The 70804-nt window shown below is 41.3% G+C and overlaps 5 protein-coding genes across 9 annotated transcripts in view; 1 reads left to right on the forward strand and 4 right to left on the reverse strand.

Moving 5' to 3' along the window:
• LOC102290656 (coiled-coil domain-containing protein 112) overlaps positions 1–1966 on the reverse strand; it is a 6289-nt gene extending 4323 nt beyond the window's left edge. Inside the window, exons 1-4 of one of the 3 annotated variants that reach the window (XM_042218338.1) lie at positions 1756–1966; positions 1261–1632; positions 637–767; positions 101–222 (exon numbers count right to left, since the gene is read on the reverse strand). In XM_042218338.1, the coding sequence (XP_042074272.1) occupies positions 101–222; positions 637–767; positions 1261–1305 (298 nt within the window). In that variant the 5' untranslated portion in view covers positions 1306–1632; positions 1756–1966. Of the gene's footprint in view, positions 1–100; positions 223–636; positions 768–1260 lie in introns of all 3 variants that reach the window. The other 2 variants (XM_005916147.2, XM_005916146.3) reach the window with 2 other exon arrangements.
• A 22080-nt stretch (positions 1967–24046) lies between these two features.
• fem1c (fem-1 homolog c) lies at positions 24047–32230 on the reverse strand. The gene is made up of 6 exons (XM_005916149.3): positions 30852–32230; positions 27785–27954; positions 27511–27699; positions 26707–27218; positions 26230–26406; positions 24047–26062 (listed from the first exon to the last, which is right to left on the reverse strand). Exons 1-6 carry the CDS (start codon positions 31393–31395, stop codon positions 25798–25800), a joined length of 1857 nt encoding a protein of 618 aa, XP_005916211.1. The 5' UTR covers positions 31396–32230; the 3' UTR covers positions 24047–25797.
• Positions 32231–34224: 1994 nt separating this feature from the next.
• On the reverse strand, positions 34225–39555 carry tmed7 (transmembrane p24 trafficking protein 7). 2 transcript variants are annotated; one of them, XM_005916148.3, is made up of 4 exons: positions 39456–39555; positions 38977–39172; positions 37333–37578; positions 34225–36365 (listed from the first exon to the last, which is right to left on the reverse strand). In XM_005916148.3, the coding sequence occupies exons 2-4, from the start codon at positions 39133–39135 to the stop codon at positions 36129–36131; spliced, it is 642 nt and encodes a 213-aa protein (XP_005916210.1). In that variant the 5' UTR covers positions 39136–39172; positions 39456–39555; the 3' UTR covers positions 34225–36128. The 2 variants fall into 2 exon arrangements, with proteins under 2 accessions (XP_005916210.1, XP_014186733.1); XM_014331247.2 differs by having other exon boundaries at positions 39448–39537.
• A 1691-nt stretch (positions 39556–41246) lies between these two features.
• Positions 41247–48005, forward strand: LOC102292114 (RNA-binding protein MEX3B). Its single transcript, XM_005916150.3, has 5 exons — positions 41247–42016; positions 42936–43174; positions 43371–43416; positions 45057–45772; positions 46089–48005. Exons 1-5 carry the CDS (start codon positions 41413–41415, stop codon positions 46497–46499), a joined length of 2016 nt encoding a protein of 671 aa, XP_005916212.1. The 5' UTR covers positions 41247–41412; the 3' UTR covers positions 46500–48005.
• A 3915-nt stretch (positions 48006–51920) lies between these two features.
• On the reverse strand, positions 51921–64642 carry LOC102292622 (mothers against decapentaplegic homolog 4). Of its 2 annotated transcripts, none has more exons than XM_005916152.3 (10): positions 64347–64642; positions 62950–63308; positions 60561–60735; positions 59764–60021; positions 59504–59608; positions 59358–59408; positions 58926–59109; positions 55847–56015; positions 55586–55724; positions 51921–54918 (listed from the first exon to the last, which is right to left on the reverse strand). In XM_005916152.3, exons 2-10 carry the CDS (start codon positions 63187–63189, stop codon positions 54707–54709), a joined length of 1533 nt encoding a protein of 510 aa, XP_005916214.1. In that variant the 5' UTR covers positions 63190–63308; positions 64347–64642; the 3' UTR covers positions 51921–54706. The 2 variants fall into 2 exon arrangements, with proteins under 2 accessions (XP_005916214.1, XP_014186746.1); XM_014331260.2 differs by lacking the exon at positions 64347–64642 and adding an exon at positions 63670–64329.
• Between the last annotated feature and the right edge of the window lie 6162 nt (positions 64643–70804).

Raw genomic sequence — 70804 nt, forward strand, 5'->3', positions numbered from 1 at the left:
ATTTTATACCCCACAGAAAAAATGCCGAGTGAGATGCCCCGTCACCTCGCAACATTAAAATGTCAGGTGAAAATGTTAGTATATGTAAAGAAAGACCTACTCTCAGCATTTCTTTGTCCCTCCAGCACATTCTCGTACTCTTCGATCTCTCCACTCACATCCGCCCAGCCATTCTTTCTGCACTGAGAAATCAGCGTCCTCTCTTTCTCCAACTTCTCAATCCTATGAAAAGTTCAGCGATTCATTTGATCTGTTACACATTATTACAAATAATCTGATTTCACCTTATTAGAACAATTAAAATTACAAGTAGACATGGTCAAGATGACCTGTGATTAAAATTATCTTCAGGGTTTAGAGAGAATGGTCTGAAAAAGAGGAAATATCAAGCAGTTCAGGCTGCTGGTGGTGATGTAATGGTGTGGGGCATATTTTCTTGGCACACTTTGGGACCCTTAATACCAACTGAGCATCGCTTAAATGGCACAGAGTATTATTGCTGACTGTTTCCAACTCATCTTCAGTGAATGAGAAATCAAGATAACATCGATATGAAACTTTTGACGATGTAAATAAAAATATGTGTTAGAAATTCAATTTAAACGCAGAAGAAGTGACAGCAGCAGTATTACTTACTGCCTCCTGTTCCTCTCAGCCTCCCTGAGGAACTGTGCAGTTTTCTGTGTGGCCAGTCTGTGGTCCGCACTTTGACCGCTGAGCAGGGGTGATGTGCATGGCTGCAGGACACTAGGCTCTTCCTCCCCCTGCTCATATTCAGTTAGTGTTAGTAAAACACAAGTGCTGCTCATGCCAACAACCTCAGGTGTAGATTTTTTGCATTTTCAAAAGTCCAGAAAGTTCTGTCCGATAATAAATTCACAGTCTACTCAACGACATTGGCATCTGTAACCATGTTATTTATACAGCATCCATTATCGGACAAACGCAAATTTAGCAACAAAAGCTCTGAAAAACATTTCAAAAACAATGAAACTATTAATGGCGCGCGTATGTCAGAGTCCTGCATACTACTGATTAGCGCAATAAACAAATCTGTAAAATTACCAAGCAGTTTCGTCTCTTAAAGCTAAGTTTGCTACCTAGCACTGACTAACGTTAGCTCTTTAGACTTTCAGATGGCCCGAAAACTGAAAGTAAAACGCGCCGAAAAGAAAACAAAACATATCATTCAAATACAGCCGGCTGACTAATGTAAGGCAGTTTAGGAATAAATGAAATAATGAGCACTATGACAGATACCGAGTAATGTTTATCATCCTCCCATGCAGTTGCTAGGGCAGCCATGTTTGGAGTGGAGTACTTCTGCAGTCACTGGTTTGTACCAGCAGAGGGCGCTGCTGTCATTAAGGGACTGTGGTATAACAAGTGACTGTAGAAGAACCGTTGACTGCCCGTAGCTGTGTATGACTGTATGCATGTATATGTATATGTATATGACTGTATATAACCACGAAGAAAACCTTACACAAACATGTTTCATCCTTTCAGCCAGTGTGAAGCTGTCACATGGATACCACGCTCACTCCTTAAATGTTTTGTTATTCATAACCACAATCTTTTCCTGCCACTGCCATGTGGTTTTATTCCCAGCCTTGTAGTTTTGCATGTTTTCTAGAAGATACGCAAAGTTAAAAGCCAGAAAAGTCAGTGAGCCAAAGAAATATTGAAATCTTCCTTGAATTAATAATCTTTCAATTGCTGAAAGTTGATTTAGTGTGGCCCAATAAAACTTACGAAGTATAAAAAGTCTTCAAAGAGTATTATTCCGTGTTTTCCTTTCAGTCTCTGTAACCCAGTTCTCGAGTTATAAAATCTGACGGTACCCTGCAGCTTGATAGTTAAAGTTACCTATATGCCTCTCACTCTCTAAAATAACCGCCTGCGCAGTGTACCGAGGCCTCGGCTATTTCTGTAACAGCTTTTTCACGATGGCCAACAGCTATAATTATTATGAGTCTTGCCAAAGTGACAGTGACAGAGACACTGAGAGAAAGAGAGTGAAGGCAGTATAAATAGAAACCTGAATCCATTATTGAGTGCAGATATTGGGGATGGTCTCTCCCTCGGGTGCAGAGGCAGAGTTGTGATCGCAACATAAATAGCAACCGCTCTCCTTAATGGAGAGTGTTACAATTTCCTGTCCTCATCCTCAGCAGAGGGACCCACTTAATTTGATAAAAGAGGCAATCAGATGACTGGTTGGCATGACAGATCAAACAAGTGGGTACAGCTGGGGATTTCCAGACCACATAGTTTGTATCTGCATACAAAAATGTAAATGTCAAGGAGAACAAATGAAAGCAGCTTGAAGATGACATAACTCGTTAGCTAATGCTAACTGGCATTAGCTCGGCAAAACAACTCATAACTCAAAGTTCACCTACTACCACGTGTCTATATCTGGCTGTCATAAGTTAAACGTGTGATTAGATATGTGTCATAGCAACAGTACAGGAGAAATACTCAATATAAAATTAGCAGTAGCACAGAGTGGAAGTTAAAAAACAGTTGTTTAATTCAACATTTTATTCAATAAATCCCGTGCACCACCACCGTCCTGAGATAATGTTAGCTGAGGAAAGTTGCATTAAATCAGCTCGACTGAAACACCATCCAACACTGGACACAGCGTGATATTCTGAGCAAGCTAATGGCTCAGCCACAGGAGTAGAAATTGTGCAGCAACCTCCTTGCAAGTATAAAAGAGCATTAAAAAATAATATTTAAAAAAAATGTGAAGTTTCTTTTAAATGAGAAGCACCAGATATGAGATTTTCTAATGATTTATCATAGTTAATTGCTGTGTTATCAGAAACAGATTGCATGCAGTTGCCACCTTGACCCCATTTGTTTGCAGACTGATAGCAGAGTGACTCCAGCTTCTGGAAACATTTTATGGCAGGCTTTAGTAAAAGCGTTTGTATGCTTGACAATCTTATTGGATAAAAAAATAAAGACAAAATTTATTTGTCTTTATTTAAAACGATTTTTATAGTTTCAAAATAAAGTGCAATATTCAATATTCACTATAATATAGTTTCTAATGTTTTGAGTCCTAAAATCCTGCCATGATGTTTCTTTACCGCTTATCCAGCTTAGAGTCCCCGGGCACTGGAGCCTATCACAGCTGTCTCTGTGTGAGGAGTAACTCAAATAAATGACATACAAAGAACTCAGAGTAAATGCACTTTTTCTTTTTTAGAATTAGGTCACAAAACCGATTAAAACTTAAGTCAAACTTTCGTAAGTCAATGTTAAAATCATGTCTTAAAACTGGAAGGCATGTGGATGAGGCAATACAGGTAGGAGAAAGAATGAAAGAACCTCTGACATGACCTCTGACCTCTTACTTAAGAGCCAATGAGCTATTTGGAAATGTTATGACACACGATCGCTGTAAACTGAGTGGACAGTTTTGCATTCTTGAACGGTGGAAGTATCAGTGTCACTCATGCCAGATCTTTAAATTGAAATTTATGCCATTCTTCAAACTGTGTGTGTGTTTCCCATAGGAAAGCATGAACACACACATACATGATGGCTGTTTAACAATCTATCCAAGGGGACTCCCATGCCTCTAGTTTTAGTTTTAAATGTATTAAGTTATATCTGCTACCTGCAGGTATAGGTGCCCAGCTAAGATATTTATGGACAATAAAGATGTGAAGCTTTCTTTATGCTATTACCAAAGACATCCACAGTATTGAGGAAGTTGTCTGGGCTCTGGGGCACAGCAAAGCACATCTCATCCCCTCTGGGGATGGGAAAAACTTCTTACTGATAGAAATAATGTCAACTAAATTTTGTTTTTGAACCCTTTTACGTCTTGGAGCTCTTTCCTTCGATTGCATGCCTGCCAAAAGTTCAGGCTTGTTTTACTTTTAGTCTCTATTCCTGTCCCCCTTTTTATCTTATTTGCCTTCTCCAACTATGGCCTCTTTTCTTTTGCCAAAAATGAAACAAAAAAAGCCCAATGAGACCTAGTCCAGCTGTTCCAACATCCAACTAACTGAGAAAAGGGAAAGCGACATTTCTCCTGTTCTCGTTTCGTTGTAAGGTTGTGTCTTAATTTTGCACCCAGATGTAGGTGTGACAGTGAAGCTTACAGAAAAGTGTTATTTAGCTAATGCAATAGCTTATCTGTTGCCCATTTAACAGGTTCATTTGACCATGCATGCGCAGGCAGTTGCATATCCATCACTGTACCCTAAATCTAAATCTTCTAACATGTCTTCAACATAAAAAACTGAGTGATCTGCATTGTAGTGGAGTGGATTTTTGTCCACTTAAGACAGTTCCAGTCTGTGATGTGACTGTCTAAACAGATTTAGGTCCTCACAACATGAGCAATGCCGTGCACCCGCATACGCAGAGTTTGTTCTGACACCTGCTGTAATTGTATACGGTGCTACAAAGCAACACGATCTGACTGTGCCCTGCGCATGTTGAGCATGTTAGACCCATACAGGATGCCATCCGGGGCGGACACATGCATTTCTGTATGTGTGTGTATGTGTGTGTTTGTATGCATTTCAGTAAATCACTTGTGTTCTAAGGACTTGAGTAGGCAGTAGGAAAGCGATCAGTCTAATTGCTTTTCCCGCTGTACTTCGTACTTGTACGTCCTCTCTGACGTCAGCACATAAATGTTTCTGCAAATGTTTCTTTCGCTCTGACCTTCTGGTCATTTATTGTGAGTGTGTTAATGCCTTTATTTCTTTTATTCTTGCCCTTAACATAACCATATTTATCGTCTGCAGCCAGACTTTGTAGGAACTCTTGCTTCAAAAATGTCAGTTTTGCACCTCTTTCAGTGATCAGAGGAGACGTCTGAGGAGAAGCGATATCGACTTTTCTCTTATTCTTACTTTTGGACAGTTGACAGTTAAACAGTTGCTTTATTTCACACAGCTGCAGGGCATGAAATGGGGGTAATGACTGGTCTAGAAAGCAATAATGCAACAGCTTGGACAGGGTGAATGTTTGGCATGCAAACCTCAGCGGTCTCTGGAGTCCTGCTAACTTCAGTCATCCTCTCTTCTGACCTTTCATTCAACACCACCAGTGGGCCGTCGTTTCTGCTCATCCAGCACTCCGCTCTATGCAGGATGGCTGAAATCAGCTGCAGTATCATTGCACCTTTACTTGTTAAATAAGTGGCAGTTTAATAAGAATCATTAAAAGGAGAAAAACCTGGTGGCCTTAACTTTTTATGAAAGGTTGGAAACATTTTAGTAGCATGCTTGCTGTGAAAAACGTATGCGCAGCATATTTGAACTGCTGATTTAGCCCTTCCTTTAGCTATTTTTACTCTCTGACCGCATTGCTAATAAAAATCATGGTACAAGTTCCTGAATGAAATACTTAAAGGAAGCTATATCAGCGTAGGCAGGAAGTCACACAAAAATGAGTAGACGCTTGAGAGATAACAACCCTGAATGTCATACAGGGACAGTCACAGCCGCACTTCCAGTCATGCCGAAAGCTATACATTCTGCTTAGCTTTAACAAAAAACGTTATATTACTACCAACACTTAGAAACAAATCAGGTTTTACTGTTTGCCTTCCACTTTTATGTGAGAGAGCCTCTGGATAAGAGGCCCTCTCACATGACTCTTTACCTCAACAACCCTCTCAGATAAGGGATGTACAAGCAAGGCTTTTCACTGCTGACCTCAGATAACCTGTAGAGAGGGTTATGTTGTTAGTCTAATGCTTTATATAGAGTGGCAGGGCTCTAAATCTTACATAATATATACACACATGCACCGCACATACCTACGCCCAATGTGCACTTTTATGGGTTTTAATGGAAATATCTAATCAGCCAATCACGCAACAGTAACTCAAATAGTTGTTACAGTGAAGGTGTGCAGAAGAGTATCTGTAAATGCATAACACAATGGACCTTGAAGCAGACTGACTTCAGCAGCAGAAGAGCACACCAGGGGCCACTCTTGTTAGCTAAAAACAGGAAACAGAGGCTAGCGCTAGCAAGGCTAGGTTTGGTCAGAAATTTGTGTAAACAACGTGAAGCGTGGCTCCATCCTGTCTTGTATCAGTGTTTCAGGCTGTTGATTGCGATGTAATGGTGTAGGAGATATTTTATTAGTATGCCTGTAATACCAGCTTAGCACCATTTAAGCACCACATCCTACCTGAGTCTGACCGTGCCTTTATGACCACAGTGTACCCATCTTCTGACGCTTCCAGCAGGATAACATCCCGTGTCACGAAGCTCAAATCATCTCAAACGGGCTCCTTGAACACATCAGTGAGTTCCCTGTACTCAAATGGCCTTTACAGTCACCAGGTCCAAGTGTAAAAGAGCACCTTTGGGATGTGGTTGAAGTACCTATGATCTATGCATATCTAAAGCTTACCCAAATAAAAGATACAACAGAAGCAGCTAACATTACTTCATATGCAAATATGAAGTAAGGTTCCCTGAATGGCTGTCACAGAACTGTTAATTTCATCAGCTTGGGAGTTTTGACCATTAGTCACATAATTGGAGGCAGTTAAATTTCTTTAAAGACTTTAAAGACAAGCTTTATGGAAGTGTAAAGCTGCCACCCAGACAAAAGAAAAATAGAGCCATATCACGTTATAAACAGGGGTGCACATAAGGAGTCCGCAGGTGCGCCTGGGCTGTCAAAATAAAAGACGCGCACCAGATAAGAAGTTGCAATGTGCATTTGCGTACATATAAAAAGCACTGTTTTTGTCCGCTAGAGTGGGATTTTCATGGCATATTCTGCACCACATCTCAGTGCGTTCATCATTTGTTTGAAGCCAGCTCACCTCCTGCAACCACTTTTCCGAGAATAAGCGCTTCTTTTGCGGTTCAGAGTCTTTCTAACATTTCTTTGGAGGTGGAGGAACACCAAAGTAATTGCTTAAAGGAGCTTGCTTCTTCGACATCTTCTAAACAAATGTCTGTCCTCCTCCAGAAAATCCTACTTACGCAAATGCGCGTTGCAACTTCTTATCTGGTGCTTTTATTTTGACAGGCCATGCGCACCTGCGGACCACTTATGTCAGGGGTGTCAAACTCAAATACGCAGTGGGCCAAAATTCAAAACTGGAGCAAAGTCGCGGGCTAACATTAATATTTATTGGAAAAAAAATCTTCCTCCAGATATAAGAATGAATCTTTTCTTATGGACTCAAATAAGTTTTGCTGGAAAACTGAATATGGAACAAGCAAAGCTTAATACTAAACAATATATATATTAGCTATATAATACCAGTAGGCCAGCTCTGATAGTAATTTGGTATGGCTTCGCGCGCCAAATGTAATTAGGGCCAGAGTTTGACACCTATGACTTATGTGCACCCCTGGATATAAAGTGAAAGGTTTATTGTTCTAACAAAATACTTTTCATGTTTTTACAATATACTATCATGTTAGTACAATATACTTTTCACGTTTGAACAACATAATATCTCGTTATTACAATATAATATTTATATTGTAAGAATATGAAAGGTTTTTTGTCATAACGTGATACTTATTTTCAAATGTGAAAAGTATATTTTTAGAAAAATAAACTTTTCACGTTATAACATGATATAGCTCTTTTTTCTTTTGCCTGGGTGGCAGCTTTATGCTTTCTTACAAATATGATGAAAACCCTATTAAGTTCTTTTAAAATGGAAAACTGAAAATCAACCAACTATACAAAAATGTTTAGTTGGTTGATTTTTTTTTAGTCGGTCCTGCTTTCAAAACCTCTTAACTTGTACATTACAACTGAAATTTAGATTTTACTTTATTACTTAGTATTGCAACTAATTATCCACAATCTAGTTTAACGAGAAAAATAAAGTCATATCACACGGCTCAGCCCTCATGTTGGACATGTGTGTGCTTGAGCTCTGGCTAAAAGGATGCTTTCCACAGAGTATCCTCATGGGATAAACACGATCCGGCTATATGCAGCATGTGTATGCCAGAGTTTCTACCTATAAGTTTAACTCTGTTAGAATTTCACATCAGTGCTACTGCTAGCAAAGTTTGCCTGACAGCCTGCTGAGGTTAAAACAGCAGAGCTGCACTGTTTTATTTTAGCTTTCCTCTTATACCCCCTTTTTAAAATACACTTCTAAAACTAAATGTTAATGATGAAAGACTAACCTTTTTCCTTATACACACAAGCAGATCGCATAATGAAGTGGTGAAAAATATGCTTTTGTGTGTTGGGATCCATTTTTTGCATCTCTTCAGTGTTCATGCAGCCCTCTCATATTAGATAATTAAGGAAGTTTGAGAGATGACCCAAAAACAATGTTTCTAACCTCATTATTAGATTAACTCAACATTTTGTGTGAAATGTTACTCAGATAACTCATTCTGAAATTAAACCAACAACACAGGATCCTGGAGCTTTCTTCCCTTTTCCTAAATTAACAAACTTTTACATTAAGAAAATCCATAACTAATTGAAAACTATGTTTGTGATGTCAGCAGACTCTTGCTTCTTCTTTGGAAAAGTAAATTGTGTTGGAGTAAAATCTTGTGGCATCTGTGTGATTTCTACAAGCTGATTAAGCATTAACTGGAAGAAAGTGAATGAAGACTCACATGGACACCAGGAGACTGTTAAAAGGAGTCCAGATATTGTTGTCATTGACCACACGCACAGTGTGTGTGTGTGTGTGTGTGTGTGTGTGTGTGTGTGTGTGTGTGAGAGAGAGAGAGAGAGAGAGAAGTGTTAACGTTACAGAGATGACCCATGGGGCTTATAGGAGTTGATTGCAGAGATGCCACTCAGGGTTCAGAGAGTGTGCTTGGGTACATTTAAGTGTGTGTCTGTGTGTGTGTGTGTGTGTTGGTAGTTTACTATACTTGTGGGGACAAACAGCCCTCGTGGGGACCAAAATCCCGGGTCCCCATGAGTTTGAAGGCATTTTTGAGACTCAGAATGTGGTTTTGGTGTCAGGGTTACAATTAGGTTATGGTTAGGTTTAGGGTAAGGGTCAGGGTTAGGCATTCATTTTTGATGGTTAGGGTTAGGGTAAGCAGCTAGGGAAAGCATTATGTCAATGAGATGTCCCCACAAGGACATAAATGCAAACGTGTGTGTGTGGTTTAATGAGCAGTCTGTCTGCTCTAAAGTCTGTGGCTGCTGGTGTCACCCTACTCCGAGAGTTTTATTACAGTTTAACACAACTACTAAGACACCTCTCTTAAAACTTTCTAGCTTTTTGTCAAAAGTGTGAATGCAAAACCTCCAACTGATCAGGCAAGTTGTAATGCTGCAAACAGACAGCTTTTTGTTTGGGGAAACTATTTCCACAAACTCATGCACAATGATCACATTTCTTTCATTCAGCTTGTTTTGTCCTTCTCTTCTGGGTCATGGATACTTTGAACAGAAGCTCGCTTAATCAGATTGTTTAATGATCTACGGGCTGATTGGTGAGTCTCAGCAGTCAGCCAGAATCCCTTTAAAACAAACACTTAGATTTGGTTTTCTTTGACCAGCCTTTGCATGGTGAGTTTCACTTTCTTCCTTGTGGACACAGGCTTATAGTAACAACAAGGTATAAAAATAGATTTGCTGCAGGAGCCATCACTCAAATAATTTTCCTCTGAATTTCCCTATTAGCAAAACCACAGAGAGTCTGTGGAGACTGAGTTGAACAACTGCTTCTTGTCTTGCTCTTCTCATCCTCCTCATCCACTAGCTCCCAAACACACACACACACACACACACAGTCTTCCCACTCTGCCTCAAAGACTCAGCAGATCCACATCTTGGTTTCAGTGCACACCACACTGTGCAGTCTGAGCTCGTACTGTTTATAATGCTTTCATCACTTTCATCATTAGATACAAGCCAGAACAATCTTTAGTACTTCTGCAAGCAACAACACCCAAGCTGTGGTGGAGTTTAGCTTCTGCCATCTGCGGTTACAACTGTGCATCACATGTGTTCAGAGTAGTTGAAAAAGAGTATATGAAGTCTGCAAAAAGTGTTCAATTAGGTGATTTCTTTATTGAGTTTAACAGTGATCGATTAAAGCCTTGAACATTTTGCTCAGAGAATGTGACGTGAGTCAGACTGCGCCACTATCACAGCTTTTTACTGCTTAAAAATGGCTGTCAGTAGGAAATAAGAAGACTTATCTTTTCATTCTGAATATAAACCCAGCCTCTTCACATCTCTGCTCCTTTGAACTACTGGTGCTTATCTGGAAAGGCCTCTGGAAACCCATACCTGAAAGATTTATGAGAGGCTTTAAGTTCAGACACAGATACAGATGATTCAATAAAGAAAATGTATGCATCATGAAGCACACTGACGGGCTATTTCAGGGCAAACTGGGGTTTCTGCTTTAATTCTGGTATGTGACCACATTATTTTTTGATTTCTCCCCTCCCTTTACCACACCTGTGGGTTTCCCTCAGAGTTTCATAGCCTGAGAGAGGAGAACAAAAATGAGCAAACAAAACAATGCTGTAATTTCACACACCACCCTTCATAATTGTGGATTGTTCTCAGACACTCCCTTATTTGAGATGTAACGTCATAACAAAATTGTCGAAGAAGTAACAGAGATATGATGTAAGCTTGAAACCAGGAGTAGAACTACCAAAGAAAATTCACAGATAAAGGCAGTGGACACAGACAGAAAAGAGAAGCCGTGAAAGCTCGGGGTAAGGTGTCGGCTGCACCAGTGAGATCGTGAGTAATGGACACCAGCAGGCTGGAGCATCAAATTTATCCTCCAGACACTGGATCTGTCGCCGCCTGTGTCCAGCAACTCAGGATCAGAGCGAACGCTGCCGCCACTTTTTGGTTAGATTATCAGCTACTGATAGGTGCCGAGGTCGGGAATGAGCGAGAGAGAGAAAGCGAAAGAGACAATATATGTGTGTGTGAGTGTGTGTATGTGTGTGTGTGTGAGTGTGTGTGTGCACACTTTTTCACACGTGCAAATCAGTGTAAGCCTGAGCAACAGAGGCATGACAGAACAGTCCAACAAGTGAACCAGACAATGAGGCATAAAGCTGAATGAGTGGGATAGGTTTGACGTGTGTGATTGGAAATAACTGTGAGGTTCAGGAACAGGGCCGCACCCATCCTGTCATAAATGCCTACCTTTGCCTCTCCCTCTTCTTCTGCCTGACACTGACTCACATTGATCCTCGAGCGAAACCTTTCCCAAAGCCCATGTTCTTCATCTAGTCTAGTCTCCATCTAGCACTCCTTCTCCTGGTGCTTGCTCGTGAAATCTGGATGCCCCCCCACCAACCCCCAGAGTTATGTATTACTTGTACAGTTGCCTCACAGCTGAGCTTCTGAGCCACGACTGCTCTTTTATCTGCAGCACTTCTGCACCCACATACTCAGGTCTGAGTTCGTTTCAGCGCCGCAGAGCCGCAGAGAAACACCGGGCAAGGTGCAGTACATTGTTACGAGACAGAAAAGGAGGTACCTTGTGGAAATTATGGATTCTCAAAAGAGAGCGCAGGCGGCTCTGATGAGTCAGTGCTGCTTTGTGGCAGATGGTTTGGCATTGGCAACAAATGTGGGCGCCGCCAAACAATTTCACTGATCAGGAGGAACTGTTGTTGTACAAGCTGCATTTTAATGGAAGCACTGAATGGAAATGGAAGCATTTCTTATCTCGGGAAAACGCTTTTCTGTAATGTAACCTGAATGCTTTTCATTAGAGCAATAGAAGAGGAAAATATTCTGACTGTAATAAACATCCGAAACCAGAGAAAGGCTTTCAGCTCGACGTGCTTTCTGTGAGGCAGATAGAATTAAAAAAAATAAAAATAAATGTGAGCATCTGCTGTAGCAGAACATGACTGCCACTTTCTGATGATTCATAATGATAAGGCAGGGAGTGCAGACGCTGATATCGGTGTTTGTGTTTGCTAATTTAACTCACTTTCCTCTTATCTAGCCTGTAAAACTGCAGTTCTCTACAGTAAGTGGCAATAACAGTTTAATGTGCGTGACTGATAAATGAAAGCTCAACAACTTGCATCACAACATTTATAAAGAAAATAGGTTTAATTGGTGAACCAACAATATTGTGCTGTTCCACCTTTTGCTGACCCGACTCTATTAGTCCCCTGAAGGTGTGCTGTGGTATCTGGCATCAAGAAGTTAGCAACAGATCATTTAACTCTGTTTAAGTTGCGATGTGGGACCTACATCTCCGACTACCTCACCGACAGGCTGAAGGACATCACGTCGGACACTGTGGTCAGCAGCACAGGAGCACCACAGGGAACTGTGCTGTCCCCACTTCTCTTTACCCTGTACACCTCTGACTTCTGCTATAACTCTGAATTATGCCACATTCAGAAGTTTGCAGATGACACAGCCATCATGGGGTGTATCTCGGATGACCAGGAAGAGGAGTACAGGAGCCTGGTGAGGAACTTTGTCACATGGAGTCACACAAACCACCTGCAACTCAACACTTCAAAGACCAAGGAACTGGTTGTGGATTTCGGGAGGTCCAGACCAGGTCCACTGCCAGTTCAGATAGAGGGAGAGGAGGTGGAGGTGGTCAACACATACAAGTACCTCGGGCTGTGGGTGGACAACAAACTGGACTGGTCATGCAACACGCAGAACCTGTATAAAAAAGGCCAAAGCCGACTGTACTTCCTCAGGAGGCTGAGGTCTTTCAACATCTGCAGGAAGCTCCTGAGGATGTTTTACCAGTCAGTGGTTCGCAGGAGTCACTTTCCATGCATCCAGACTGGAGAAACTAATCAGGAAGGCTGGCTCTGTGGTCGGCATGAAGCTGGACACTCTGGTGACAGTGGCAGAGAAGAGGACCTTAAAGAAACTGATGGACATTATGAACAATGCCGGGCATCCTCTGCACACGGTCGTAAACAATCAGAGGAGCCTATTCAGCGACAGGCTGCTTCTCCCAAAGTCAAAAACCAACAGACTTAAAAACTCCTTTGTCCCACACGCCATCAGACTGTTTAACTCCTCACTGGAGGGGAGAGGGAGGAGAAACAGGGGGACAAGGGAGGGCGGGAACAACTGAGCTGTAGGGCTTTTCTACACTGTGCAATATTTGCAATATTTTGTCTTTTGTCTCTTCTTATATTTGACTGTGCAATAATCACTGTGCAATATACTCACTCAAATGAGCAATCCTATTTATCCATATTGTATATTCTGTATCTATATATGTGTATATGTATATGGTGTATTTATGCTTATATCCTTACTCTCATTCCCCTTAATGTATCTGTAACATGCAACTTCTTTCGGTGCTTTGCTACTGGAAACTGAATTTCCCGGAGGAACCCACCCGAGGGATTAATAAAGTTTCATCTAATCTAATCTATCTATCTATCTATCTATCTATCTATCTATCTATCTATCTATCTATCTATTCTATCTATCTATCTATCTATCTATCTATCTATCTATCTATCTATCTATCTATCTATCTATCTATCTATCTATCTATCTATCTATCTATCTATCTATCTATCGACATGGATCGGACTTGTTTGTCCAGCACATCCCACAGATGCTCGATTGGAGTAAGATCTGGGAATTTGGAGGCCAAGTCAACACCTTAAACTTGTTGGTGTGCTCCTCAAACTATTCCTGAACCATTTTTTTCTTTTCGGCACTGAACATTATCCTGCTGAAAGAGGCCACAGCCATCAGCGAATACCGTTTCCAAGGGTGTGCATGGTCTGCAGCAATGCTTAGGTAGGTGCTATGTGTCAAAGTAACACCCCCATGAATGACATGACCCAAGAATCAGACTGCCTTCTTCCTGTAGTGCATACTGGTGTCAGGTGTTCTCCAGGTAAGCAACGCACATGCACATGATGTAAAAGACAACATAATTAATCAGACCAAGCCGCCTCCTTCCATTGCTCCATGGTCCAGTTTGGATGCTCATGTGCCCATTTTTGGCACGTTCAGTAGGGGAGAGAGGTCAGCACGGGCACCCTGAGAAGCAGCACAAACGTTTTCAGCAACTTGAGCTAAAGTAGCTCGTCTGTTGAAGCACACCACACAGGCCACTCTTGGCTGCCCATGACGCCGTGACTGGTTCACCACTGTTCCTTCTTTGGACCACTTTTGATAGATACTGACCAATGCAGACAGGGGACAGCCCACAAGAGCTTCTAACACATCAACCTTGAAGACAAAATGTTCACTTGTTCCCTAATATATCCCACCTACTAATATGTGCCACGATGAAGAGACAATCTGCATTATTCACTTCACCCGCCAGTCGTCATAATGTCATGTCTGATCAGTGTATACAGTTCAGCAGATTAGTCTTTTAAAACCTATGCAGCAGGATCCAGCACAATTGTAGTGAAAAGAAATATCATGAAGCCAGAGACAGTGATAAGGGGGATGAAGTCAGTTTACAGTTCTCTATATCAAATCATTCTGAGCTTCACACGCTATAAATGAGCAGCCTCTGGTCTCTGGAGACCGAAGTTTCAAATGCCTGATTAAGCTCTGTGTAAAATGACTCCTGGCTCTTTCAGCGTCAGTGCTGCCAGCAATCGTTTACTTTGAACAATACTTGAGTTTCAGGATGCCCACTCTTGTGCATGTTCGTGCCTGGACAGCTACCAGTATCAGCTGCACCGGGCAAGCCAAATTAGCTACAGAGCATGAGTAGAAGAGCGATGAAGCAGATCCGTCCAAGAGTATCTTCAGAGCTGAGTGCCTGATATGAGCATTGAAATCACAAGGGACAGACACAAAGATAGAAAAATATCTGAAGTAAAGCTTTCAGAGCACACTGAGGACTGAGCATCCACTATTTCAACAGTACATTTACAGTATGACAGATGAGAAGCACTGAAGCCATACAGCCAAAACTTTCCCCCAACTTTCCAAAAGCAAATTTGGAAAAAAATTTAAAAAGCAGATCTCAGACTGAGTGGGACAGAGCTCTGCCTACTTCAGTCAGCAGGTACTGATCACATGACCTCTGGGGCCTGCTGCTAATGTATGTAAAAGTTTACTGATGTGTACCAGAACTTGTCTGTGCAGAGCTCTAAAAGTCAAAGCCACCTAAAAAGACTTTGAGGTTAACGGAGAGTCAGAAGAACTGAATTAGCAGTGGTAGTCAGAAGCCCTGCAGCAGCTTTCTGAACAACCTGCAGAAGTATTTATTCACGAACCCTTACAATTGTTCTGGAAGCAATCTCGTCTCATAAACAAAGTCTGTACAATATTAGTTTCCCTGATAATTTTGTGTGGGATGTGTGTCGGCCACAGTTTGGGCAGCACAATCTTAGGTTTTTTAGCTCCTATTAAATAGTCCTGCTAATAATTGATTACCTGGCTTGAATTTCCTCAAACATCACTGTGATCATGCCCTCCGAAAAGTTAGATTTTCTCTTTAGAGACCATCCAAATGCAGAAAGATACCAATTTAGGGTGATTTGAAATTTTGCGTGGGTTCTGTTTGGGTACTCCAGCTTCCTCCCAGAGCCCAAAAACATGCAATTAGTGGGGTTAGCTCAAGTGGTCACTCTAAATTCCCCATAGGTGTGACTGTAACTATGAATGGTAACACCGGGCTCTCCGTATTAACCCTGTCTCAGATTGCCAACCTGTCCAGGGTGTATCCCGACTCTCGCCATATGGTAGATGGGATAGGCAAAGGTGTAAGCGCCCTGTCCCTGTGACCCCGATAAAGAGAAACAGGAGAAAATGGGATTCACACAACCTGTTAAAGCATTTTTTAGAAATCAGTCCTTAAGTGCACCATTGTGCAGGAGTTCTAGTCTAAATCTACTACCTTTTTAAATAAATAAATGAGGCATCAAATATCAAACAATTAACTCAGCAAACACACAACATACAAACAGGAAACCAGGTAAAAATCTCATATCTCAAAGGCAATAACAAAGCAGAAAGCAGAACAACCGCACCAGTGTACTATACGTGGCAAGCGATTACAATATAAAACAGGAAGTGATCGTTGGGTTGCCAACGTGGATGTAACCACCATGACGTCACCCACAGGTTTTAGAATCCATGTTCTGAGGTTTCACTTTTAGTTTTTTTGAGCTATGTGGATAAAACACTGCAGTGTTAACTTATCAGCAAACACAAACAAACTTGGTTGGTTAGAATACTGCGTTCAGACTCTATGGGTGGACTTATTAATGCAAAGTAAAAGAATATTAAACACTAGAATTTGAGTCACCGGGTCACGCAGAAGAGCTGAAAGCACGGCCATGAAACAAAAATAAATAAATGAATAAACAATAATATACTGTAGCATTTCCCCTTTTTCTTGTTTCACAGGACATGTTAACTAATATTAATGTGACAGATTGCAGAACTGCATGAAAGGCTTTAACATAAACCTTAGCAGAGCTGCAATATTCATGCTTGTAATCAAGCCACTTATTTTTGTTGCTCCACATATTTTTTTTCTTAATTAATTCATGAATTTATTTATTTCTTAAGTCCAATAAAGGCAAAAAATCAGTGAAGATAAATACAAATATTAAAAAATTGGCAGGAAGGACACGTGCGTGTGTGTGTTTGTGGATGGTGTGTGTGTGTAAGTGCAAGTATGTTTGCTTAATATTATTCCTGAAGAGTTAACACTGTATATTAATGAGCCCATCTGAGTGTTAGATCCTCTGTCAGAAGATGACCGGCCTGTGTCTGTCTGTTGTGCGCATGTGTGTTACATTAGTGTATTTGTTGTGCTAATCACTGCCATGCCAGCTAATTCCTCCTCTATTTATATGAGTGTTATTTTGACAGCTGACTCAAAGCGGAAAGTTTTAGTGCCAGTGAGCTTGGAGAGCAGAAAACTCTATCACACATACACACAATAGATCATTTATCCCTCACAGTCACCCACACACAATTAGCATTGCCCCATGCTCCAATCAACGACTATGTGCGTAAGTCAGAAAGAGAAAAGGCGATGTGGAGACTGTGTCCAGGCCACACCAGTGTCAGATTCAGACCACAGTGATCCCCACATTAATACCCTGCCAATCTATTTTAGCTGAGGAGTCTCTTATGTAATCTGTCACGTTTTCCCAGCACCCCTTTGTCCGTCACCACATTGTCATTTAACAGTCAGCAGGTGCTCCTCTCATCCAAAGAGATGCAATGTTGGACCATGAAAGTAAACAGCAAAGCAATGAGTGACCCTCTGGTGAATTGATGCAGAGGATAATCTCCATATAAACTCTGTTTAAAAGGGACGGCGATGACAGATTTACTGTCCCAAAGCTGTGGGGCTGTGAGCAAACACAGGAAGATAGCCAGGAACACGAGCATGCAATGTGGTCTGCGTGTATCCACGCTGAAAGCTTCATTTGAAATATATAAGAGGGGAGATGCTGACATCTGGCAGCTAGCAGTTATGGAAAAGTCCAGATTATTGGAGATTAAAGGAGCTCCTGTTGCATTGAGTTTAGGACAGCACCTTACCACTTGCATCGTTTATACATTAAGCTTGCCAGTTATTATTTTTAAGTCAGAGATAAAATGCTTAACCTAAAAAATGTCAGATGAATAATGAAAGACATGCTGGAAACATGCTGGAGGCAGGGTGAAGGTATGGGCACATATAGCTGCCAGTGGACCCGGGTCACTAGTGTTTATTGATGATGTGACAGCTGATAGACGTAGCAGGATGAATTGTGAAGTGTACAGGGATATACTCTCTTCTCTGGTTCAGCCAATTGCTGCAAAACTGATCAGACTTCACTGTGCAACTAGAAAATGACCCAAAGCATACTGCAAGAGCAATTCAGGAGTTTCTCAAGGCAAAGAAATTGGATATTCTTCAATAGCCATCTCAATCACCTGATCTCAGAACAGCATAGCATGCATCTGAGTTACTGAAGACAGAACTGGATGAGAGAAACCTACAATCAAGCTTAAGTGAATGTGGCTGCAGTGAAAGCAGAGCATCTCAAGGGAGGAAAACCCCAAAACAATCAATTCTCAATCACGAAACACAATGAAATCCATCCTTGAAACTAGAACCAGACAATGTTCTTCTTAAAGAGATATTTTCTTTATTAGAGAAGTTAAATGACTAAGCAAAAAATGGAAACATTGCCTATTGTGTCATTGCATGAGAGCAAAGTCCAAAGAAAATTAGTTTCAAAAGCAGCAATCAGTTTGTCCCTGAACATTGCTTCTATTGATGCTTTTTCTGTGCAGTAAGTCAGACCATCTGACTAGAAAATCAGGTTTCCTTTGAGTCGTGACCGGAGAATTCATCCATTTATAAAGCTTTCGAGTCTCCTGCTGCTGTGGGGAAGGCCAGAGAGGATCCAAGAGACGGCAGACTGACAGCCACACACAATAACGCAGACAGAGCTCCTTCAGTGACAGACTGCTGCATCCTCGATGCATGAAGGAGCGTTTCCGCAGGTCCTTCCTCCCTGCAGCTGTCAGACTGTACAATCAGAACTGCTCCCAACAAACATAGATGTTTACATCTGCGCTGTAACTGCAATAATTTAATCAACCGATTCAACCTGGTTTGCCTCTTATCTGTAGTTATTTGTATTTAATTTATTAACTGTACAGTACTCTGTTTATAGTAACCATTGTCCATATGTAAATATGTAAGAAAAATTGTGTATGTTTCTGTCCTGTGTACTGTTTGTTTGTTTGTATATGTGTCTTTCTGGCTGCTGTTACAACCAAATTTCTCCTTGTGGGACAATTAAAGGATTATTCTAGTCTAGAGAAAAGCAGTAAAGCGTTAAAAAAGGACAATAGACCAGATTTTTGTATTCATATTCATGTCTTGGTTTTGTATGGTAGCATTATCCTGCTTGTCTTGGCACTGAAGCGAGCTGAAATGGGTTGAGTGGCACACAGAGACAGGCTGAGGCACGGGGAAAGAAAAGGTGTCTGGTGGTGAGTTCACCTGCAGGTATTCAGACACGGAGGAGCACGGTTAATGTAGGACAGCTTTCCAGCAGGGCATTATTCAGCCCTAAATATAGACAGGGCAGAAGTAGGCCGAGCTGACAGCACTGCCAAAAGCCATAAAAATAAGACTTGATGTGAAGCCTTGTGTACAGTCAGTGAGGACTCACGGTTACACGTTCAATCTTCACTTTCCGCTTTCTTTTTCCTGCCCTGATTGAATGCACAAATGTTTAAATAAATTCAATTAGCTGCTATTTCTGAGCTGTACTGAGCTTGTACATAATAGAAAAAGGTGGCTAAACAGTGTCAAAGCACCGTAATTGTGAAAAAAATATATACAAAAATGTCATTTTTATACTGGATATGGCAGAAACACATACCTGTATATACACTTTGCCAAAACAAAATCAGTCTGGAATTTAAGTGACGCATCATAAGCATCGCTCTCAGATACAGAATATATGGAGCAGGTGATTAAAGCCTCCCACAGAGTCACTGATATCAGTAAGATGAGATGTCTGCGAAGAACCCAAAGGATACTAAAAGACAGTTCTCACCCCAGCTGCAGCCTGTTCACCCTGCTGCCATCTGGCAAGTGATACAGAAGTATCTGAAACCGCTAAACTCCAGACAGTTTCTCCTCTCAGGCTCTGAAAGTACTGAGCTCACCCTGTACACTTCACAAGTAATGGCTTTATTACTTTATCACTTGTCTGTTTATTCACTCATATTTAGTTTTCTGGAGGCATGCAGGGGCTTCATCGCAATTTCATTATGCAGCCTTGTGTTATACAATTAAAATGAGGCTTGAATCTCAAACTCCTCTGTATTAGCTCATTTGTATTAGCTCACTGATTGTTACAGCTGTAATCGCAACTAGAGAAACAACATTCTTCAGAGAATTTCTCAAACATGTCACTAGCTAAAAATCATATTCCTGAGCAAACCTCACTAAATAGCTAACTGATCATCTGCAAGGGAACGGCTTATTCTGAGAGTTTCACTCAGGATTTAGAGTGTCACAGAAACAGCACTCGTGGGTGTTGCTAACAACGTTCCTATGGTCTGTGACAGTGGATTCATTTCTGTAGACCAGAGTGCAGCATTTGAATCATATCTATCTGTCAGACTCCAACCTACTCATGTAAATGCGGAGTCGTCTTCAAACATTAGGGTTAATTATGGAGTTCCACAGGGCTCTGTGCTTGGACCAAGTCTATTTACATGATACTTATTTCCTTTAAGCAGAATTATTATAAAATATTCATTCATTTCATTTCATTCTCTCCCACAGAGATTCTTTTCCTCTCTTTTCTTTCCTTCACCCCAAATGGTTGTGACAGGGGGGTAAGGGAGATTTTCCTTCTCACCATCTCCACGTGCTTTTTAATTGGAGGTCATCTGATTTCTCTGTTTTTGTCTTGTTATTTAGTTTGTTTGATATTGTAGGTTCTGTAGCCTGCAATATAAAGCACACTGAGGCAATAGTTGTGAGTTGGGGATATATAAATACAATGAATTGAATTAAATTAGGAAATCTTTTCCCTTTTTTTTTGGCTAATCCTTAAGGGGTCACCACAGCAAATCGTCCATCTCACCCTATCCCTAGCACCCTCCTCTGTCACATCAACCCTCTCCATCTACTCCTTCAATACATCCACAAACCTCCTCTGTGGTCTTCCTCTTTACCTCCTTCCTATGTACCCATGTGTAACTCTGCACCTTAAAGCAAGAGATGGAGAAAAATACATTTGCAAACACTTCAAAGTTAAGCAGTTAATAAGAACGTGTTGGTGGAAATAAGGGCATGTCACTATTTTAACAGAGATATGAACAGTTTTATCCTTTGAATAGGCGTTTTATTATAGTTTAGTGAGAAAGAATGACAGAATTTTGAAAGCTGGTAGGGAGCCTGAATTTTAGTAAAAGACAGTTCAGCATGGTAGATTCTCATCATCTTCATTCGTGAGACTTCATGGGCATTCCTCTGACTCAGTACACCCCCTCCCTGCTGAGCTGACAATTCCTTTTCTAGAAACTCTGGCTTTTATCCACACAGCCTTAGTACAAACTTAACATCCTCAATCAGCCTTTCACCTTTTTTTCCCCTGCACCCTTTTCAAACTCTTCCTTGTTGGACACAGAGCCACTTCTAGTGGGGCTGAGCGACGTAAACACCAGTACAGTGATAAGCCTCGACTTGTTCCGTGCACTTCGACCCAGAAACATCTAAACCGTATATTTCACAATTACCATCAATGAGGTATGTTAGCGTTCCTGCAGAAGGAAAAGAAGGTTACCTGAGCTTTGCATAACTGAGGCTGGAATGGAAGATGTGCGTAAAACCAAATAGATTTTCCAGCTACAGTTACACCTCACACTAAATAAAAACATGTGTCCACTTTCACCTCATGATACCTTTGCTAATTTTAGAAAGGTAATTCTGGGCGTGGTTGTGAAAATGCAAAACAGCAAAGTTCAATTGCACTTCTCAGAAAGAATGGCGGTAAATACTTCCTCAGAAAATTGATTTACCTGTTTATTTGTCTCCATTTCTCTTTTCAAGAGGTTTTTTTTGTGTGTGGCTAGATCTGTTACACAAGAGTGACATGATTTCAGATGGCTACATGCTATAACCACTTATTAAGGAAGGCTGGTTGAAAAAGTCCCTGAAGGTTGCGAAATCCATTTTTATAGACCACAAAATGGTTGCAGGTCGTAAAAGAGATTCATACATATCTAACCAGACGCACTCAGTCCAGCCTCGGCGGCCTGGCGCACACACACACCTACAGTGATCGTGACTCATTAAGAAAGTCCCACTCTCTGCTTTACAGGAGATCCTGGCAGTGACTCATCACAGAACATTCAGGACGGGTTTCACATTTTGGGGATGAACGCTGCCGGCTCTACATGCGGAGGAAGCAAGGAATAAATGTGTATTCGTGAAGGTATCTGTCCGTTTGTGTGTGAGGAAGCTGCATCATCTGGCTGTAACATGACAGTTCTTTACATTTCACCATTTCACTTTGTTAAACTGAAACGGGAGTAGCTATGATCACTCGGGAGATTAAACCAAGGCTGCGCATGTGGTGAATGTGGATTTTGTATCACTTAAGAAATCTAAAGTCCTGCTTTTAGCTGAGTGAGGCCTTGAGTTTATCCCAAATTCACCCATAAACCAAAAGTATAAGAACATCAGTAATTAACTGGCAGGACTGCAGTGTAGGCACCAGATTTTCTAAATAAAACCACCGAAGTTCATTTAGCCTGGGTCCAGATTAGGGCTGTGCGATATGACCAAAATCTCATATCCCGATATAAGACATCTATCGTCCCATAACGATATAAATCACAAAATTTTTACATTTTCTGTAAATTTTGTGAATATCGGGCAGCTCGACCCGCATGAAGTGTTTCCAGCTGGGCTTCGTGTACCTGGAGTCCAGTGTTTTAACAGATGCATGAAACGATACATTTTTAGACATAAGTTGTAAAGGCCGTTGTTTTCTTTGTGAGTATTTATTACACAGCGTGCTGCAGGGAAAAGCCTGTTTTAACGTTTGAGTCTAAGGTTTATTTTTTAGCATCTGGCGGCTCTTTTTTGCTTCTCATCCATAAATACTCGGCATAATCTTTCACGTGATTCAGTTTATTTTGAAAAGTCTCAACAGGATCTTGAGCTTTATTGTGAAAGGTTTATGTGGAACATAAACAAGCGGACACCCGATGGTTTTACCGTCATTGTTGCTAACGACAACGCATAAAAACAGGCGCTTGTCCATCCTTAGTGTGGTTATATTAAATATAAGAGAAAGAGAGAACTTTAAGAAATTAATATAGCCACTACAGTGACCATCAAAACGATGAAACAATATTACTGTAAACAGTTTATTTTGCGACACCACGAAACAAACAATAGCGTAAAATTAAACGATAGACGTTTTTATATGTTATCCGATATATAGCGTTATATCGAACAGCCCTAGTCCAGATCCATCCACTCGATGTTGTCGACTGATATCATACCACACTTGAAGTTAATCCATTCATTTGTGTGAAGCCTTTTTTTTCTAAAATAAGAAAACCTCTGGCTCCTGGTGAAATGTTGATGTAATCCTGGAGGGTAATGTGCAAAGTAAATGACATTGCCACCAGTGGAGCCATAACACAGCATGGCTGAACACCAATCATATCATCTTGGGTCTTTAAATAATTCATTAGATTTTTCTTGTTGATTCTTGTGGAGCATCAAGGGCCTCGCTGATGTGTTTTTGATGCTTTGAGCCTCACAGAGTTAATATACAACGCAGCACATCGGGTGTTGGATACAGAGACAATACTTGTTACTGGGTCCTAATGACTGTAGTCTAGGGAAGAATAAACACTCCAAGGTTCTCTGCACACCAGTCAGCTGCTGTTTTTAATTGCTTCATGCACAAAGTATTGAACAAGCAAGTCATAAATTAGCTTGTTTTTACTTGGGGGCTTTTCTTGGAAGCAACTCACAAACAACATGAGCAACCCCCGTCTGCAGTTTCACATCTCAGGGGTCCTCTTTGCTTCACCCAACTCAAAGATCTGCTCAGTGACTATAGAGCAAAAGCAGTGGGAACACTGACTCAATCAGCTGTTGCCTTTTTGCGCTCTTCCACCATTAGCCACAACATTAAAACCACAGACAGGTCAAGTAACATTGCCTTATTAGAATGCAGAGTTCACTTAAGACACATAAAACCCACCTAAACATTGTTGGAGGTCAAGCACAACACGCATTGTCCTCCTGGGAGAGGCTGCTGTCAATGTGTCAATGCCACAGCGCAAAGAATCTAAACAGAGCCAGGTGCATCAATCCGGCCACCAAACTGCTCAACTCCCAATCCAGTCAGGCATTTATGGGAGACAAGTCTCATCCTGAAAGGATTTTCTCCAGCTTTCCTAATCCAGAAACCACATGACACCCCCAGAGGTCCCTTGTGCCTGACCCAGTAAGTCACAATAGGGGTCTCACACTGTGTTAGGCAGCTGGTTTTAATGTTGTGGCTGACTGGTGTATAGCTATTAAAACAAAGAGAGAAAAACCAGGAAATAAAGACATTTGGACAAGACGACAAGTGCAACATGGGTTTATTGTCAAACTGGTTATTAAGACATGAACTCAATTAATGCCATATCAAATCTTAAACTCCGCTGTAGTAAAGTGCAGATTCACATCAAGTTGCCCTGGGTGTCCTCAATACATTTGCTATGTCTGCTTTTTTTCTTTTTAAACTGTAATATGAAATCCTAAGAATTATGAAAAGCCCTTTTTTAAAATTTCCAACCCACACATCTAAAGCTAATGTGCAAATGAGATAATTCACAAAGCTTTCCTATTCTGTATGTAGAGGCATCCTCCCACTCGTGTCTTCAACTCCTCACACAGCTGGATGACAGCTGTATAAGACAAACAGATCTACCCTTGCTCTGCTCTAGTTTGGAGTGTAGGTGTTGTCATGAAAGGTCTTCTGCAGTGATTGGTTGGTTGATATGTTGCTGCACGCGAACAGTGGGACAATGTTTACCCAAACGTTTTTTTGGGGGGGATAAAAATTATTAAAGAACGACAGTATTTAAAGGTCGGCCATGTATGAATGTTAAAGAGGTCACTTCTGTGTATGAGCCTGCACTCGCCAGCGGTTGTGAACTGTTAGTTTGGCCGCTGTGGTTTCTACTGGCAGTCACGTGCATTGTGGAATCTCCATGAGCGCCACTTCACCAAAATTCCCGTTGTCAACAATTTGTGTAAAGTCAAACAAAAACCAAAAGCAAAAAACCCACTCTGCTTACAAGGAACGCACCGTGGGGGGGCACTCGCATTTCTTTCACACACGCACTCACGCAAAAAAAAAACCAAAAAACAGTTGCTCAAATTCATTCACTCGTCTTACAACAATCAGTACAATGTTTTTTTTGCACCCCTCTCCCCCTCCTTTTTGAGTGAAGTAGGTGGATACTGAAGAAAACGGCAGCAATGAGGTAAACACAAAAACTCATGAGAGATATTGCACAGACAAGTGCCGGCACAGAATACAACAGTCTCTCTTTCCAACAGCCTAGCCTGTGCATAGAAAGAATAAAGCACTTATGGTGTTTGCACGCATTAAACCCTTCTTGTAAAGCTTTGTTGTACACTTAAGTGGGAACGACAAATGAGTCTCGAATCCACAGCACTTGGCAGATGTCCAGATTTGCATGACCAAAAACTAGGTGTATTTGTAAAAGTACAAAAAAACTAAAACAAAACAAAAAAAAAATCCAATGACTGAGGAAGGGTCCATGACTGTTGGCAAACCAAAAATATTTTTCAAAAATAATAATAACAACCTGAACTCCCAGTATATGTAGAAATGCCTTGAGACTGAGAAGACGTGAGCAGGCAATGTTGAGACTGGGTTGCAGCCAGCATGGAGAAAAATCTCTCAAGTTTCATTTAATAAATAGAAATCGAGGAATATGCAAAAAAAAAAAAAAAAAAAAAAAAAAAACCTCAAGCAAAAATACATAAACCCCTTTGCTCAGTTCATCCAGAGATGCAGCTGTTTGTGTCAATGTTGCAATCCACTCCTGATGCATCCCCCAAAAAATTGGGCCAGTTAATCCAAATCATTTTAAGTCCATCCTGGTTAGTTGAGGACTTTTTGTGTGCACTTAATTCTTCCAACAAGTCCATACTCTCCATGTAGTTTGAATTTGCAAACCTAACCCACATAATTGTCTCTGTTTTTCAAGCACCCTGTGGGTGAGGCGTTGAGATTATGTTGCTCCTTTTCATACTTTTCCCCGTGCACCCATCCATTCTTCTCCACTCCTTCACAATCATTATCTGTGGAGCAAGACGAAGGCCTCCAGTTTCTCTGGGATGTTTCCCCGGTAGTCGAGGCCGTGCTTGATGATAGCCCTGGCGGCTAGGCACTGCAGAGTGGTGTGGTTAATGGGCTGGATGACATTCCTGGCCAGCTCCTTCTCATCCAGGAGGTCGCAGGCCGTTTGCTGGAAGGCGTTGGTGCTGTCGAAGTGAGTCCCGCAGGAAATGAGCAGGTTCATGATGTCAGGGTGACCGTTGGATGCCGCTATGTGGAGGGGGCTGGTGGATACAAAGATAATAGATCTGTAAGAAGATTATCCTGTACAACATACAAGCACACATGTCTTCTTATCCACTTTCTGCCATTTTCCCCCTGAACAAATCTAGGTGAAAACTAAAAGCTGGAGAGTGTGGGTGAAACAGAAGCGCGATATTTAAAAACAGACCTGTTGTCATCGTCATCTCGACTGTTGACATCTGCCCCACACTCAAGTAGGATTGAAGCGACCGTGAGGGAAGGGAACTTGCAGACGGGATAACGGCCCACGCAGGTAGTGTTGCGGTCGACTGCCAAGTGCAGCGGGCTGAAGCCATTCTTACCACATGGGTGGAGCTTCAGGAATCTAGAGATGCAACAGTGTCAGAATGAAAGGCAAAGAATTATGAATATGAACAATAAGTTTGATTAAACTAATGTTTTTTTTTTTTAAATCAACATTACTGACAGAATTGCAAAAAGCCTGTGGCAAAGGTCAATTAACATCCTGCCTGTTTGCTAAAAAACGGTTGTATATGTGACTGAAAGGAACATTAACAAAAATCACTCACAGGAAACTTTTAGACCCTTCCAACTGCCATATTGTGTACAGAGACATATGTGACCTTTATAAACAACACTGAGGAGATATTCAATAGGAACACACCTATAGATGGTCTCCTTCTTGAAATGGTCCTGCTCTGCAGTACATGGCACCTTCTCTAAAAGACAAATGAGGTGGAGAATAATTGAGAGGGCCTTGCTGAGCTGAGCAGGGTCAGGAGGCATTGGTCCACTTTGTTTAATGGCTCGTTCAATCTCCATCACACTCTTGGACAGTATCCCCATCAAGTCCTCAAACGACACCGATGTCCCCAAGAGCCCCTTGGCCCTGTCCTGCAGCATGAAGGAGAAGAGCTCAGCGAATGACAGCAGGCTGGAGGAAGTCATGGGACTGAGGGGGTCCAGGTTGCTTTGTTGCATGTCCAGCGCGTACTTCCACAGATTTATGCAGCGTTCGAAGTTTCCAGAGTCAGCATAGACGGCACCACGGTAACGGATGTAGTAGGAAGTGTCTGGGTGTTGCGGACCGAGGATTCGCTCTCGGATGAGCAGAGCCTGCATGCGCATCTCATCTGGGTCAGAAATAAGTCCATCCAGCTCTTCTGCGTTTGTTACCTAGAAAGCAGATTTAAAAAGTAGCAGAGTGACTTTTGACTTCAGCACCAAGACGCATATCGATATATGGGTCTTGGATTTAATCTATATAGCTAATTAACAAAGTTTTAGGCTACATCTCCAATACTAAAGACCAGAGTGTAACATTAAAGGTTTTCCCCAGAAAAATGAAAACATTTACTTTTTCCATCTTGATATCAAAATGTGACATCATGTGAAAAGAAAACCTATTTCAAGAGCTTTAAACACATTGCAAGCCCACTTTAAGGTGGTGCTGGGTAAATGCACTCACCTCTCTAGCATAATCGTATGCCATGATCAGCTGCTTGGGTTCCGGCTTCTGGATGATGTTGTTACTGTCCATGTACCTCAGATCCATGGCTCTTTTCCAGTATTTTAAAGCTCCAAGCAGATCTCTTTTTTTGTCTACAAACGTAGCTCCCAAGAGCTCCAGGGCATCAATGCGCTCTGTGTGCCTCGTCTGCAGAGACAAAATATGTGATTTATGTGATCCTCACACAACTCTACACAAACAAACTTTAACTGTAGGCGACAGGAAGCCTGACCTGCTGATGCGTAGTCAGGTAGTCTACAATATTAGTATGGCCTGTAACACTGGCAGAAAGTAAGGGTGTCATGCCGTAGCCATCCTGCTCCATGGTTGCGCCATACTGCAGTAACATCCGCATGATCTCCAGGCTGCCTGACTCCGCACAGTCGTGAAGCGCCGTGTTGCCTGTGAACAAAGAAGACGCATGTTGTGCAGTGAGTTAAACATAAGACCTACATTAGCTCACAGAAGACTAGCAGGAATTCAGTTTGCAAATCCATGACTACATCCATCCTATTACCTTGATATAGACTTAAGGAATTTCTCTCTCCATGTTACCATAAGCTGGTAATTTAAAAAAAAAAAATAAAAAAAATTTAAAAGGCTCAATGACTGATGCTAAAGTTCTTATGGATGCTACCACTTTACATTTATTTATTCCATAAGATGAGTCATATTCACTTTTTTTAGCGGTTTCATCAGTTTTAGAACAGAAAAAGAGAATCAACTTCTACAAAGGATTTGAGCAAACAGACACACATCACATGAAGTATTTTTCAGCACAACACGGACAAAGAAAAACAACAACAACAAACAAACCAAAAAAACCCATGCAACACAATAAGAAACTAACAAAAAAACAAATAAGAAGTTCAAAAGACAAAGACAAATATGAATGTCTAACTAGGAAGAGCACAAAATGCATTCCTTAAAAGTTTAATCCATTTAATTTAGTTTCCTTTTAATTGATAATGTTCCATTCCAGGGATACCAGAGATCTAGTTTAATCCAGTTTAGCAACAAAAATAAGACATCTCTCCACCTTGGGGGTTTCCCAGGAATTTACCAAACTCAAAACAAGGAAGTACTCCCAATCACACTTCTGTTTAACTCCATTCACTACTGAGACTAAATACAACTATTAAGAGTCAATAAGAAGAAGACAATTAGTCACCAAGCTTCGAGTACCTTGGTGTTATTGTGGTGCTGAATTTCAGAGAAGCTGTTCTGATAACAGTTTCTTACGACTGCAAACTTACAGAGTGAAAATGCCTGAAGCGCGCTTAAATTAGCATATCAGACCACCATATGGACCTATGTGGTTCACCATTAAGGAAAACACAGGGCCAGACATTTGTACAACAGAAAAGTCTGAGAAACTCCACTGGTTCTTTGGACTGCAGGACGTAAAGGTGAGTCAAGGGCAGATAACTTCCATCATGAATTGTAAGAATATTTAGGGATGACCACAAACTTCCAATGCCACATTCCTCAGATAAAAGGGAGAAATTGCACTTTGTAAGGTGAGCTAAGCTATTGTTAAAAAGAAAAAGGGAGAACCTATTACAAACAATTACAGTGAAAAATGAAGTTCCACCAGCAGTGTTTTCAGTCTTGACTTGTTTGCCTTCGTTGGAGGGTATGTCACATTGTCAGTGAAACCGTGCAAGAGTCACACAGTGGTATTGTAGCCAAGGAAAAAAACAACAACAAAAAAAACAATAAAACAAACCCACAATTTGAAAGTACAAAAAATAACATTCAAGATCACTCATGGAGCAGAAGCAGGACCATTTCCACCACTGCTACATTTACTCAAGTCTGGCATGTTAAAAGTAGGTCACTCAGTCCTGAAAAATCAGGTTCAGTTTTCCCCAAAGAGGAAGGGATCTACAGACACACACACGTGCTTACTGAACTTTGAGTCCCATAAAGATAAGTAAATCCCTTTGAGGAAATTCAACACATGCCATGACTGGGAATTATAAACACTTCAAGCTCACCCCCCTCTTTTTTTTCTGGTTAACAGTGCGTTTGTTTTTCTTTCTGCTCTCTGAGGCTACTCCACACTCAGTCAGATGAGACCAAACAGGGTTAGTTTGGGATCAACCAGCAGTTATATTCTTTGGTTTCTGCAAACATAACAATTCTGGACAGAAAACTGCAGCAGCAGCAGTGCTACAGTTTCCCCCCTCAGTTAAATATGTACAAGCAAAACTGGGTAAACAACAAGAAAGCCATGTTTATACTAAAAAATGGTTTAAACTGACTTTTGATTATATAATCAGTGTTTTAATGTGGTTTGGATAAATAACACTGATTGGAAAAACTGGGGAAAAACGTCAAGAAATCATTTAAGATTTGTTTGTCTGCATTAATCGATTCAAGATGACACCTCACCAAACAGGTTATTTACTGAAAGTCTTTCATGAACTGAAAAGTGATGACTTTTCTGAGAAGGAAGTGAGCAGGGCACAACTTCTGAAGCAGTCTAGTCATCTGTGATTATTTTGTCAGGACTGTTTTTCTCCTCTAACTTGCTCACTTTCCTACCTAAACATAAGCTTTATTGTTTTTGAAAAGTTTCCAGTCATATCTAATAATAGAGATTTACCCTCTTATGTCAATACAGCTGTTTTGTGAAAAGCAGTGTAGAGAGGGTGGTTTGTGCCCTGCTCGTGAGTTTAGTGCTAGTCACAGGAAATTAAGTATAAGCTTCAACTATATAGTTCTGATCACACAAGAGCTAAAAGTAGGGACTTTAATGTGCCAAGCTAGGTAGGTATCCAAAGGTCTGTGGTTGTAATTCACTGTAAAACCGTGAATTCAAGCCTACCAAAGCAGCCGTTTCCATAGAAAGAAAATAATGAACATCCTGAGCAGTTAAGTGCTTTTATTTTTAACCACACGTATAAAAGACAATGATCTTAAAGACAAATTCTTATTGTTCCTGTATTTAGAAAACACCATCCAAAGTATGAGCTTCCAGACACACCCTGACACACACGCACGCATCCAGGCTGACGTAGCTAGCTTGCAACTTTCCACTGTGAAACCAGAAGTTCATGATTTGCTATTGAGTCATTTCATACAGGAAAAAAAGCAATTGCAAATTAGTTAATTTTGTCATCCGATAATAAACCCTATATTTGGATGCATGCGTGTTACGTGCATTTTGCCCATTTGTTGCTCGATTTTCTCAAACTATCTGCTATCGGCCCAAAAAAAAAAAGGAAAAAGAAAATAGGGCTTATCATCCATGTAGTCAACATTTTACTGTGGAAAGCTTTTTACAGACTCACCTTTGATGCTTTTCCTGTTGACATCTGCCCCTTTCTCCAGCAGGTACTGCGCTATCTCCTTGTGCCCCTTGTAGCATGAAATCATGAGACAAGTATGGCCGTGTCTGTTGGCTACTTCCAGGTCAGCATTGTGCTCCACCAGGTATTTCACAATATCCAGGTGGCCGTCAAAGCAGGCCGCCCTCAGGGGCGTTGAGTTGGTCAGCGTTGTGCTGTTGACAGAAGCTCCGTGACCCAGCAGGGACTGGACTACCTTCAGATGTCCCGCTGCCGAGGCAGCCCAGAGAGGGGGCGCCCCCTCGATAGTCTCCCCGTCAAAGTTCACCGATCCACCGACCTCGACAGGAGCACTGCAGCACTCCAGCAGATACTCCACCAGGTCCAAGTGGCCGTACCGGGCAGCCATCAGGAGCGGGGTGGCCCCGTTTGTCTTCTCGCCCATTAACTTGGTCACCTCGTGCCCATCTTTGTTCTCCAGCAGCTTCTGAAGCAGCCGGAGCTTACCATCTCTGGCTGCGTTAAACACCGCGGTCTTTAAATCCATCCCCGAGACTTAAATTCACGGTTTAATAGTAGTTTAAAAAATGGCAGCGCTGTCTGTCAAACAATGGGGTCGACGACCCGTGGATGTGTAAGGTCGCTGTGGACAGGTGAAGCTTGGCAGCCTTTGTTTATAACAAGCTTCGACTTTCTAGCTAACTGTTAAACCAATGCGCTACCTTTTCTTGTTGTTGTTGGGGATTAAAATCCGCAAATAGTTCGTGACTTTCTAAATCTCCAGCTTTAAAAAATTGACACCACTTAAATCTTAATCTATATTACTAACTCGGACGTTTTTAGCCCAGTTAGCAAAAGTGGCTAGTCAACTTCCTCGATCCGTTTAGCTAACCGACTAGCTCCGCTTAGCCGAACCACTCTTCACCGCTGCTCATCCACTGACATGTCCGCTCCACTCGAGAAGCCCTTCTTCCTTAGATCTGTCCCCTTCGCTGGTCATTGTTCCCCAGCATAACGTTACTCCTCAGTGGGTTATTTATATTTGCTTTCCAAGGGCCGAAGTGTAGAAATCCACCCCCACCCGTTTACGCTGCTACTGCTTATGCTAGCTTAGCCAGGAAAAACGACGTTCAGTCAAACAAGCGAGGGGATATCCCCCACTAACCGTGCCGCGTTTCTCTCTCACAGACACACCTCGTCCCCTTCCAAAAACCAATAGGCGTTACCACAAAAACAGCAGGTTACCAGTCGTCCACACAGCCGCTCAACAAGCTGGCAGGTCCGCCAAAGGAAAAGAAGGTAAACAGGGGAGGCTAACTAACCACCCACGGCTCAACCGGATGATCACGACTCGGTTTGTGTCAAATCACAAACCCGACGCAGTCTTTTTTTTTTTTTTCTCCAGTGGAGCACATGATTGACAGGTGGACAGCCAATCAGAGAGCTGGAAGCCCTGTTACGCAGACAACAACAAAGAGTTAAAAAAGAGTGTTTTTCAAGCACCAATGAATTTTCTTACTACCATAGAAAGAGGCACAGGAAAGACTCAAATACTGCACTGATAGCTGAGGAAGACACACGGTAATGCACATCCTCAGCAGCTTCCAGAGGCAGTTTGAAATTAAAGAGACAGCATGAAAAATGATTTAAAAAAATTATATTAATGACTATACTTATTTATTTATGTATGAAGTTATTCATTCAGTCTGATCTTTTATTTTTCCTTTAACTTATTTGTTAGGGTTAGATCAACTATTGCAATAAAAACGCGGGACTCACAGTCATTTGGAGATTCCAGTCCCACTAACATCTGCATCAATACCCTGTAATACATTAATCATATATTGTATGCTTTATTTATTTAGTTTGCAAATTATTGTTTTTTGTTAATAACTGTAATATGCTTGGTCAGGACAGTGAGACAGGTTGATGAGGCCAGACAGGATTCTTTGTTGACACTGATGTTTGCAGATGACATTGTGATCTGTAGAAAACAGTAGACAGTAGAAAACAGGTGAAAGAGAGGTTGGAGAGGTGGGAGTTATCACCTTTTTTCAAGCATTTGTCTTAGGTGAATGTAACTGACATGTATAGATAAACCACAAGGCATATAAATATACAATCATACTGAAAGTAAAGTTAAGTCACGTTTTCCTATATGGATATATATTTAATAGAATAAAATCTTGTATAACAATTTTTCACCATAAACCTAATGGGGAGGTATCTGATGAGTGTAGTAGCATATAGTTATTTTTGTACACATACCAAGGTCTTGTAATCATATGTAGATGTCTGCATACATTTTACTGTATATAAACAGAGAACGAGTCCCATATTGATCTTCTAGTTATATAAATAACATCTACCACCTTTTTATTTCAACTTTTCTCACTTTGATTATGTACATCAGTTTGCCAACAGTACAAATGCACCAAATAATACTATAACTTGGGATATAGTTATAGTTTATAATAACAGAACCCAGAAAACATATCAAGTGTTCAAGCTGTGTTTACCCCTGCACAGCATCCACTCTTCTTTGACAATCTGTAAATATCTGTGAACTTATGAGACCAGGTGTTGGACTTCTGGGAGATGACATCTGTAAAAGTTCCATTCATGTCTGATTCTAGATGCTCAACAGTTCTGGGTGGGTCTGCTTTTTCATATTTATTCATTTAGCTGCAAAATGTTTTCAGTTGGAAAAAGGTCTGGATTGCATGCTTGGCAGTTCAGCACCTGGACTTTTCTACTATGATGCCACGCTGTTGTAATAGCGGAATTATATGATTTAGTCTCGTCTTACTGAAATATGCTAGACCTTCCCTGAAAGTGATGTGCAGGATCCATCCATCCATCTTCTATTGCTTAGCCAGGTCTGGGCCATGCGGGCAGCAGTTTCGACAGAGATGCCAAGACCTCCCCTCCCCAGCCACTTACTCCAGCTCATCCGAGGGAACACCGGGGCGCTCTCAGACCAGCCAAGAGACATCATCTCTCCAGCATGTCCTGAGTCTACCACGGGGCCTCATCTAGGGCTTTTCCACATTCTACTGTGAATAAAATGCAGGTTTATGAGTTTTTCTACACAACATTCTACACACTTCCTAAAGATCGAGCTGTGTGTAAATTTGTTTTTTAAATGAGAAAAATAATTAAATAAAGAATAAGACTGCATGTGACAAAGGAAATAAACTGAGTCTTGACACCCCTGACCTAAAGGAAACCATGAACATGCTTTAGAAAATTGTGATGGCCTTGACAATATCACCCCCCTCAGGATAAAAGAAGCATGAGCAGATGGTGTTATCTACAAACCCAACACCTCAATGCACACTGTTTATTAATTAATGGTGACTAAATAAGTGCAGAATTTAACATTTAAACAAAAAGTTTATTCATCCATCCCACAATAACTTAACAACTTCCCACAATGCCTTGGAGCTCAACCTGTGCAAATGGAAATGCCAAAATTGCACCACATAAAACATGGCGACCTCTGGAGAGAGAATAACAGATCAAATTGATTGTTCTTGAAGTTTTTGTTGTTTTTAATCACTTCTATCCCAAGTAGGACACTTCTATAAACCTGGACAATAAAATGAAACAAGCTTTTTTTGGCTTCTTTCAGCGGGATAATAATATTTGTACACTGGATTTTTTTTCTTTTCCCATCCCTGACTGAAAAGGTTTAACATATAACCACAATCTTTTAGCTTTCGATCTGTTCTCATCTCTTTTCATACAGCTGTGTATAGTAAAATTATGTAGGTTAAAACAGCTTCTTTATACTTGTGCTTTAGCCAATGTCAATGTGAAAGAGATACATTTACAGTAAGATGTTTGTAAACCACAAGTAAAGATCCACGTGATTCCTGCCTGAAAGTCAAACCACCCAGGTGAACTAAGCCCATAAACCATTGCATGTGACCTACACTAGTACAAAAAAACTGCTCACCGAAATTTGTAGTGAAACCCCTAAAAATAAACATGCATGTTTAAGATTTCTTTCTGCACTGCTAAATAAATGTCAAAAAAGGGTGAGATGAGAGTTTCGAAACATCAAATTATAACTCGTATTCACTTGAATTATCTTCTATTCAAGCAACAATTCTTCCAACCACACAAATGTTACAATATTGTTGTACAAAACCAAATGGACAGCGTCGGCTCAAAGAAAGACAGTGACTTAAGGAACTGGTGCACCTCTAACAGCTGGGATTGCCACTTAACAGACAAAACGATGCGGTTTTAAATACAAGAATGAGTCATTTCTTTTTTGTCTGCCACAGAGTCACACAGATGTAATAATAAAAAACAACAACAACAAAAAAAACCCTACATCCCATATGTTAGAATTTATGTTGCACACTTAAACCGATCAATATTTCCCCCAATGTAAAAGAGAGCAAATGGAAACAAAGCAAAAACTTACTTTTAATTTATAGAGATTTTCTTTATGGAATTAGGTTTGCAGTCACTCGTGGTATACCTTCTGCACTTTAATTCAATCCTTCAACCCAACAACCACCTTATGAACAAAGGGTGTCAAACTAATATTGGATTAAAGGACTGCTTACTCTCTGCAGAGCACAGCAAACTCCTTTCTAACTACTATCTAAAATGGCAAAGCCGATCAAAACAAAAAACACAACATCTACCATTTCTCACTTAATAAAGTGAGTTTTAGTAACACAGGAAAAAGATGCAACAGATTTTTCATAAACAAATCCAACCTTCGCACTGAGAGTGTGGCTTTTGAGAGCTAGTGCAGATAAAGACAAATATCTGCAGTATCCTTATAATATGACTACATTTAGTCCCAGTATCCACTTGGGTGCTTATTTCAGAGCAGTTTGGGATGAAAATTGGAACAGATCATGAAGACAGGGGTTAGAAAAGGACACATTTAAAATAAGAACACATTTAGAAATCATTTCAAATATTCAAATGACTTAAAGTTTTTCTTTAGCTATATGGCCGGTGCTTGAACTGCTTCAAATACAGATAGTTACAAGCAACACAATCAAGTCTTCCTCCTGTTTTTTTTTTTTTAATCCTCAAAAACACTTTTAACCCACAACTATTTTTTCTCCTCAAGACTAATTTGCATAAAGTTGTAAGAACAGCTGTACTGATTTAAGAGGCCGCATCAGATTGTACGACCTGGCCGCTTGATATGATTCAATTACAGATCAGCGCGGCTGTTCCTATGCACTCCATGCACACAAGCTCAAGAACAGACAAAGGAAGTGATGAGTCAGATCTCAGAGGCTGTTATGAGCCCACACGTGTTGTCGTGGTCTTCTTGTCAGAGAAGAAGCTTCGCAGCAAGACCACCTGGCTGATGCTGACCACCAGAAGGATAATGGCTTCTCCGATGGACCAGAAAGCGACGCGGGTATTGAGGTCCTCGGCGCGACTGCGTCCCTGGGCCTCACGGAGGCGAAAGTGTGTCTGATAGTCGATCACCGACTTCAGAGCCTCATGGATGGACACGCAGGCTGACTCCATCTGTAAATGGTGAAGATTGGAAAACAAAACTGATTTTAGATTTTTGGAAGATGGCTGAAAATATTTACTAAATTCATCCACCAGGAACATTAAATCTGCACGGCTGACAAATATGAGTCTGTCACTTAAGGGAGGAGTGGTTCTTGTATTTATATCATTGGTATTCTTTTGGCAACAGTGGTTTTGGCAGTGCTTTTTAATTATATTTCCTTAGCTAATATTACAGTAGGCAGATGATATTTTGTGCTTTTTCTAGTCTGTCTGAACAGACATATATTTCAGTATTTGAACATCCCACATCTTGCTGTCTTTTTCTGCCTTTAGTTTTGTGCCTGATAAATGACAACCATCATTTACTTAATCTAATGAAACACAAAAAGGTGATAAGGTCAGACATTTCCAGAAGGAGGGGACTAACATCTGCAACATTTAGCAGGAATTTTCCCCCCATTATTCTAAAAAGAATGACTCCAGCTCAGCCATATTTTTAGGATGTAATCAGCTTCCCTGAAGTAATTGCACAAAGTTCAAACGGTCATTTTCTAGGTTTGTCTGGGTCTCTCCAAACGTCTTTTTTTTGTTTGTTTAAAATCGTTCTTTGGTAGATCACTGGTTAGGATCACTGTCTTGCTACATCATCAAATTTCAGCCTTCTTTTAGTTGATATTATCTTGTGAGAGTAGCCACAGTACTGAGATTTCATTTACAGATAAAGCTTGTCTGGTGACCCTTTCTATCTGAATAAAATAAACAAACTCTGCAAGGTGGCTGCTCTGCTTTTTGGGGGTTATTTATCACCAGGATTTATTTGCTTTTAATTTAAAGAAACTGTGTTGGTTCATTTGTGCAACCAGGATGAAGACAGGGTAACCGTTTAGGTTATTTCGCCCTAACAAATACAATGAAGGAAACATCAGTGAGAGAAACAGGCAGTTAACAGGTTTATGTGTGCATCCTCACAGTTTACCTGAGTAAGAGCAGTGACTCTGTTCTCGTTGGGGAAAAGTGGAGGGTCATCGCCAACCTGGAAGTCAAAGTAAACTGTCTTATGGGTGAAGGTGGAGAACTCATTGCTGAAGCAGAATTTGTAGGTGCCATTCTTGGCTGCTGTGAAGGTAAAGCTGTCATATTGCTTCTTCATCTCCTTATAGAGTGTTGTGCCATCTGGGTCCTCCAAACGGCAGTCCACATCATAATGACCACCGGTCACCACCTGGGAATCGAAAGCACAGAAGGAATGAGTAACAAAGCCAAGGAGGGGTAGAATGGATACTGACAAAGTGTTTTTAAAAATATATATGGATAGCGTTTTTGCTTACAGGTCAGATTCTTTATCAATTTCATGTCTGAGTCCTACACGTTTTCAGTGTCAGTGCAAATTAATCTGAACACAGTGTAGAAACAGAGTTTAAAACAACTGCCCCAACATAAGATAAGACAACCTTTATTAGTCCCACACGTGGGAAATTTGTTTTGTTACAGCAGAAAGTGGACAGTGAAAAGTTATATATCATCAGATTGTTATTACAGGCTAATTATGCACACAATTAAAAATAAAAACAATCACCCAGATTAATCTTCATTTATTGCACTTTTTCTCTTTTTTGGCAAATACACTTGAGGCACCAGTATGTGATTATTGCACTTTAAAAATTACACAACACTATGCTCCTAATGCATACTTGTACAATAATTCCCCACTCGACCTGTGGGCTCGTCAGCCCTTGGTATTTCTCAAGCTTCTTGTATTCCTTCTTCTTGATTCACTTGGTATAGCTACATCCATCACCGTGGCCTTCTTCCTCTGATGGTCCACCATGTGGACATTATATTTGATTGGTTAACCATCACCAGTTTGTTTGTCTGCATCTGGAGGTCTAAATGGATGTTAGCTTGGGTTACTCTCAATCACCTTTGGGGTGTATCCCATTTTGACCTCCGGATTTCCAGACCATACTTGTCACAGATGTTCCTGTATACGATGCCACACACTTGGTTATGGTGTTCAATGTATGCCCTGCCTGCTAGCATCTTGCACTCTGCTGTTATGTGCTGGATTATCTCTGGGGTATCTTTGCACAGCCTGTATGATAGACCTCGATCTCTAAGGATCTTTTGCTACCATGAGTAGTGTTTCTGTGCTGTCTACCCTGTCAAACTTTAACCATTGGTAGAATCTTTCAATATCAGCCACTTCTTGTGTTTGTTATACACCCTGTATGTGTGTGTGTGTGTGTGTGTGTGTGTGTGTGTGTGTGTGTGTGTGTGTGTGTGTAGTTCTAGTGAAATGTTTAAGGCACACGTCACAGATAATGAATAAGATCATTTAATAGTATTTATTACTTATAACTCGGCCTGCTGCTACCTGGACACCTCTTATTAAATTTAAATATTTACCTGAAGATCTTTCAGGTGGAAGTACAGTAACTAAGTTGGTTTACATTTCTAGTGTTTATCAGACATGCACATGAAGCTGTTCATGTCCCTGGGTTTTCATCTTTGACGCCTGATACAGATTTCAAGAGGACAATCTATACTCGATTTAATTTGGGGGAAAAAACGACAAGGATGATTCGCATGGATGGGAGGGATCGAAAGAACAGACACGCACCTGGAACTCCAGGGTGCATTTGGTGCCCATGATGATGTCTTCGTAGAAACACTGTTTAGCGTTGTCTGGCAGCTCAAAAGTTAGCTCGGAGCCGAGCACCCACCCACAAAGCAGCTGGGCCCAGAGCACCTGAAGCAACACCCGAAGCGATCCGTGCATCCTGAAGACTGAGAGCCGACAGCTTCTAAGAAAAAAACTGTAAAAACAACAGATTTAAAACTAAAACCGTCACCGAAGGTGGCGAAAATACCGACAAGGAAAACCCGGACACTGATATAAGCGGCTAGCTGCTAGCTTAAAGCTAACTAGCGAGCTAGCTGGTCTTTATATTTTAGAGAAAGAAAGAAGCTCGGGATTTGTAATATGTTTCAATGGTTGCTGTGTTGTTGTTTTATTAGGATATAAGTAGTAACAGGAGTTAAAATAAATCCAAATATTTACGATTTTAGATTATGTTTTACTTAGAATTACCTACTCACCCCAGTCCTCACCCGGATGCAACTAATGCTAAGACGCGTATTACTAACGACACATCTCATTGGCCGTCATCCGTAAAAGCCCGCCTTTGCTTGCTCTCACTGGTGGAAAAACATAAAAGGAGGAGCCATTGTAACATCACGTGGGCCACAACCACGTAAGTGTGAGCAAAGCGTAGCTTCCCTTTTATTACCTGAATCCAGGGCTCCAACGTGGCCGCCGGTTAAAATGAAAGTGAAGGCAGTTTGAATGGAGTAGAAATGCTGCTTAAGCCCTATCGGTATAGCATGGTGGTTACATTTATGTTACTTATAACCAAATTTCATTAGACACATTAAATGTTTCGTAACACATTTGGGATATTTAACCCCTATGACAGCGTCACACTCTGGCAACAAAACATGTTTTTTTGTTTGTTTGATTTGTCTTGTTTGTTTATTTCATTTTGTCTTTTTTGTTATTACACTGTGCCTTAAGTTTTATATTCATTTATTTTTATATAATGACACAATATATAAGGAGTAAGGGGGTGAAATAATCTTTAAAATGTACCTGTATGTGGATGAATGTGTGAAGAAGTATATTTGGTTGTTGAAAGGAAAATTTTGATTTCATTTATTACTAGAAAAACATTTTGGCTCATTTTCTCAGTTGCATTATGGGTTTAGACCACTTTTGCAAACTACTTTGGGTCCTTTCTGTATGGTGTAAAATGAATGACTGACTTAAATATTAGTGGATAGTTTTCATTCACAATATGTAGTAGACTTGATTTTAAAGGTTATCGTGCCAGATAATGATCTATTTTCCCTGTGTGTTTAAAACAAATATATAGAAAAAATTGTTTTTAAAACATTTTTGCTGGAATTGAACATTGCAAAGTAACCCCTGAAATCATGAAAAAGAAATATTGCTCTTGAGTACATATTAGCATTTCTGTCGTGAATTGTAAGAATGAAAAACAAAAACAAAACTATATCATTCTATTCATAGCAGGCTTACCTTTTAAATGTTCAGGACAGCTGTCTTCAAACCCTTGCACTTTTCCACTTAGAGATGTTATAGATGGCAAGGAGCCAGACTTACATCGATCCTCTTGCCTTGCAAATAAAAACTCTCCATGCCTTCATTATACATTTACATCCCATCCCTATAAGCATTTATATTTATCTCTCAATCTTTATGCCAACAAAACGCACACTGAAAACACCACAATGTCTTTCTCTCACATCTAATATTCATGTACTCATTTAATACTTTTGGGGTGTAGACCATGCCAACACCCACAGATGTTGTATCATTTTAATATTCCCATGACACAACGCCCCTCATAATGTACGTTGAGTGCATCTTCCTGATAGTTGTGAAATTGCATCTCACCCTGAAAACAAGCTTCACATGAACATGCAGTGTGTATGCAGTGAAAGCAAAACAAGCCACAGAAATCAGTTAGATGGATTTTATGGTTGGGTTATGGTTAAGCAGGAAATAAAGCAAATGCATTATGAAGCAGGTGTCGAATGAAAGGTATCAAAAACAGTCAAAGGTTAAGAGGAAAGACTAGAGTTTAATTAAACGAAAGTGGGAGAAAGTAGGTGTGGAGAAAGGAATGACTTTTTCATCAGACACACTGGAACATCATTAAAATATTCAACTTTGGAACAGCTTTGCGTCTTTCACCTTCACGCCCCCCACCCCCCGCCGCCTTTTCTGAACGTTGAAATGATTGGCTCGACGCTCACTCCATACCACTTGGGGCAGTAATGCGCCAAATAATCGAAAGCCAGCTGTAAATGCGCCTCAATAAAGAAGAGAAGAGGAGCGCCGTAAAGACAAAACAAAGCCACACATTTCAACGAACAGGCGCTGGTCGCTTTTTTATTTTTATTTTTTGTAATCAAACAAATTTCATTCATTATTCATAACGATTACCGGCAATATCAATAAAAGGCTTGCATCATGCCGAGTAGTACGTCTTTGCTGGAGGCCGATGAGGGAGAGTCCGAGGTCCCACCGCCGCTCCTGCACGCTTTCGCCGGTATGGGCCTTGACGAGCAGCACGGCGCTCATAGCCAGACGCCCGAACTAGCTGACGAGAGCCTCCCCTTTCACCACCTCCCGCTCTCCTCGGTCTCCCATTTCAGCCTCCTCGGTACGGTCCTCGACTTGAAGCCCTTGCCACTGCCTCGTCCGCCCTCGGGAGACGAAATTAACAAAACGGCAGCGGCTGAGGACGAGGAGGAGCCATTAGTTGCAACCGATTCCTCGTTGCTAACGCAGGCCCACCACCGCAACCAACACCTACTTTCTGGGCCGGCTAGCTCCGGGATGGAGCACATCGAGACTGTGTTGCTATACAACGGAGACGAGCGGGACGATCCTGCGGTCGGCGGCGCTCTCCCGCCGGCTAACAGCATGACGATGCTACCGTCCGGCGGGTTCGGGGAGCCGGATTACGGAGAGGCCGAGACATCACTGTTGAACCGGCGTAAGAGCGTAAACACGACCGAGTGTGTGGCCGTGCCGAGCTCGGAGCACGTCGCGGAGATCGTTGGCAGGCAGGGTGAGTCGCTTTCTTTTTGACTGCTTGTGGAGCTAACGTTAAGGTGCTAACGGAGTTTAGACTAAACTTTGTGGGGAGAGTTAGGCAGGACCGAATTAAGGGACAAAATAAAGAAACTTGAAGAATCGCGAGTTTATCTTCTAATTAATTAAAGGCGTGGAACAGAAAAGCAACGAGATAAAACTAAGTTATAGCTTTAAAAAAAAATCGTCGCGAAGAAAAGTGGCATAGTCAGCTACTAGCTTAGCATTCCTCCCCCTTCAAACTGGGTCAACAATAACACCCTCGCCCAACACCCTGAAAAAAGTTTACAGCTAAAGTTTTATTGGTCTCCGGAACCCACTCTGTGGCCTCGGTGCAGTAGCTCGCCTATATCACGGGTATGCTGTCAGTGAGCCTCCCCGTAGCCGTGTTTTGCTGAGCTAAACCAGCCTGGGCTTTGTCTCGGAGGAGAGGGCACCATTCTTTTGCCACATCAGCTGCAGGTTATAGTTAGCTCCGTGACATAACCGATATGATTTCAGCTAAACATCCCCTCGCTGTTCTTAGACCCTTATATGTGGTCTTTGTTTTATCTAAACTTTACATAGATGGCTGGACTCGGTTAGTGGGGCAGTGTGATTATGTTTGAGAGTAAGTTGGGGGATGGTGCACAGACTGCGGTGTTGACAACAACAGGAAATGGCTCTGGTAATGATGCTGGACTCTCAACCACTGCTGAATGGAATATTTAATTTATAAGCTATGCAACTTTTATGTGGCATTAATGACTGGAGACCTGTGCTGTAGTGCTTGTGTCATGATCTTTTATTAGTTCATTAGTTTATTAGGAGATGCAGAGTTTCAAGAGTTCAATGTTGAATCTGTGGAGGTTAATGTGGTTCCCTTATGTGTTTTTTTTAACTTGCCCATGTGACAGGCTGTAAGATCAAGGCACTTCGAGCCAAGACCAACACCTACATTAAGACACCAGTGAGGGGGGAACAGCCAGTCTTTGTTGTGACGGGGCGTAAAGAAGATGTGGCCATGGCTAAAAGGGAGATCATGTCTGCGGCTGAGCACTTTTCCCTTATCAGAGCCTCTCGGAACAGGACGGGCCCTCTTACTGCAGGAGCCAGCCTCGGGACTCCGGCTTTACCTGGACGGACTACAATTCAGGTCAGCAAACTTGACTTTAAATGAGAAAAAAAAAGAAAAAAAAAAAGAAGTCATTCAGGGGTTGAGAACAACCGTTAGGATGACTCGGTGTTATTAGTGTCAGTATCTAGGCAAAATTATTGTATAAATAAGGCTCTCTGTTGTGTTTTGTATTTTAAAGTGTGTATAGCTAACCTTTATCGTTTTAACTGTACAGGTGCGGGTACCATATCGTGTTGTTGGGTTGGTTGTGGGTCCTAAAGGTGGGTATTTAATTTGTATTGTTTGCATGTATGTAACTGCTGAAAGTCATAGTTTTAAAGAAAGTCTCTAAAACAAAAATCAGAATTGCCCTTTAGCTTAATTATATGTTGTTTTAGCATAGATGACAGGAAAGGTGTGAAACATACAATTTAGGACAAAAAGAGTCAGAAAAACAAATTTCATGTTAGCAGATGCAGACTAAAAGTGTTTTTTGGATGATATAGGCAAGACACTATGGGACTGTTCAGTTGTGTAGCTCTGCTATCAGGCCCCACATCTAACAGCTTTCTGTTTCTGTGTTGTCTAATGGATATCCTGTGTTTCTAAAAGCCTCTGCATCTTGATATCCATCAGCTCAAGTCCAGAAGATTCCCTGTCGCTCTCAGCTAGTCTTTGTACACATTAGCACCTGTGTGTGGAAAAAGCCCTGAGGCTGATTATGATTTGCTCACTGTCTTTAACTCTTTGCCCTGTTGACATTACCAGCTGTGTGTCAAATAGCATGGGCTGTTTTTTTGTTTGTTAAACCAACCAAACTTGCGATAATACCTGTAGAGGAAGTAGTGACGTGTCAAAAAAAGTCACTGGAGTTGAAAATTTAGGATGAAACACTGCGTCACACAAACACAGAGTCGAGAGGTGTGCTGTGGAGTATTTACAAGCATCAAAATGCACTCTAGGATATTGTTCTCGGTTAAAAACACAGTATTGACATTTGATAAGGTTTCCACACTGGATCTGAATTCAGTGTTTTGGTCAGGTGGTGTGGATTTCAGCCAGATGAGTCAGTAGGCCAGCCTGTAGTTGAGCACTGTAATTACTGCACAGCTGTGCTGTTTCCATTTTCAAAGCAACACACACAATGATTAAATAGATCTGAGTGCGGGGCGCTGGTTTGACTCACTGGGTTGAGCAACGGTGATGCATATGCTATAAGGTTAATGCTGAGGCCCGCTTTTGAGTTATGTCTTTCTCCAAGCTTCTCTCCTGTCCTGTCCAAAAAAAAAAAATCTATAAAAAAACAACAACCAAGAAACAAGTGTAACTGCCGTAAATGCACAATACTGTCGTTGTGATTAAAATCTTGAGTATTTAGCTGTGACTGCAGTTTCTGTGTGACTCAGCTTGGCCTATTTTGTCAGATTGTCAAGCTGCAGTTGTTAAAAGACAAACAAGTACACAGAGCTGTTAGTGATGCAGTCTGAGATTTTGATGGACTATTATTTGATTTATGAGATTTGTACCACCAGCTACTAAAAATTAAGCGTCCATGTGCGATTTGTTTGCTTTACATTGGTGGCTGCTCATATTAAACATGGACAAAGTTTCTGATCATGAGGTTAAGGTTAGGTGACACTTTTGTTCAAGCACTTTTTTTCTACTCTTGTATCTGTGTGACGTCAAAGGGGGGAGGGGTATATCCCCAATACAGCAATTTTACTGCTCTGACTATGAGGACCTAAGCCCCGCCCACTTCATATTCAGACTCTTGAAAATGTGAAAATGAACATATTATATCCACTTCAAACTATAACCGACAGTCATGTTGCAAAGTGAGCAGAACGTTGATTGAGTCTTTGTATTCAACATGTGTCTCTCATGTTTTGAGTGAAAGAGCTGGTCTGGTCATATCTTTCAGGAGCAACCATAAAACGCATTCAGCAGCAGACCCACACCTACATTGTGACGCCGAGCCGGGACAAAGAGCCAGTGTTTGAGGTTACGGGCATGCCGGAAAACGTGGACCGGGCAAGGGAGGAGATAGAGGCCCATATCGCCCTCCGCACCGGAACCTGCGGGGGCATCGAGGCTCCAGGTGTAGACAACAATGACTTTCAGTTCAACGGGACAGATGTCAGCTTCGAGACATCGGCTGTTTTGGGAGAGGCCGGATGGCTTCAGGCAGTTGCATCATCACCAGGCGGCGGTGGCTTGCTGCCACTAAACATCAGCGGTACTCAGCGAGTCAATAGCAATATCAACAATGGCGCCAGGATGTCTTCCAACTACCGCAACGACAGCTCCAGCTCCCTGGGCAGCGGCACCAGCTCAGCCGATTCTTTTTATAGCAGCGGGAACGTCAACCGACTGGCAGATGTCAGCCCGACCGGCCCGTTTAATGCCAACGCTAACAACAACAGCAATGGCGGCAGTGCAAGTTTCTGGTTTGGCGAGGGCCTTCTTCCCGTGGGGTCTGAGGAGCTGGTTGGGCTGGGAGGTGGAGGCTCCTCCTCAGGATTTGACCCATTAACCATTTCCACTGCCCATTCGTCACACCCTACTGCACAGCCACACATCTGGAGCCCCTTTGTGGACCACCAGCCCCTCCAGGCCTTTGATGCTCTTCAGTCTCAGGTAAGAGAAATTTAACAGCTGCAGTTTTATGGCCTCCTGTGCAGTTTTATTTTAGTCTTTTTATGGTCAGCAGCGTGCAGGGGGAGTTTGATATGCAAATTGCAGGCTCAGAACTGTGATTTATCACAGATGTGCATTTATAAGGATTTTGTTATAACATTAGAAATCCCTTAAAAAATGATGGTGGATATAAAACTTGGTAAGCTAAGTTAATATGTTGTTTCTCACTAACTTATTTGCCTGCATAGCTCAATTTTAACATAAACTTTTTGATGGTGTCCATTTATCTAATCTTCAACACCTATGATGTCTCCAGACAAGCCAGCCTGGGACACCCCGGCTCTCGCCAACCTTCTCTGGGACCGATGCCCTGGAGCATCCTCAGGCCCAGCGTGTTCACCGGGGACCGTTTGGCTCGGCCGGGGCTCTCGACGCCCACAGGTTCCCCTCTTACAGCTCAGCCTTCTCCTCCTCAAGTGAAAGCACCGCCTCCTCTTCCTCCCCTCCCGAATCCTCGCTCGCCTATCGACTGGGGCTCGGATCAACAGGGAGGGGACAGGATTTGTGCGTCCAGTGTATGAATAACCAGGCGATCGCCGCCTTGGTTCCTTGCGGCCATAACCTCTTCTGTCTAAATTGTGCCACCCAGATATGCCAGGGTCCAGATGCTGTGTGCCCTGAGTGTCTGTCCCCAGCCACCCAGGCCATTCAGCTTCGCAATATGTGATTTTCTTCTTCTTCTCTTTTTTTCCCCTTAATTTCCTTTATAACTGATTAGAGATCAGCCTGCCCAACACTTATGGTTCATGACGTGTGTGTGTGTGTGTGTGTGTGTGTGTGTAGGGGAGGGAAATACAAAACTGACCCCAGGTCAGTGTCTAAGTGTAATTCTCATCTGGCTTCCTTTAAGCTGGTGAAGCAGAGTAGGTGAATAAGGAATGATGTTGATTTAGGGCCGAGGTTAGGGTGCTGAGCCCGTTCACGTGCCTGGTATTGTGAAGTCTTCTTCCTTGATTGATCAACGAGAGGGTTCGAAACCCTCTATGTAGCATTGGGGGGAGGGTGGGGTTGGGATAGATATATTTTTTGATTCATATTTTCTTTTTTGTCCTTAAAATCTTTAGTTATTGTTATTTTTTTGTACCTACCTATAATTTTATTTGTTTTAAATTGAGTTTGAATTCTATTGGCCTTTTTTGTCTACATCTCAAAAGTTTTTTTTTCGTTAAAATACATTGAATTATGGCCAAGACCCTTTGCCTTTATTTTAAGTAAAAGAAAAAAAAAAGTAGAGGCAAATGAGTTTCCATGAGTTCCACATGTGACTGTATAACTACACTATTAAGGAAAAATAGTGTTCTTCTTGTTACTTAAAAACAAACAAACAAAAAACCAAGTTAATGCAGTAAATCTGATACAGCGTAGATCGTCTTTTCAGAATTCATGTTTCCCAGATGATTGGTGCAAATATCATCAGGCTACCGGCGCACACCTGCGCGTCTTTAAAAAGGATGTTTACATTCAGTAGGACTTGAATGAGAGGTTTTGAGTACTGCTAATATAATAACAGTGTAACACACACGGACACACACCCGCGGCGTGTTTTGACTTTATTAACTACAATTTGAAAGTTGTCGCACTCCAACGGCAATCTCTCGTTGCCTCATTTCTTTATTCTTTTCCCAGAATAACACCGACAAGTGAGTAACTTTTTTTTATTACTTTTGGGGTCGAGATACCGCTTCAGTATCGCCACGTTGCTTTCCACTTATACTTACAAACTGTTTACGGTAAACTTGTGCCTAATTCCACTCTGAGTGTAAACAGAAGTAAACCGGTTCAGCGGACACATGGCGTTGCTCTATCTTTAAACAAACTTGTGGCCTTTTTTTGGGAAGCCAGTAATTAATTCACAACACTATCTTCAGATCCAGATTTTCGGGCTCAAAAGAACACAAGCTGACAGACCGAAGTCTTAATATATTTGTCGAGGTTCAGTCTCCCAAGACGCTCCTCGCTGGAACAAATCTTGTCTCACGAGGACGCTTTCTTTCGCTTCCTATTTTCCCAAGCTGATATCGAGCGTTGCGTTCATATTTTTTGGCACCAAACTTTCTTATTTTGTCCATTTCTGTTGTCGCATTTCCCCACCCCCACCTCAGTTTATTTACTTCTAATTTATATGTCCGTTACGACCTCGTATGGAAACAAAGTACTGTTTTTCAGCCAAAAACAGATATGCACAGCTTGTACCTTTGGAAACATTCCTCCTCCCTGTTGTTAAAGTATTTACTCTTACTTAAATCACACCTGGGAGCAAAAAAGAGATTTTTCTGAAACTATGAAGACAGCTGTGATCTGGAACAAATCCCTGTACTGTACAGGCAGGCTACTGATTCTTTTCTTTTTTCTTTTTGTAGACATCTCAGTAATATCCTTCTCTTTCACTTGAATGTCGACTCGTTTGGACGGCTCCACCCCGTGGCTGTCTCTTCACAGCTTTTCGGTAGGAAGTCAGGAAAATGATTCCAATGGGATGCAAAACTGAGATGAAGGCCGCTCGTTGCTTCACTTTTGTAATCCCACGTCTCTTCTGCCAGGCCTATGCAAAATTCATCTCAGCACGAAGCACTAGATAAGTGAAGCTTCTCGGGTTTCAAACAAACAAACTTTGGGGTTAAACTTGTAGACAGAAATAATCCGTCTGTTTATTTTAGTTTTTTATTCCTATTACATTTCAGTTCTTTAATGAGATGTTTTAACGGTACACACTTCACCTTTAACCAGCTCAGTTGCTGTTGTCCTGTGCACTACTAAGCACAGAGCTTCCCCATTATCATATCACACTATTGACTGGCCGGGACAGGCATGTTATCGACTTTCCTCTCACCTTCTCATGTCAAATCGTAGCTTTAAATATCTGTGTCTTTAGACTAGTACAGGACTGAATGAGCTCACGGACACTTTTAAAAGGGGGAAGCACTGGAACGAGTTCAGCTCGGACTGCGCTCGCACTACATTAGGTCAGTGCTGTCTCTCTGGTGTGTGGACACTGGATTGCAGTCCCTCTAGCATTCCAGCTGTAAACAGTATTTTGGGAGTTTTTACACAGCTTTGCTCCGTTTCTTTTTAATATCCATCATCTTGGCTTTCATAACAAAATGCAACCAAACAAGTCCCGCTTCTGCCCCCCTCTTTGGGTCATCCATCCGTCCCGTTGTTTTCTCAGCTCTACGATGAGCCGGTCTCCTTTTAGTCTTTCTCTCTCTGAGGGAATGCAATACACTGTCGGCCCTCAGTTTATCGATATGAATCTATTTACATTTTTGTGTATGTATTATATAATGTTACTGTTAATGACTGATAAATATACAGAACTTATTTTTATTTTGTTACATTTCATATATACATAAATATATATATCTTTAAAATGTTTACAATAAGATTTTTGTAAAAAAAATGTTTCTTTTTTTTCTTTAATTTTCTGAGTGATTAGGTGAACGAAGAGTTGGAAACACAGACATGTTTCCACGCAGGAGAGTGTCAGTGCTGTCTGCTTGTAGTCTAGGTATTAGTTTACAGTATTGATCATAATAGTATTGATAGCTGCCGTTTAAACCTAGTGGAAAATGGAATGTGCATCACGAGCATGTCTTCATAATTTACCGCCAATGTAAAGCATCACACTGCAACTGTAAAAAGGCCAAGGATCCAAGCTGCCTGTCATGTCTGTACACCACCAAATTAAGAACGGTATACTATTAAAATGTATCTTAGATTATCTCTATATAAATACATATATTGTTAAGCTGTACCAACAGTTCAAAGTATTTGCTAATTTTACTACTTTTGTTATGTATATGTAGGGGGAGTCTTATGGCATATAAATTCTTTCAAATTGAGTCAGGAGTTTAAAAGCAGACTATATTTTATAACGGCCTTTTAAGTTATTGTGGCCAAAGCACTGATATTATATATTTGCTGTAAAGAGAATTTAAGAGTTTTATTTTTCTGATATTAAAGTTACTTAATAAAGACGGTTTCATTTTAAGCCATGCCAGACTGCTGTCATTTTTTTCTTTTCTTCATATTTCCCGTGGGATTGTTTTCACGAGGAGTTCAGATTTCATCAGAATTACAACATACGGGAGGATGTTTTTTGCGATTGAGTGGGAAGGTTCAGGTGAAATTTTAAGTTATTATCTCAAAAGTTCAACTCAGACTTCTAAGTAAGTTGAAATTTTGGAACGCTAACCTTGAAACTCTTATGAGAAGGGTTTGTTTTGGTTTTTTCCCCACCAGTGGCAGAAATAAGCTTTCATTTTAACAGGTATTCCTGACGAAAGCAGCACCACACTCCTCACTAGTGAGCATTAATGTCCCTCAGGACCTGCAAAAATTGAATTATTGGATCAAGATTGCAGAAAAAAGAACGATGCAAAGTGCAGCCTTTGAAAAAAATATTGATATGGAGTTGGGTAAGCGTTAAATAGCACGAGGACTTTGTTCTTTGAATTCTGCTGCTCAGACTAGGGTGAAATTAGAAATTCCAGTTTGGAAACACAGCACATAGTAGTTGTTGTGTTTTTTTTGTTTTTGTTTTTTTTTTATAGATTCAATAATTTGCCACTCATCATCTCTGTAGATAAAGCAAAAAAATAGAAATACAGTGTGTGTCAGTGTTGGAGCGTTTTTTATATCCATTTTTTATGGCTTTCTCTACATTACTTTTTCCATATGCTTTACAGTAGCCGTAGGGATTTTTGTACTTGTGTTTCTTTTATTTATTTCACACCACTCAAATATCCAGCCTTGTACAGAAAAAAATCAGATATTAGAGGCAGCACGACTGAACGTAAGATGCACACGACTGCTAACGGTTTTCATCAGGCAGTAAATTTGAAAAAGCCCACCCACATGTGCCTTCTATTCTTTTTAATTAAACATCAGCTGAAGTGCACGTTGTTCTGCTGGTATTATAAAGAATGTGTGTATTTACAGAATGCTTGTTGCCCCAGAGGTTTTGAGCTGTGACAGTTGGAAAACTACACGTGTAAATAAGGCAGGGTCTGCTGTGTCCTCTGACCTCATGGATGTCCTTTAAAAATCATTTTCTTGATTTGTTGTCCAAATGTCTTCTGTGACAAACGAACATGGAAAAAAATGGGTGCAACAGAGCAAAAAGAAGAATGAGGGGAGATATGAAATATAGCAAAAGTGCATTTGAATGAGGGGGCGGGGTCAATATTTACCCACTTTTCTTTGCAAAGGGCATCTCCAGGACACAGGTGGGATTCAGGTATGGGCTCTGAGTGGATGGGGTATTGAAAATCTTCTTTGTTGAAGTCATTTTTTTGTTGATTATCTGCTTTAACTTGTTACAGCAAAAGATAAAACTGCTCTTTATCTTTAGATGTCTTCTTGTGTTAAAACTTCTACCACCCTGACTAAAGCACAAGTCCCAGCAGAGGAAAATCAGCCCCAAAGCATAACGCTGCCACCGTGATCATGATGTCCTGGTGATGTGCAGTGCTGTAGGAATTATGGCTACAAAGTTCAACATGGCCCCACATGCTTTTTAATAACCTGGTGTACACGGTTGCAAAACGTATTCAGGGTTGGATGGTTCATGTCTTGCTACTACAGCCCATTTAGTACACGACCATTGCTCGCCAGAAATTCCTGCAGCTCCCCTAATGCTGCTGTAGGCCTCTCAGCAGCCTCCAGACCAGTTTTCCCATCAGTTTTGGAGGGATATCCAGGTCTTGGTTGTGCCATATATATGTCTCCAATGATCGTGTGCCATGGCATACCCACGCACCCTTCTCTTGATTTGATATATTTTTCATTACTTGTTTTATAAAACATTTGTCTCAACTCTTCTTTGTACACGTAAATCACCCCTTAAGATCAGAGGAATTAGCAAAAGTGGAGCCAATAAAGGTAGCAGCACTGAAACACAGACATCAGCTGAGCTTTTCAATCCTTTGTTCTTTGTTGAAATTCGAAGTGTTCTTCTAACTTTAACTTGAGCTCTGGTGTAACTGTACACTCCTGTGTGTCTATCCAGGCCTTTTCATTAAGGATCACCTCATTTAATAATTGCTTTCTTATGTTGCTGTGAAAAAAAAAAGAACAGGACACTGTGTAGAGAATATCAGGCCATTTTTAATTATAGACTCTCACATAAGAAATACAGGTAAACTTTATATCTGCAATTTGTCATAGTAGTCAGCATCAACTCATCTGAGCTGTCTTTTGGCTCCTATAATAACCGCAAGTTATATAAAAACATCTGTCCACCTTAAAGCACAACATCGTATAACGGACTCTATTCTTCAGCATAAATTCTCTATCCTGTTTCCTGCCATGCAATAGATTAGATCCATAATAAGAAGTGTCAAGATTTTAACATTTTTGAACACAGCTCTTCAAAATGATGGTGACATAATGCAAACAGGGATGAGGAAAGCAAACCACGGCTTAGTTATGGTTACTTGTTGGGTTGTGAAGATCCCTGTGAACAAAGAATAAAAGGACAGACGGACATTCGTGAAGAAAAATCCTTTTCATGAAGCTATGACTGAGCGGAAGTTTGTGTGTTAAAATAACAAGCGTGAGTTGATGGTTGCGAGTGATCAACATGTGAAAACCTGCATCAAACAGTGCAACAGAATCCATCAAACGCGCTTTTCTTGAATAGTTTGTCACACTTCACTCGTTTCAGGTTTCAACCTGCAAGCGAAGTGGTCGTTTATTAGAGGTGGACCGCTAATAACCAGAGATTTATGTCTTTAAGGTGCCTTTTTTTAATAGGACGTGCTAAAATTTTTACATGAATTCATTAGATCATTTGAGTAAGTTACGTCTATGCAGATTCCCTCTATTTGCCTTTACTACAACACACAAACATCAGTACACAGCAGGTGCTGGTTTCTACTCTCTTCTGATGATAATTTGCATGTAATGCAGAGCAAATGAATCACTCCATTTTAAAAAGGGCTTTCTTTGACATTAAAATTCATGCAAACACTGACATGCATTTCGAAAGCAAAGTTATTTACATGGATTAAAGAGGAAAACAAAACTGCAAATCAAAAGAAGAGGAAAAAAAGTCTGATAAGCCAAAAGAAAAACTAAGATGTGTTTAAATGAAAAGTGAGAGGGCAAAAGGTGTCCCAATGCTGCATACAGTATGTTTTCATTACAAAGCATCACACGATGCTGCCTGATCACAGCCCTGCGTTAGCTGTAAACCAGCCTATTTGCTCTACTGTTCAGTCGCCACCTCAAAACAATGGTTATTGAATTAAATCGAGGAAAAAAAGTAAAGTGCTAAAAATTTACAAAGAAAGGTAACAAAAATAAAACCAAGAAAATATATCAATATTGCTGTTAACCACCTTAAACTCTCCTTCTCTTTGTGGGTAAACTACACACAGGTGACCTGGATAAGTGGGCTGCAAGTCATAAGGTATTTAAGTGCAATTAGGTCTAGGCCTTTAAAATCCAATTAAAGAAACCTCAGCTAACAGAGGTTGAGAAACAGCTGCCAGTGACTGGACTTCATGCTGTCATGATCACACATTTATACCGTTTCTCAGTATTTATCGCTTTGGTTTGCCAAAACAAAGCCTGCTCATTATTCTGCAAGCACATCACAGATAAAAATTAGCAGTCTGCCTCTGCTCTGCTCATCTTATTGTACCCAAAGAATCTCAGCTTTTCTCTTTGTGTTCTCAGCACAAAAGTGAGGAGGTACAGAGCCCGAGTATCATGGCGGCATTATGGAGGGTGTATCCGAAACCGATGGGAGGCGACCATGGTTTAAAAGAAGACTGAATGATCATCTACAAAGGCCTCTTGCCAGAAATGAATCATTTGTGTATGCTTATGTGAATTTTATGTGCAGTGTGTGTCTGGTGTAAAGCACGTTGTAACGCTGGTTTTGAAGTGCTAAGCTAACAAACGTTATTACTTATTTTTCAGTTATTCTTGAGACACCAAACGTCTGCTGGGAAATCTTGACTCTGAGCTTTTGTACGAATGTTACTTTGACGCCCATCTAAATGCAACATCTAGCATGACAGAAGGCTCTTCTAGTATGATAAAACACCCCGCCACAAGATCTCCAATCCAGATGTTCTGCTCATTGCACAGAACACTGTATAATAACTGGTGAAACTAGGACATCAGGACACCCATGGGCACAGACTTGCACCTATCACTTGAAGTCCAAACCTGTACTTTGACAACACCACACCAAAAAGCAAACAAACAAAAAACCCCAAGTCCACAGAGATGTTTCAGTTAGGGAGCTGGAAGCAGTCTTCAGGCACGGGGGCATGTTGTTTTCTCCTGCAACATTTGTGGATGGGTGAGAATCGAGCTGGTGTCGAGGGGTTTCCCTCCTCTGAGTGTTGGGGTGCTGCTGCTTTGCTATTCAGCCTGACAGCTGAATGAACCTGTGCCTTTCTCCAGGTGTAAAGCAGTCTGTAACAGTTTAAATAAAACTTGACACAACACAAACCAGTAATACACAGATGTTTTTGCCTGCGTGTGATTTTAATATCCGTCAGTAGTGGGGTGGTTGTGTTGGTGAACATTCCGGTTTAATGGGGTCTGCAGGTCAACCTTGTGCATGTTTGGTGATTTATACTTTGAAGCTGTGTGACTTTAAGCCATTCCAGTCATTCCAAATTAAAGCCATCTATCAAAAACGTGGATAAGCATTTTTAATAAACTGCTTCCGCTAATTTAGTGTCACGAGCTAAAGTTAGGGCCACAGTGCACAGAAGGTGCTTTAAACACACCTGGAAGTATTTATTCATGTGGGACAGCTTCAGTTTCATCTTCTCTACCCAAAACAATTCACAGAGGAAGACTTTCCATTGCCACTGTATACTGCAGCGACAAGCTGCTGTTACAAAGATCTCAGTCGAGAGGCTGTGGGTCTGCTATAGGCATAGTGTGCAGAACCTCGTCCAGTAACTGCAGAGCTCTATGCAGGTGGATCTCAATCCAGCAGGGGGTCTCCTTGATGCTCTGGCGTGGGTAGTCAGGCCCCCAGCCTTTAACAAAGCTCATCCTGAGAATACATAACCTCCGCAGGTCGTCCACACCGATTCCAGCTGCTGCTGACAAACCTGACAGTAGACAGAAAGACACAATTAAAACCACTGTGACAAAAACAAACCAACCCAAAATGCATCCCTCAATCAGGCAATTTTCACAGATGAATTCGGGACAATGTTGGGAACAAGTCTAAAGTATCCATGTCTCTGTACCAGAGCACAGCAAGGGGGATAGTGTGCTTAGTACACAGCCTGCAGGAGGCCAGAAAACCACTAGCTGTAAACTCACTGGACTATCAGAAGCAATATCCCCAAAACTCTATAAATAAAAGCAACCATAGAGAATTCAGTATCTGAGCTGACTATATCAAACAATTGTGTTCTCCTGTTCACCTCCATCAGGTAATATCCGGGAAAAGTCTTCAGGTGAGCTTACAAGTGATTCTCATCAACTACAAGTGAAGCTATTTATTAAACTTAATAGTAAGGACATTCTTAAACCAAAATATGTTTTTCAGATGATTGTTTTTCTTATACTTAGATGACAGTAAACTCAATATTGTGAGGTTTTGGATGTACAGACACTCAGATTATGTCTATATGAAAAGTAACACATCCAAAGATTTCCAGCTTCAGTTTTGGAGTGGGGTAGTCAAGACTCTACTGAGCAGGAGTCCATAAAATCATTTTGATTTAGTTTCTGTTCATAGCATCAGTATTTGCAGTTGCTATATCTTACTAATAGCTGGAGCTATCCCTCCTACTGATCCAGGTCCAGGTATATTTCCAGCCACAGCTGCTGCTTGAGCTGCTGCTGCTGCTTGAGCCGTAGCAGCCTGCTGTTGCATCTGTCTGTGGCACTGACGCAAGTCGAATACCTGGTGGGACAGACGACACTCTGAATACTGTTTTTATTTACATTTCTCAAACCAAAATATATGAAAGCTGACAAGTTTATTACACAGGAAAAATTGCTGTGGACTGAAACCTGTGGCCTCACCTTGATGTAAGCGCTGGGGTAGATTTTGTGAACTGCGTCACCGGGGGCTCGGCCCGCCTCTCTGTCCAGGTAGTAACTCTGAACAAACACAGCATGGTCACTGAGGCATCGCACCCACACATCTCCCTCGCCTTTACACTCCAGCTGGACCCCTTTACCAATGTGTAGTCTGTCAGAAAAGAAGGAAAACATGAGAAAGAGAATGAACTGGAGTGACTTTCTCCAAAACATGGTGTGCACTTCCTATAAATGTCAGCTTTGCACTCAGAAATTACACATAAACAAGGCCTTGATCCATAGATCATTTCAAAGGTAAACACACAATGTGATTGTCATTTTTGATGTGGACACATATTTACACAAAACAAACAGCAATTCCAAAATCTACTTTCATTCAGCCTCAGAGGTAAATGTTTGAAATTATTCCTGTAAAATTCATGTTTATAGGAGACTCCAGCTGCCTCCTCTGATATTCCTCTATTATGCAACTCCTCACTTCCCTAAATCTATAGTTGAGGATGGCATGACCCACAGAACACCCATTGTCACATTTACAGGAAATACGCAAGTTGTTGCTTAAAATGTAGCAAAAAGTGCCAAACGTTATGTTTCAAGTCAAATGACTTCTCATGCCAGTAGAATAAAGGGTCTCTTTAAGTAAACAGGAAGGCATAAACGGAAGTTATAAGAAGAACAGATTCTTCTGAAATTTCTACCCACAGTCATGTGAAAAGACATTATTTTTCTCTTGGCAATCTTACTGCATCCATATGAATTAAGAGGGTATGTAGAAATTCATCAAATGGACTTTATTCTTTGATCACCAGCAAATGTGACCACCTTGACAAAAGCAGAAATTTTGGAGCATCCGGGTTTGTGACAAGACAATACTAAAGAGGACAGACATCAGCAGTGATCTTAGAGAAATAATTACTGCTGTCCATCAATCTGGGAAGAGTTGGAGGGTCATTTCCAAACAATTTGAAGTTTGTCATTCTACAGTAAGAAAGACATTAACAAGTAGAAAACATTCAAGAGAGCTGCCAATCTTCCCTGGCCTCAAGGTCAATGCTCAGAGAAACTGCAAAAAAATAAAACAAAACAAAATAAAAACAAAACAAAAAACCCCACAAACATATCACTCATCTAAGCATGACGTTCAAAACAGTGTGGCTTGTATGGAAGTGCTGCCAGAAGAAAACATCTCTCTACAAAGAACACGGCAGCACGGATTCGTTTGCAAAGTTTTATATGAAAAAACTGCCAGATTTCTGGAAGAATGTCCTTTAGACTGTGGCTATAATCCACAGCACCACATTTGGCAAAAAAAACAAACAACATATTAGCACAAATACCTCATAACAACTGTCAAGCACGGTGGTGGTCATGTGAGGATTTTGGTGTTTTGTAACCACAGGACCTGAGCACCTTGTTCTAAATGAGGCAACCATGAAATCTCCTGTATACCAACTTATTCTAAAGTCAAAAGCGAGGTTATCAGTAGGACAACTACAGCTTGGCTAAAAGGTCGTCATGCAACAGGACAATGATCCCTAGCACAGCAGCAAATCTACAACAGCATGACTGACATGTGGACTTGGCCCAGCCAAAGTCCAGACCTCAAGACCAATACTCAAGAAAACCAATACTTAAGAACACCATACTCAAGACCTGCTGTGACAGGACCTTTAGAGATCTACACATAAACAAATGGCCACAAATCACAATAAACCGAATCAAAGGTGTAAAGAAGAGCACGCCAAAATTACACAATGATGTAAGAGACTGATTAAGTCACACAGAAAATGATTACTTTGAGTTATTGCTGGTAAAGGTGGTTTGCTGGTAAACAGTTGACTGGTGTGGTGCATTTGGTTTTTCACGTGGCTGTATGTAACATATGGTACTGTTCAGTTTCAAACATTTAACCAAAACTGATACAACTAATCTGTAAAAAATAGGGATGGGTATCGTTTAGGGTTTATCCGATACCGGTGCCAAACCGGTACCGGTGCTCAAACGGTGCTCAAAGAATGGAGAACACCAACTTTGTCCAAAAACCTCTCATGTTCAGCTGTTTTTTCTAAAAAGATAACAATGTTAGCCTTTTCTGCAGCTATGGGGCATATATGGTATCACTCTTGGCTGGAAGCAGTGCTTAAACAATGGAAAAAACACAAACTTTGTCCTAAACCTCTTATGTTTAACTGTTTTCCACTTTTTCTTTGGTCATTTTAGCCTTTTTGGTCAGGGTGAAGGGAGTATCTGCCATCAAACAAGAAGACAGCCACATGTATCTATGATGGTGTTTGCTAGTTCACCTTACCTGCATTAATGTAATAACGTGGTTAGCCTACTCAACGTAAATTACATACGAACAAAATGAAGCTACTCATGCAGAGAAGAACGGCTGCTGCTGCCATCATCATCAGTCATGATTTCTGCTACACTGGCAGGGCTGGGGGCCAGGACTCTCTTCTTCGGGTTTTTGGGGGATGTTGCTCCGGGTCCGATAACAGGCACCACACCCGCAGTAGATGTGCACGGAGTGAGGTCTCGCAGCAAGCTATCAAATACGGTGCATTTCTCGGCTTAAAAAAACAACAACAAAAAACGCTATGCGTCGCCAGGTGTTTCATCGGATTTGAGGTGTTACCTCCTTTGCACAGTATCACAGTATCACCTTAAAGCACTTGTTGCAGGCTGCTGAGTTTGCATATTTTGCTGTGAAGTACAGCCATACATTTGACCGCTTCGCTGTGGGCATTTTTAATCTGTAGCTCTGCTCTAAAAGAACGTACGTACCTGGACCCGCCTACTATCCTCGGAAACGTAAAATGATTGGCTAGAATCTAAAGTGTATCACAGCTCAGGAAAAAAAAGCACCGAAAAAAAGCACCGAAATGTGCGCTGCTTTTCGGTCTGGTTACTACCGTTTATGTCAGAACCGGTGCCATCATGGCACCGGATACCGGTACCCATCCCTAGTAAAAAACAATACAAAACAAACAAACAAACAAAAACGCAAACCAAGCAAAACACGTTAAAATCTCAGTTCATTATTCTTGTTGGTGCCTACCTTGCTCTCTCGATAGCCTCAGTGCGATGTACATTACTGAGCTGGCCCAAACAGAACCTGTCACCGCCTGAGGGGTCCACATAGCCATCTACAGTCACTATGGGGCACGAGGAGGGCACTTTAAATGTCTCCCCAACCTGAACATCCATCTCAAAGTAGGCAATGGAACACCAGTAGTCAGGAGCTGAAACAGAGGGTAAGAAGATCTCAATAATTTCACATCATCAATAGAAATGAACCATAGTTAATCCTCAAGGCTACATAAACTTTCTTATCTTTGAGTTATATATGTATATATAAATCTATAATGAAAGAAAAACCAAACTACATTTTACATTTATAAAAGTGTGATGCTTTCAAATCAGACTTTCTATTGTATTCACCCCTGAAACAGGGTTTGTGTATTTGGGTGGGTGGGCTGTGTTCCCTCACCTGGATGATTGGATATAGGAGGCTGAAAGGCGAGCTCATTGTGCACTGGCCCTGAGAAAGAGAGAGATGTCAGCGATCACCTGCTCTGCAAAGTAAAGTCTGTGATTTTATAAAAAGTTACAGCTGTAGTGTCAGTGTGTACCTACAGTAGTGTGCTGGATGTGGTATAGGAGGGTGATGCTGTAGATGCCCGTTGCTGTGGTGGGGTATGGTGGGAGTGAAGCCATTCCTGGGCCAGGCGGAGGTGGGATCTGAGGAGAGAACGAAAGTCAGATCTGAAGCTGGACAGACAAAGACAAGGAACTCCAAAAAGTGCAACACACTTTCAAAGACGAGAAGCAGACAGTATGAAACGTTCACACTGACAAGCAAGTTTACGAGGTGATGTTTTATGACTGTATCTTACTGCCTGATCCAGCAGCAACAGCAGGAAAGGATGCCGTTGAGGCAGAGGTGGAGGGCTCAGGGGGCGGGAGCAGAGTTGGAGTTGGAAATGATTCCGACGGTGGTGGCCGACTACTGGTTGGGGGATGCTGGATGGTCTGAAGGGAGTGGCTGCCATCAATGGAGGACACACTCTGCTGTCCATCAAAATCAAACTCATCCTTAACGATCATGGATGAGCTGTGCCCGGCGGAGCTGTTTATGGTCAGTCCTGATAAGTCTGCACACCGAGAGAAAGGACAGGTAGAACAGGTCACTGGCAGCACCAGATGCTCATGGGTATGCAGATGTGTGTAAATATCACAACACTTAAGGCGGCAAAGCAGCTGTCAAACTACAATCTGTGTTACAGACCAGAGTTATTATAGTTTTGTGTTTTTTTTTATTAAATTTTGATTCTTGTTTTTGATTCAGTTTAGTTTTTATTTTTGAAAATGTTTAGTTTGGGCTTATTTTTGTATTAGTTTCAGTTTTAAAATATTATCATATGGAGGGCATATGTCAGAGACAATATTAGAAAATCAGCACAGGTATTACAATAAACACATAACCTTTTATCCATCAATACCTCATCAGGCAAGTATTACCTTTTTTTTTTTTTAAACAAAACTACCAAATGAATGAATAAAAGCGAAATGCTTCACAGTAACTTTGTACGTCCACAAATGTGTTTTATTAACTGTTGGTAGCCAAATTTGTAACTCAGATTATAACTGGATCAACTGCAAATCTTAAATGAACCTCACCAACATTACTCACCTATGCCAGGAGACACCACCCTCTCATAGTGATAGGGGTTCACGCACACACAGTCACACTTGAGGTCAAAGGCAAACTGGCAGTATTTCACGTGCTTCAGTTCATTCTTATGCAGGTCAGGCCAGCGCCACAGCCGTGCATAGATTACATGAGGGAAGCCTTTACGTCCAGCCACCTGGGAACAATGAGAAACAGAAAAAAAGAGTTAATTCATTTATATGCTTGCTGCAGAAAAGGACGCCTATTGTCAACTTTTGTGTAGCTCATTGATATTTCTCAAACGGAAACCGATGTTTTAATAGTTTAACTGTATATAATATCTGTAAATACAATACCATTGCATTTATGTGTCATAAATTATTATAAATGCAAACAAAGAAAAAAAAAAGGAAAACAAAATCATTGACAATTAACAATGTCAAATAAATGAAGGTACCGTAATTGTCGGGCTATAAGCCGCTACTTTTTGCACAAGCTTTGAACCCTGCGGCTTTTAGTCAGGTGCGGCTTTTCTATGGATTGTCCATGATTTTTGTCATATTGTAAGACGATTTGTTTTGTTTGTTCCGCTGTTGTACGGCACTACGTTGCCTGGCGGAAGGGCATGCGATCAGACACACAGTATCGGGGTTCAAGAGTGGTATGTTGGTCACATGTCCATCTGCCAGGCAACATAGTGCCGTACATGTAGCGCGAAAAACAAACTTCAAAGTAGCGCTACGCGTTCAGTGGGAGACGTGGATGATGAGCGGCAATAATCTTGCGAAAAGCAAGTTATGCTCAACTCCACCGGTGGAATCTGACAGCGTGGAAAAGTGTGAAAACATCCATGATCACCAACGGATTTCGAAGGGCTGGACTGCTGCACGATGGAGAGGAGGACACCGCCACGGCCCTTCTGAGGGTGTTCGACTCTGACAAAGAGGATTTGTTTGGTTTTGAAAGTGACAACGAAGGAAAGAAGATGAGAGTGGATGACGAAGCCACCCTGAGCCTGTTCGTTTCCGACACTGGAGAAGAGGACTTTGGTGGTTTTAGTGCGCAGGAAGAAGAGAAAGATGGTGGTGAATGACTGACTTTTCTTCTTGTTGAAGCTGTGTCACTGCACCTGAGCCTAAAAGGTAGTCTGAATCTATTTTTCTGGTGTGCTGTAGGTTATTGTTATGTACTACATTTGTTACTCATTTATGAAGCACAGTACATGTTTCGTACTTGTAATTACCGCTACTTGTACATATACTTAAAAAGTTGTGCAAATATGTACCCATAACTTGTTTTTCAAAATATTAATAAAAGGGATGTGTCTCCAAACAGCCATCTCTTTCCTGACTATTCCCTTTGTGCATATTCTCTTACATATGATAAGTCAACATTGAAACACCTGCGGCTTTTAGTCAGGTGCGGCTAATGTATGTACAAAACAGGATTTTCCCCTGATTTTAGCTTGTGCGGCTAATATTCAGGTGCACTTTGTAGTCCGGGAAATACGGTACATACAACCTGAAGTAAGGCATAAAAATTTCCTCTTTTTTCTTGGAAGTCCTTCTTACATTAGCAGGAGGCAAAAAGAGTTCTGACTGGATGAATTACATTAGGTATATGTTCACCTGTGTGTCGGCATGTTTAAACGTGCTAGTAAATGAGTGAGTATGTGTGTTTGTAAGCCTTTAAAAGAAAATGTGGCGGGTGCGCTCAAGAAACGCGAGCATATCAGGATTCTCTGAGGTTTGCCCTGCACTTTGATGTGACGTTTCCTGCTGCAGATAACAGACGTTCTGATGGAGTAGATGTTAGCATCCAGTTTAAAAGCCCTCGGGTCAGTGGATCAGCGTTTTATTGGCCCATGTATGTTTTTTATGGGCCTCTGGGGAAAAAGAATATATTCATGCAATTTTCAAACTTACATGATGACAGTGCAAAACCATGACATAGTCTCCACCGTGTTTTACAGATGGCTATAGATTTTCACTGTTGTACCTCTCTCCTGGTCTCATCTGTGTATATCAGTGACAATTTGATCCAAAAATATCAAATTAAGTTTCTTCCCTCTCACCTGTTGCCACTGATTTTCCGCCCTAGTTTCCCTTCCAGTGACACCATTTCTGGCAGATGGCTCATCTTAAGGGCCATTCCTTAGTTTAGTTTTAAGGCCTGCCACATATTTTGTCCTCCTCTTGTCCAGTTTCCTCAAATTTCTTTAAGAACTCACTGCACACCATGCTGAGATCTGCCAAATCTGTTGGATAATAGCTCTTTGCAAATTACCTTTGCGGTGCAGAAATACTATTTTTTTTCTGACAAGCGGTGCTATCTTTGGCAATTTTCATAGATGTGTAAAACCTCATGACCACTGATGTATTAAGCAGAAACAGCCTTTATATTTAAATACCTGCAGCCGTCCATCAAGTGTCCTCTGAATGGTCACACACTTGCTCGGGTGAGCCCCATTGGTGGTGATAGCTGTAATGAGAGAGTCAAGTTCGTCTTTTTTCTCCTTCAGCTTCTTCACCAAGCTCTCGATGGCGCGCTTGGCAAACGTCTCGCTCTCGCCGCCCTGCCTGTGACACATGAGGCTGTGTACAATGCTAAGGCAGGCATCATTGCTGGTAGGAGTGTTGGTGATGGACATCTCGGCTAATGTTTTTCCCACTGCGGCTTTTTGACACGGTTTCACCTCATTGTCAAGATGTTAGGGCAGAGAGACTGTCACAGTTAAGCGGTGCTTCTTAATGAGACTGGTGACAAGCTCTGGAAGTAAAATGAAAAGCAAAAAAAAAAAAAAAATCAGTTTAAAAATCAGTTTAATTACTGAAAAGCTGATTCAGCTTTTCAGTAATTTTGAAACCTCTAGAATAGATTATGGTGCTGCACAGCTCAGTAGGTAAATATGAAGACATAAGACAAAACATTTTAACAGCATTTTTTCTGTTGAGTTACTGCCTTGTTAATTCAAAAGACAGATTAGCTTTCCAGGAAAACAAAACAACAACAACAAACAAACAGGATTTCTGTTTTGAGTCTGGGTGGCTGGCAGCAGGTGTGAACCAGAAACTCTAACCTTATAAAGAAAAAAGAAGTTTTTAGCCGCATAATGACAATGCTAGCTCACCAACAACCAAATGACATGTCGAAGCGGCCTTCCGTATATCCACAGCCGAGTTTAGAAACTCCCGTAGCTTTTTATTCGTGGGTAAAAATTAAGTTTGAGTTGTTGTGTTCGCTAGCTGCTCAGCTAACTAGCGGCGCCAGTCTGGCTGCCGCTTGTTCAGGAGGAAGCTTCAGGAAATTACTCCCAATTGACAGACATAACCGGAAATGCGCGCACAATCTCTTCAAAATTAAAGGTTGGGCACTCAACAATGGTTTGGTCTACAGGCGCATTAAAAGTTGGTCATACAAGCCACAAAGTATTATTTTCTTTTCAACACAAATTCAGAGGGATCAAAATATATATTAGGTGCATAGATTAATCGCCTTTGCCTGTAATTTTATTTTGATGTGCTTTCACGGATATAACTGCTTTAATTAAAGCCAACTCTCTTGTAGTTCTTGCTACCCGATACCAAAATATCAGCTAGCACAGATGACTGTTGATAGCAAACTACGTAGCGTGCAACCGTGAGGTTAGCAGACATGTTTGTTATTGTGGCAAGTTCCGCCGCACACGACATCAAGCAACAACGTGATCACTCACAAGTAGTAAAACACTGTTTGGTGAGTAAGGTCTTTGTAGTTTAAAAACACAAACTCGTTTTTAGTGTTTCAAACCTTCCACTTTACGCTTACCTGGAGTTAGCAGGTGTAGCGGCTAACAGACGAGCCCTGTCCCCAAGTAGCCGTGCCGACAGGGACCAGCGATGGGTCTGTGCAGGTCCTGCACACCGCCTAGGTTATCCTTATAATTTCCAGCAGGTGTTTTAAGGAAAGACGGGGAAAAGCTCCGACGTCCGTAAACCCCTTCTTTATACTCTATAGAGTGAAGCGCGGATTAAATCAGAGTCAAATCTCAGATTTCGTGGAAACTCACGACTGGTCTGCTCACTCCTCTCTAACCATTTCCTTCAGTGGCGCGTTGCGCATGCGTAAAGAGCGCCAGCTCTCGTTCTCATAACTCACGGTTTTAATTTTACTTTTAGCTGTATTAGTACACCTGCTGCTATTACAGATATTGTAACTAATTATTACTGCAGCAACTTCTCACTACATCAAAGACCTCATGATTTCTCTGAATGCATTTACTTTGCCTGCCCGTCTATTACTCTGACCTGCACCTGGCGTGTTTTCTCTCCGTTTTGAAAACTTTAAAGTAATATATTTACATTTCTTTCTGTGTCAGAAGAAGGCCCTACAGATATAGATGTTTTTTCCCCTTTTTCTTTCATATCATCAACTTTCTAATAAGTGGATGACCTGCTCTGTCTCCTGAGCTACAGCTATCCCAAAACCAAACCATTCCACCTTCGATATGGGGTATCTTGAAATTTTGGGGGTATTTCCACTGCACTAGAGTGCTTTAGAGGTGGTTTTCAACAGGTCTCCAGTATTTGCGTGATTCTGGACTGAAAGGTTTCAGATTATTTAGCTTTTGGGCAACAGTTAAGTTTGTGCCTATCTTTAAAACAAATGCTGCAAAACTCAGCTACAGATGAGAAAATACAGTAAAATACTTATATGAGATATAATTTTTATTTTATTATTTTTGTTAGATTGTCCTTGACTGAAATAGAACTTTATAAATCATACATTTCCTCAAGGTATGTTTGTATGCAGGATGGCTCTTTAAATAAGGATCATGTGGAAACATTTGTGCTCAGTCAATATTTGATACTGATAATGTCTAGTAAGAATATGTCAGTTTACACATTTCTGCTTTCTGCTGCGCTCTTTAGGGGTTGCCATAGTGGATCGTTTGCCTTCATTTCACCCCATCTCTGCCATCCTATTCTGTCCTATGCATGTCCTCCTTCACTACATCCATGAATCTTCTTTGTGGGTTTCCTCTTCTCCTGCCTGGAAGCCCAGTACATCCACAATTCCTTCTCTCCACATATCCAAACCATCTCAGGCTTGCCCCCTTAACTTTGTTTCCAAATCGCTCAGCCTGAGTTGTCTCTCTCATATACTCATTTCTAATCCTGTTCATTCTAGTCACTCCCAGCGACAATTTCAGCACCTTCAACTCAGCCATCTCCAGCTCCACCTCCTGTCTCCAAAAAAACATAATAACAAGCCTTATTACCATCTTGTGACCCTTCCCTTGCTGCTATTCTCCTGTTACAAATCACCCCTGACACTGATCTCCACCCACTCTGCCTTGCCTCCCGAACACACCTTTCCCCTTCCTTTACCTTAGGTGAGCATTAGGACCACCACAGTGTTGGCCAACAACACTGGAGAGATGGAGACTGGTCCAGTATGGAAATCTCAGTTTTTTTGCTGGATGCCCTTCCACACTGTTGACTAGTACTTTCCTTTTTTCACTCACAAGAAATAATAATAATAAAAAAAAAAAAAACGAGACGAAAATTTTCTGGAGAGACGAGAGCCAATCAGAATTAATTAAGTTGTGTAGAGAGGCAGAACAAGTTTGGAAGTGATCCAAACAGAAGTAGTCTCTTGCTGCAGCAAGGTTAGATGTGCATAATTTGATCTGCCGCTTACAAACAGGGTGCAGAAGCTCCCATGCACCCTGTTTCTCAGGAAAATGCGGCAAAATGTCAATGCCTGGGAGGAAGAGAAGAGCGGACGGGGACCAGGTAAATCTAAGAGACTGAAACCAGCAATAAAAGATTTACAAATACACACATCCATATGTTAGAAAGAAAGTTACCTGAGGGTCTAACATTTACAATGAGGCAAGAGGTCACTGTAATTACATATTTACATACAATCTAACACATACCTTACAATCTCTGTGTCATAGTGTTATATATCTTTAGTCAGTATAAACATTGTTAACACAGGGTTGCAGTTACTGCAAACACGAGTCTCAGCAGAAGGAAATGTTTCGTATTGATCTTCCAGCGTTTAGTGAAACATGAAGGTTTTATTTTAGCTGCTCCTCCACAGCTGCTTATTTTATTTACACATTATTTTCCCCTCTGCGCTTAACGAGGTGCTAATCACAGACGTGAAAACATCTGCTGCGGTGTTTATTTGGGATGAAGAGTAGACGCTGTTTATCTTTGATGGCACGCTCATTTTACCCTCTTCACGTTAATGAGAGCATGTTTTGCACACACACACACACACGCACGCACACACACCAAAGTTTAAATGCCCCACTGGTTACCCATTTGTCCCAATTACAGATGTGACTATTACCCACTGACAGGCACACGATGATGATTAATTATCAGCTTTGGTAGCTAATGTAGTTGGCATGCCCCCATAATATGACTTTAATTGTCTATCATCTTTCTCTTTGTTTCCCTTTCTTATCACCCCCTCACTGAGCTCATTGTGCTCTGATCTTTATTCCTAGCAAATAACCTTGACTGAAGAAATTGCGAGGACAATTATTTTTTAATTCTCAGTGTCTCCCTTTTCTCTGTTCTTGTCAGTTGCACTTTATTCCCATTTCTCACTCTTAAGTGATACTTCTTTTTCTTCCCCTCCCGCTGTCCATGAGCAACATGATAATTAAAAATCGTGACCTCGTTATTTTAGTTTCAGTCACAATTCATGAATAGAGGGAGCACCAGAGCTGAAAGGGAAATGAAAAACTGATCTAGAAATATACACACTCACACACGGCCTGACTTGGCTGTATGTTGTTTAAGTCCCATCACTTACCAGCAGAGTGCAGTAACCACCAGCCTATAAACCACCAGCTCTGCTCTGTGTCCACCTCCCGACGAAATTTATGATGAATTTTGTTGGTTCATTTGCTGTGACAAATATGTGTAATGCAAGCTCTAAAAATAAAATCTCTTTGGGTTCCACAGAAGTTGAATAAAGGCTAAAGAAGTGCAATCAAATACACATATCCTCATAAACCAACAACAATGCTTCATTGCATTTATAGTAAACTTATGTACTATAAGTTTACTATGCGTTATGTAAAATGTATTTTAATTTACGTTCAAATGGCATAACAAAAAGTGTTTTGTGAATATTTTAAGCACTAAACCAGCACACATCACGGATGCCACTTAACGAATTCATGCCACAAGCTCACAAATAGCTCAGATGCACTGAAAGGCAGCAAGGTCTGCACCATTACACCGGAGACAGAGCATTTCACCGTGATGGCTATTCCTCAGAGGTGAATATTATCATTCTAGTGCCTTAGATATTTGTGGCTACATACATCCTAACTGGAAATCCCTTTTAACCCTGTAACATTACCTTCCATGCAATGTGATGTGCACCTCCAGAGAAAGGTAACTACATGTCAGATGTATTTAAGCCTGCAATGTCTGAATGAAAGAGGGGTTTCTGGTTGCATTGTAAGGTACGACACAGATTTTTAAATTAGGCTTTGGTGTGTGGGCTTTACGCTGTGCACCCATGGTCAAAGCTGTAAATAAAACAGAAAAGCAAGACAGGTGATGTGATTATCTCTCTGCCGAGAGGAAAGAATAAAGGGACGAGGTCATTCACCTCGTCACTGCTTGTTCACTTGACTTTGACCATCAGTCCATTAGCAGCAGTTCTCCTGCTGCACCTCCATTCACCAGTCTATCAAAGTCCTGAAGTTTGCAGATGACACCACCCTCATCAGGTTGAGAAGGTGATTGGCTGGAATCTTCCTTCCCTCCAACACCTCATTTGTGTGGAAAACATGGCAATAAATGCACTTCTGATTCTGACGTGCTTTTGTCTGCACCCTGTCCCAGGGGGACAGGTTACCAGTGTGTCACAAGCCTAACACAGTGAGACAGAAAACCGCCCGCACTCACATGCAATTTAGAATCACCTCTGCTGACCAACTGAAGGAACTGCAGCTTCAGGCACTTCTGCTCTGGTTTCAGTTTTCAGCCTGAGAAGTTGCTGCTTGTTGTCACACTGTCTTCTGTCTCCTGCTTTTGTTCTTATGTCTTTCCATTTCTGCATCACTTCTAAAAGACCTTTTGATTTAAGATGAAAAATTGTGAGACATGATGTACAGATAATGATGTCTCTCAAGGTTGTTGAGATAACGCCTAAAAATTTGCAATGCTTCTTGATTTCAGACAGCTGTGTGTCTAATCATGTTTCAAACTACTGCTTGTGGCCACTAATTATGCTGTCTGAAGTGACTCGTGACACGAGGAGATTCTGTCATCTGTGAACTAGATTTGTAATTAAGCTGCCGTTGGCTGAAATTGCTGTTGATTGACACCGCATGTTAAACAGTGTATTTCACTTTTAATGTCAAGGATAAAGACAGACTGCTGTGTTTGAATAATGTAAGAGGACCCTGGGTAACGTTTCCCTTCATTCATGTATTCATCCTACAACTTTGCTTCTGCTGCTTCCCGTTCCCTGTCCTCCATCGAACCCCTCACCTCTTCCTCTGAAGCCTGAGCACATCACACGAGTGGGGGATGTATTAAATCTGAAATCCTTCCACCTCAGTGCGATTGTGGAAATTGTGTATCCCTGCGGGAAGTAAATGCAGATTGAGGGATGGGTACATGGAACGAGGAGAAGTGAATGGAAGAAGAAATGAATTTAGTGAGGAAAGGTTGGATTGATTGGGTGGTATTTAGAAGATGGATGGAAGATGGTGAACACGAGGGAGAGAAGGAATGAAGGGATGGATGTGAGAGGAGGTGTGTGTGAGACGAATGAGCTGTCCGTTTGAAGATAAATCAGAGAGGCAGCGTAGTGAGGAGCTCTATAACTACACGCACACACACACATATACAAACAGATGAGTGTGTGCGCGCGCTCATGTTTTGACTCACACACATGCAAACACAAATACACTGACTGACTTACTCCCTCGTGCACATTCTGCCCCACGGCGAGGTGGTAAAAGGCCACGGCTGATTGGATGCTGGAGGCTGATTTTGCCCCGAGTGGCAGAGCAGGGCATGTTGGGATGTTTGGATACAAATGCAGTCATCCGTGAAGGCATGAGGTAGGTCACCCCTCTTCTCTCTGTTTCTTTCGTCCTTCCGATTTTAACATCTCTTTCCTTCCTCACGTCCTCATTCTCTTGTTTCTTTCTCCGTCTTTGTTACGTTTCACACATTTCACCACTGGGCTTTTCAATGACGCCCTCTGTTCCCATCTATCCATCTTTCATACAGAGTGCTTTCTCTCTGGGTAATAACTGCAGCTCTCACGGCTCCTCAATTTTTCCCACTCTTGTTCTCCTTTGTCTGGCCTTATCCATTTCCATCTGCCCTCCATATCTCTTATATATCTCCCCTGTTCTAGCTACTAGCTGCTCGCCCTCCATCTTTCCTTGCTTACAGCTCCCTAACGCATGCACGCACACACACACACACACACACACACACACACACACACACACACACACACACACACACACACACACTGTATCCCTGCAGTGTAGTGTGCTAACAGAATAATTAGTCGTGCTTGATGTCTCTGACAGCTCTAATCCTTCTAAATGGCCACCACATGCCTCCCCTCATCTACTCATGGTTAGACACGCACACGCACGCACGCACGCACGCACGCACACACACACACACACACACACACACTCTTGCTCTCTCATGGTTGTAGATACACACACATTCTTGCACCGCTTGCAAACAGTTAGAAACCAAAATCTCTTCCATCTGTGTTTAAAGCATTTTGGGATGCTGTTTGTTAAAGGTTTTCTTCTCTAATAGCTAATTCAACTGAAACAAAAAGTTGGATATGTTGGGCAAATGGTAGGAGCCACCCTCCTCAGGCTGGGAAGCAGACAGACTGCATAATGTTGAGTAAAATTTGGTCCTTTGTGGAAGGACGTCAGAGATGAGTGCAGATTACTTCAAAAGAAATTCCACCAGATTCTGAGATATTTTTTTCTTCGTTTGCAGCCAAAAGAACACACCTCTGATAGAAATCAAAAATGTCTAAGAGAAATCAAACACAACACTTCTTGATAAAAATCTAAAGACTTTGATAAAATGTTATGTTAGAAAACCAAAGGTGTTTGTAAAAGATTTACCAGCTCTAAAAGAAATTCAACCAGTATGATTATTTTCAAGTATTTATTGTGTTATTCTTTTTCTTTGAATTTAAATGTTTTGTTTGCTGCACGTCTTTGCCATGAGTAAAATCAAAGTTATTAA

The sequence above is a fragment of the Haplochromis burtoni genome, unplaced genomic scaffold, assembly GCF_018398535.1.
Source record: "Haplochromis burtoni strain Fernald_Lab_line unplaced genomic scaffold, NCSU_Asbu1 Contig_18, whole genome shotgun sequence".
In the NCBI taxonomy this organism is placed as follows: domain Eukaryota; kingdom Metazoa; phylum Chordata; class Actinopteri; order Cichliformes; family Cichlidae; genus Haplochromis; species Haplochromis burtoni.

What these genes read in the sequence shown, in the direction of transcription:
- fem1c (XM_005916149.3), bottom strand. Translation starts at nt 31,395, where the DNA reads ATGGATTTAAAGACCGCGGTGTTTAACGCAGCCAGAGATGGTAAGCTC. An exon ending in CAACAGGAAAAGCATCAAAG is followed by an intron (nt 27,955 to 30,851) that starts GTGAGTCTGTAA and finishes CTTTGTTCACAG; the next exon opens with GCAACACGGCGCTTCACGAC. An exon ending in AAGAAGGAGACCATCTATAG is followed by an intron (nt 26,407 to 26,706) that starts GTGTGTTCCTAT and finishes TTGCATCTCTAG; the next exon opens with ATTCCTGAAGCTCCACCCAT.
- tmed7 (XM_014331247.2), bottom strand. Translation starts at nt 39,515, where the DNA reads ATGAGATGTGTCGTTAGTAATACGCGTCTTAGCATTAGTTGCATCCGG. An exon ending in AATGCACCCTGGAGTTCCAG is followed by an intron (nt 37,579 to 38,976) that starts GTGCGTGTCTGT and finishes TTCGATTCCCAG; the next exon opens with GTGGTGACCGGTGGTCATTA. An exon ending in GAGTCACTGCTCTTACTCAG is followed by an intron (nt 36,366 to 37,332) that starts GTAAACTGTGAG and finishes CACCATTTACAG; the next exon opens with ATGGAGTCAGCCTGCGTGTC.
- LOC102292114 (XM_005916150.3), top strand. Translation starts at nt 41,413, where the DNA reads ATGCCGAGTAGTACGTCTTTGCTGGAGGCCGATGAGGGAGAGTCCGAG. An exon ending in GGAGATCGTTGGCAGGCAGG is followed by an intron (nt 42,017 to 42,935) that starts GTGAGTCGCTTT and finishes CCCATGTGACAG; the next exon opens with GCTGTAAGATCAAGGCACTT. An exon ending in GTTGGTTGTGGGTCCTAAAG is followed by an intron (nt 43,417 to 45,056) that starts GTGGGTATTTAA and finishes CATATCTTTCAG; the next exon opens with GAGCAACCATAAAACGCATT.
- LOC102292622 (XM_005916152.3), bottom strand. Translation starts at nt 63,189, where the DNA reads ATGTCCATCACCAACACTCCTACCAGCAATGATGCCTGCCTTAGCATT. An exon ending in GGTGGTGTCTCCTGGCATAG is followed by an intron (nt 60,022 to 60,560) that starts GTGAGTAATGTT and finishes CTCGGTGTGCAG; the next exon opens with ACTTATCAGGACTGACCATA. An exon ending in TGTTGCTGCTGGATCAGGCA is followed by an intron (nt 59,609 to 59,763) that starts GTAAGATACAGT and finishes TTCTCTCCTCAG; the next exon opens with ATCCCACCTCCGCCTGGCCC.